The sequence below is a fragment of the Benincasa hispida genome, unplaced genomic scaffold (assembly GCF_009727055.1).
Source record: "Benincasa hispida cultivar B227 unplaced genomic scaffold, ASM972705v1 Contig245, whole genome shotgun sequence".
NCBI classification, from domain to species: domain Eukaryota; kingdom Viridiplantae; phylum Streptophyta; class Magnoliopsida; order Cucurbitales; family Cucurbitaceae; genus Benincasa; species Benincasa hispida.
This window is the reverse complement of record NW_024064773.1, coordinates 1,419,993-1,477,970: the sequence shown is the minus strand read 5'-3', so window position 1 is coordinate 1,477,970 and position 57,978 is coordinate 1,419,993. Positions and strand designations below refer to the sequence as shown.

The following is a 57,978-nucleotide window of genomic DNA, read 5'->3' as shown; positions in this document are numbered from 1 at the left end:
ATGAATTTAAAAAGAAAATGAATTAAAAGGAAAATGAATTTATATATTATTTTTATGTTTGTGTCTAACGGCTAGTTTTTGACACATGTATGTTTTTTTATTTTTTGGATTAATTTTAAAAAGAAAATGAATTTCAAAAGAAAAGAAATTTAATATTATATATTGTTTTATATCTAACGACTAGTTTAGTTTAAAATCTCCACCATTGATTTTTCTTTTCCAAATCCAATGGTCCAAATTAATGGTGGTTTCTAAAAATTTTTTCCATATCTATATAAACCATCTTCCTCTCCAATTTTAAATTTCAATATCCTCCAAAACTCAAAAGTTCCATTGTTGCTCTCTTAAGTTCCCAATTTTTTTTTTCTTTTCATCTTATTTTTGAGAGAGTGTTATTGTATTGTGAGGATAAATTTGTTGAGTGCTTAAACTTGTAAATCCACTCTAGTGAGAGTTGTATTGTGTTCTTCAAAAATTCCAACATTTCTTTTTAAAGTCAATCCAAAAATAAAAAACATACCATGTGTAAAAAACTAGCCGTTAGACACAAACATAAAATAATATTAAATTTATTTTCCTTTTAAATTTCTTTTAAATTTCAATTTTTTTATTTTATTTTAAATCAATCCAAAAATCAAAAGTCCATCATATGTTAATCTCTTAATGATCCACCATTCAACCAATATGCGGCCACATGTCTACATGCAAATGGTCTGGTTATGCCACGTCATCTGCCACGGTATTTTCTCTATAGACTTGTTTTGGTCATGTCGTCTTCGTTTTAGCTCCGATTTGAGTGATTTAAGAGGTGTTGGAATCGTTACTCCGAGCTCTACGCTATGGACATATTAAAATACTACTATTTTCAGTAATTAAAAATTTAGTTTGTTATCATCAAAATATTGATTAATTAATTAATTAGAATTAATTAATTTGAGATTAAGGGCCAAAAAACCAACAACATTTGCTATACAGTAGGGATTGTCAATCGTTATCAGTCCAATCCAGGATTAGATCACTAGATGGTGGTCAAAACGATCCTCAAGTATCTTCAGAGAACGAGGGACTACATGCTCATGTATAGAGATAAGGATTTGATCCTTATAGGATACACAAACTCTGACTTTCAAACTGATAGAGATTCTCGTGAATCGACATCAGGGTCAGTGTTCACTCTGAATGGAGGGGCTGTAGTTTGGCGAAACATCAAGCAAGGATGCATCGCGAACTCCACTATGGAAGTCAAATACGTAGCTGCTTGTGAAGCTGCTAAAGGGATTGTTTGGCTTAGGAAGTTCCTTACAGATTTGGAAGTTGTTCCAAATATGTCTTTGCTGATCACTCTATATTGTGATAACAGTAGGACTGTGGAAAATTCAAAGGAACCTCGGAGTCATCGTAGAGGCAAGCGTATCGAACGGAAATGTCATTTTATCAGGGAGATTGTGCATCGCGATGATGTGATAGTCATGAAGATCGCATTGGAGCACAACGTTGTCAATCCATTTACAAAGGCCTTCACGACTAAAGTGTTCGAGGGTCATCTGGAGAGTCTAGTATACGAGACATACGGCAACTTGTCTAGGGAAAGTGGGAGATGATACTGGGGTATAGAGTATGTCCTAGTTTATTGTATATTGTACTTGTTTTTTCTGTATTTTACATTAGTCTCCCGAGGCATTAGAACTAGTGGGAAATTGTTGGGATTGGTGTTCTAATTCTTCTAGAGTCTCGTAGTTTGTAAACTTTATACACATTGTTATTAATAAAATAAAATTTATTTTATTTGCATTTACTCATATCCAATAAACAAAGATTTGTGATTATTTATATAAACTTAAGCATGTATATGAGATATACAAGTGGATCATGCCTTAAGTAATAACCTAAAAGGTCTGTAGTATACGAATTAATGAGGGATACCTTATCTTGATGACACTACAAGTATGGCCCGCTTTGTAGAGGTTTACAAGTTTTGTGAACTACTACAGATGGTTTGATCCTGACCATTCATATGGAGACATGCAAGCGGAGGTGTCCTATACAAAGAGTTTGTATAAGACCAGACCACGAGATGATTAATCTCTTTATATAACACCGTTGATACTTGAGACTTACATCTCACTTAAACAACCATAGGTGACATGACCTTAATCCTGAATGTTTTGGGAACTCCTACCTTTGAGGGCGGTCCTTTGATTAGTATGGGTGAGAGTGACCAGATTTCCAACTCAACAAGCCTACCTTTTTGAAGATTTGTCTGATTGGGGAGTTGGGAACTCAATTACACAAGACGGAATTCACTCCTTCACCGAAGCAGGGGTAAATAGGTAGATTGCTCCCTTAAGGGCTGATTCTGGGTCTTGAACATATTGGCCACATCCTCTCTTTTGGAAGAGAGGACCCAGTCATAGTAGGACTATGATTCATTGTTCATTAAAGGAATCAGTGGTACTTAAAGAGTTAGATGTAACTATAGGAGCAAAATGATAAATTGGCCTAGCTGTACTTATGAGCGATCTGTGAAGGGTTATCGCACTATTGATTGGTTGATATGGACACAGAAATATATCTGTAGTGAGAAGAGTGCAGCCATCAGTCTTTAGTGGAGTGCCCAACAGTTAACGGATGGTGGATCCCGTGACTAAAGAGTTATTCACATACTGTTGGAGCTTCAAGCTACAGGTCCATAAGGTCCCCTTGGTAGCTCAATGGATTCAAGTTGAGAATCAGTTCTTGGGTTAGTTTGAAGTGTTCAAATTAACAAGGGGAAATTCAATTATATATGATATAATTGGTGTGATGTATGAGATACATCAAGTGGAGGATTAATGTAAATATGATTTACATTAAGTACCATAAAATAGAAAAAGAACTATAGTTTGTATGTTTCATGAAATGAAATATTAAAACTATAGGTTATAAGTATAATATGGTAAGTTGATTATCATATTTATTTATAATATATTAATTATGTGATAATTAATTCTTTTTCTTTAATAACCAATTAAGTGAGAGGTTATTGGTGGTTTTATAGTAACCGTGAGATAAAAGGAAAAATATTTTCCTAAAATTAGGTTTACTTCATTCAGAAATAACTCACGGATAAGCTATCAAGTGAAAAAGCTTCACTAAGCGATAGCTTTCAAAAACTAAACAATAGTGCAACTTTAACTATACGATAGTCATTCAGCTGATCTAGCTAAATGATCGTTTAAGAGTTGATGATACGATCGTTGACCTTTTGATCGTACGATCGAGTGGTAAGTCTATGTGATGGGCTGCCATTTACTACACGATTGAGCATATCATCTATACGATAGACAATGTATTATCTCCCACTTGCTCGATCGTTGTCCTCCAGTCTCTTCCTCAAGCCAAGATCATACATAGCCCACAACTCCTGGATTCTCACACCGAGAATACCAAGGTAACTATTGTGATGGTGTCCTTACTCAGTTCGTGGATCGAGTTGGACTCAATTTGATTCGTGGAGGTTGTGATCATTATGTTCATTGTGTTTGTGCTGTGTACCGGTCGTTGCATTCGAGGGCTATGTTGCTGTTCTTGGATGCTTGCAGATTAATCAAAGGATTCGTGAAGAATGTTTCTTCAAAGGTATGCATCTTCTATCCCTTGTATCATCTTAAAGCATGTTGTAGTTTCTAGTTTTGCATGATTTGTTAGTTTTTGTTTTTGTACTATAATTGTTTATGTTCAATCGGATTGGAATTTGGAACGATCCCTTCCACTGCTCATGGAAATCCTCATGTTTGATTTCCTTCAAGTATACATTAATATTGCTAAAGATTCATGTGAAATAGTGAACTTGCATCGATCATCTCTAAAAATCCCTGCTAACCCTATATCATGTGTTATTTTGCATCAAAATGTCTATTTTTGTAGCTATTGTAGGAATCGATCGCATGCGGTGATCCCAGACCATCGCAAGGTTTATCAAATGCGTTGATCTTCGTGAAGACTAGTTCATCGCATGGAATGTCGCAACTACAGAGTGATAACCATGATAGAAGTATGATCACAAAGAGTGGGTAGAATGAAATGATCCTTCATGAGAAGCAATCATGAACGCATGCCTCAGGATTCCTGAAAGTGTACATTAGATATTCTGACATGCTTCCTGATCGTTGACCATGATGCAGTGCTGACATTCTCACCTACCACATCAGTGATGACAACTAATCAAAGCAGGACTACCAATGTTATTGGCGTTTGAGCTCTATAAATAGAGCCTTAGAGCCCAAATTCCAAGCATCTGAGTATCTGCCTTGGGCATATTCTTGTGATCACAAATGAGAGCATTAAAAATACATTCTTTGAAAGTTCTTCAATCCCAGAACCCTTTCCGAGTGACGACCGGAGCTTCGCTAGAGATAGAGCTTGAGAGAGACTACTCCACCGCCCATCCATGGCACAACCGACAACCTTGACGTACATCTGATGGAAGCAAGAGATTACCTACATCTAGCCCTCCACCCCTCCTCTTACCTCTGTATTGTATTACATTTTGGCTTAAAACATTAATACATTTTGTAATCAATGCATCTCTTTAGTTTCTTCAATGCCATTTTCATCATCTTCTTCTTCTTTATCATCTTTTACTTTCATCACATGAGTTAAGTGTTGATTGCAAGAGTTATTACATACTATAGAGATATAACGCATGTAGCAAACCACCGAGAGGTGTACGTTGCACGAGTATAGTGATTCAATCCTATTTTCTTAGTGCGATGCTATCACAATGCTTGTCTATGAGCTGAGTAGCTATAACCAACTGCCTGAGAGGGTAAGTAATGGAACTCACTAAGCAAAGTAAGTAGAGTTCCTAGAGATAGGAATAATCTTATGCTCAACGCAACCATGCGTTATAGAGATATAAGCATGTGACTGACCATCAAAAGGTATGTGATGCGTTAGTGTGGTGAGTTGGGATTACCCTTGTGGCCAAGCTTAATGATACGATTAATTTATCCACTCCATAATTTTATTTCTCCATACATCTTATTACGCGTTAACAGTTGTCGTATCTCTGCCAATTCTCATAGTCAAATTTCCATTGCTTAGAATGTTTAGCTAGGAGTAGGAGTAGCGCATAGTCAATTAACTTCTTTCTTGTTATTCTTATTCTCCGCCTTAAACGCATTACTTTACAAACATCATTTAGTTACAAGTCCTTGTGGCCAACCTCGAATCATCCCGAGAAACTTGCGTTCTCGTTATACTTGGTGAGAGTGCAAGAAAACTTGTGATAGGAACATATGGTCATTGCATACAGATTAACACATATTACATACTCTTCAGTCTAATGCATGATCATCAACGCATATCAAAAGTGATTATATTTCCCTCGCGTCAACCACGTTCATGGGAGGGTTTGGAGGATCGACTACAGAAAGGTCCATTCGAATCTGTCACACGACTGTGGCTTCTTCCAGGCTCTCTTGTGTGCTCAACTCTTTCTGCTTTCGACGCTTTCACCTTTGTTCTTGCTTCTTCAACGAAAGGTCCTTTCTATTTCAGGATCTGACTCAACAAGGCAAGGCCTTCTTCTCATGCACCAACTCCTTCTTGCAAAACAAACAACAACAAAGAGTTAGATTTTTCTTCAAATAGAGTCAATGCGATTGCATTGATCAATCATGGTCAACAACAAACTTAAAAATTTTGCTAGTCCCCGGTAATGGCACCAAAAACTTGATCGATCATATGTATGAGCAATAAAATGGTATGAATAAGCAAGGTCTTAGTTCAAGCATGCACTATTGATGAAGTAATAGACTTGGAATATTCCAAGTGTCAAATCCCTCAAAACTAGATTGACTTTTAATTTAGTTATGACTATAAATCAATGAAACCAAGATAACAAATGAAAAGTTTATATTGTGGTAGTGAGGGGAAAGCTTAAAAATATTAAACAGTGGTAATTGAACAGTGGCAAGCAATGCTCCAACCTTTCGAGTGTTGTGTCTTAAGTGATCTAGCCATATTATACCATGACAGTGAATTACAATGAATAGACACCCACATCTATTGTGTCAAGTTCATTTAAAAGGTCTAAGCAACTAATGCCTAATGTTTCCATGGTTAGCTAGATCTTAGATTAATTCAGGTTCAGTTTCTTTATCCTATGGTGCCCCTTATTTCTAAGGCGATGTGACAATTCTATTTCTAGGCTCGAAGTCTCATATCCCTCTGTGACATTTGATTATACCCTAACCTTCTCGACATTAGAGCTTTGCTAGATGATTGAATTAAGTGGACAGTTTAACTTACCGATTTTATTTTTAAACTCAATAAAGGGAATGTATAAAACAAAGTGGTATGAAGAACTACGTTACTTAAGTCATAACAATCCTAAGGCATTCACATTGTTGAACCCCTAGGAAGATTTAGCTCATGATAGATGATAAAATAATAAACTTTATTAGATCATAAATCATAGCTACAATATAGAGTTCGATTAATATAAATGAAAATAAAGGAACGACAAGAAATAAATAAATGGAACAATGTTGGAAAATACAATTCAAGAGGTCTTGGGACAAGTCCTCAATTCCTTAGTCTTTCCCTAGGTTGATTCTCCTTTTTCAAGGAAGAATCATTTCTCACCACTCGCTTTCATGGGATGAGATGACCTACACTGCTACGCCTCAGAGAAACTTTCGTTCTTAAGGCTACTGACTTGGAAAAATCAAGAAAATGTCCAAGGTGTCGATCTAATGACAGGTATAGTGAAGAATGGTGGTGGTCTTGGCGGTGGAGAGTTATATCCCAAAGTAAAGAGCTTCTTATCTTTATATAGACTCCAAATCGGTTAAGGATGGCCAAAATTCATAATCTGAGGGTTTACCAGGCGAAATCGAGGTTGTCCAACTGATTGAAATGTGAAAAATGCAACCATGATTGATTGGTTCGAAATCCAGAAAATTATGGCATACTAATACGGCCGCATCAGACAAACATTAGTAATCTAGCCAAAATCACTTGCAAAAGTCCACAAAATCACCTCAAAATTAATCAATTACAACTTTTGAGCTCATTAAGACCCTCCTAAGCACATTTTAACTTATTAAACTAAATTTAAGGGAAAACATATGCAGTAATCGATTTTTCCAAGTAAAAGTGCACAAAACACATGCAATAATCAATTTTTCCAAGTAAAAGTACACAAATAAAAGCTCAAAAACATGAATTTCATCGAATGCATCAGATATCATATAAGATTATATGCTAAGGTAAAGAAAGCTCAAACTAACTCATAAAAATATGTATCATCGTTCAAGAGATTAAAGAATTTGAATCTTCAAACCTATATATAGTTGAATTAAACAAAACCGTATAAGATTAATTTTTTGAGACAGATCATAAAGTACATATTGTCTTAATAGGAATAATCGTATTAAGATTAATCCTATTTTTGACACACTATCCAAATTTCTCCCGTTTTGTGCTGAAATGTTAAAGCAATAAACTTGGGATAGTGTGTCATTGAAAATAGGGCAGCAAATCTCAAGGTGGAAAATGTGTTTGTCTTGACTCAAAAATCAACCGTATTCAGCTTCTGTTTGGTAGGAAATTTAAAAACTGAAATTTTAAAATAAATAAATTTCATGCTTTTAAATATGGGTTCACTAGTCGATTTCGAAATTAAATTTTAATTTAAATAATTATTTAAAATATATTTGATACTATATATTTAGAATTATAAAACTAATTGTAGTTACCCTCCACTAATATTTAGTTGACAATAAATTACTATTAATTTATTTTTAAATACGATTTATGTTAAAAAAAAAATATGTAATTATTTTTTGTAATATTATATGATTTTACAATATGTTACATAATATATATCATTTTTAGGAAAAATGAATTGAGTTTATAACTTTACATATTGTATTTATAAATGTGTTTATCTTAATCTAATCCAATTCAAAATCTTAATACAATAAAAACATAAAAATATTGTTTTTATAATTTACACTATTTAGATCATAGAATTTGAAAACTGTTTTTAAAAATATAATCCGAGTCATCTGTCAGACATATATCTGCTAAACTCAATGAACTTGAAAACATATAAGAGAATTAGGATTCTTTACCAAACAGAGCCTTATTTATTATTTCTTTCTAATTTAGATATATTGTGGTTATGTGGTGAAAATATATAGACTAAATTTAGACATTTGAAAACACATCAATAAAATTACAAAAGAATTCAAATTTTAGATGTTAAATTGATATTTTAGGTCTCCATATGGTAACTAATTTTTATTGATATTTGTGAGTATCTAGGCCAGCTTACGCGCATCTCGAACTAACCCTATAAAATTTGAGTGTAAAGAAAACTCATAGCATATTAAATTCTAGATAGATAGCTACCATAGATTAAACCCATAATCTCTTAGCCTTTATTAAGGTCATGTCCCCTATTTATCACTAGGCCAACCTATGATGGTTGTGTTGAGTTTCAATTTTATCTTTAAATAGCTTAATTTTTTTTTATTTTAATCCAGATGGATTGATTAGGTCTATCTCAAAAAATTAGTCTTATACGATTTTTTTAATTTAATTATATGTAAGGTGGAAGATTCAAATCCTCTAATCTCTTTAACAATGATACATAATTTATAATCTTATATGATAGCTGACAATACTAGACATAGAAAGAGAGAGGTGATAAGTTTACTTATGTATAAATTTAATTGACTAATTATATTAGGTTTTGAATGGAAAAGAAATGAAAGATATGATTTTGCCTCTTAAATTTGGTTGGCAGGAAAGGATCACTTGTAATAAAGGTTTTTTAGATGGGAAAAAATAATAACTTTACTTTTTAAGTTTTCTTCAATTTCATTTAAATTTAAATCGTGTTGAACACTTATCAAACGTTTGAAGAACAATTTGTTGTAAAGTTTATCGTACTAAAACTTTTAGTATTGCAGTTATGTTTCATAACCATTATGAAAATTAAATTTATGAACATCATTTTCATCTATTGATTTTTCTGTTATAACATTATCTACTTTTTAAGAGGGTTTTAAAGAACCTAACCAATTTTTTTTTTTAAAAAAATAGTTTTTAACTATATATTAGTATTATAATGATATAGTTTGTCAATCTAATTTTTAACTTAAATGAAATTGATAATCGTAATCGATCTTGCAAGGTAGAAAGATTTGACATACATTATATAACCTCTTAACAAGAGAATATCTTAACCATTAGATAATGTTCCAGATATGATATCTTAACCATTGAATAATCTTTATATTAACTCAAATATATAAACTATTTAACAAAAAGTTAATTGATAATAGAAAAAATTAACTTTTTAGTTCCAGGTTTTAAAGAGTTGGTGTTTTTTAGTTACTAAATTTTTAAAATATACCTTTTTAGTCCTCAAATTTTTAAGAATAGATACGTTTGGTTCTTAAATTTTCTAAATGCACCTTTTCAATCCTCGTTTTTAAGTATAGGTTTAAAATGTCCCTCAAATAATTATTTATTATTATTTTAAACAACTATATAGCATTTTTAAATTAGAAAATTTATTTTTAAATATTATCTCTTCTCTCTTACATTATTCTTTAGAAATATTTTTTTAATTTTAAATATCATATAATTGTTTAAAAGAATTACTTCAACCTTTTTAAAAAATCGTAGACTAAAAAGTTACATTTTAAAAATTCAAAGACTAGATGCACTTATTCTTAAAAATTCGATGCCTAAAAAAATATATTTTAAAATTTAGGAACCAAACAAACAAATTCTTCAAAACCTGAGAACTAAGAAGGTAAAAAAAACTTTTCATAATAGTAAGTATGATTTGTCACTAAATTACTATACAAAATGTTTAAAACCATTTGTAACTTGTAACACTTAAAATTACCGTTTGTGTTACAAATAAACTCATATATCAAGCACGAGGTTTGCATATTATTTATTTTCAATTTTTGTTAATTCTGGTCCATGTAAAAAGTGAACATTTTCATCCTTTAATTTTCCTTTATCTCATTTCTTTCTATACAAAAATTAACAACACTTAATTCGCTTAAAAGGTTCCCACAATGTGAAAAAAAAAATGTGCTCAAATTTTTTGAAAATTTTTGCATATAAATATAAAAATAAATCTTAATACATGAACTAAAATAAACATAAGTTAAAAATAAAAGAACTAAAATAAATATGATAAATACGAAGATTAAAATGTAGTATTCAAATCAATATGTGATCAACTCATAACTTCAAGCCATTGCTCGATTAATTAAGACATTAACTTTTTTTTAAATGTTAAAAGTTTGACTTTGTGCCCTATATTAGAAATGCACACACTCAAGAAAAAGAAAAAGAAAAATAAATAAAGAGTTAAAATAATATTTTGTTCCTCATAAAGTTTTTCAACTTTCAATGGTCTTGTTTTTGTCCCAATATTAGTATTAATCTTAAATTTAGTCTCTCGAAGTTAATTTTTAGCAAAGTTAATTAAATAATAATGACAATTTCCAAGTAAGGAAATATAGTATGTATATATGTTCTTTACCTAGAGGATTAAGATACCAAAGAAAATTAAGTTTTTCTTAGGTTTTGCTTGGTCGTGCGAACACTTTGAATAGACTTGTCAAGAAGATGATCTCATTAACCAGTCTCGTTGTTATATTCTCTGTTGGAAGGCGGACGAAAATCTAGATCACCTTCTTTGGGGTTGTCAGTTTACAAGATCAATGTGGAATTGCTTCTACAAGAGTTTGACATACAAATTACTAGCCAAAGGGATATTCGTGCGATGATCGAGGAGTTCCTCTTCCATCCATCTTTATCAAAGAGAAAGGCCATTTGTTGTAGTCTGTTAAGGTGTCGGTGTGTTATGGGACATTTGAGAAAAGAAACAATAGGATAAGTTTAGGGAGTTGGACAAGGATCCTGACAATGTTTGGTCCTTAATGAAATTTCACATTTCGCTTTGGACTTCTTTCAAAGCTTTTTTTGTAATTATTCACTTGATAACATATTACTGAAAATCTTGGATTTTTTTTGTGAACTTATTTTTTCATGCCGAAAGAAGTTGTTTATATGTGTATTTATTATATATATACATGTTTTTAAACTTTATAATAAAAGTGCTAATAGATAAAAGAAAAAATTTTAAAAAATCAACGAAAGTAAAAAACTAAAATTAGACAAGTCAAAGTAAAAGAACTAAAATTGAAGGATATTTTATCCTAAATATAACCCTAACTTCGGACCGTACAATTTGTGAGTCAAATATCCCTTAATGGGATTCAAAAAATAAACGTATAAATTTCTTAGACGGAGAAACCCAAGAAAGTGAGTGGCCTAATATTTTTAGCCATAATTACGAAATCCTGAAGCTACTAACTGCCCCAGGTTTGTTTAATAATTATAATTTGTCTACATCATTCCAGCACTCAAACTACAGCTTCTTTATCCAAAAATGCTATGTTAAATGTTAAACAACACCTCCTTCACTTGACTCTAGGAACTTCTAGATCTAATAAGCCAATGTATAACCTAAAATTGTTCTTTCCCCACGTCTCAAAAGTGTCAAATAAATCCCTATGTTGATTATCTTACAAACAATTCTAAATTTCAGGGACTGACTTGAAATCAATTTTAGAATAAATGGACTAAACAAACATTAATTACCTAGTATGTTATAGACACAATATGGATAGTTCTAGCGTGTTTTACTTCACAACTTCCAACCATACAAATACCATCCAAGAGGTCTCTTCCCATCATATTTTTTACTATAGCCACCATCAAAAGCAAGTGTATGTGTATCTTATCTTATAGTTCAAATGTTGCTTGTACAAAAGTTTCTTGACCCATCATCCATTGCAAAAGGCTTCTCATGTTCTAACATGCAAACTAACAGAACCACCAAAATGCAACACTCTTAACATTCCAACACCGACAAAATCTCTAGGCATCTATATCAAACCTCACAGTTACTCACTTATATGCCAATTAAGTTATGCTTTGTTGGCAAATCTGGACATCTATGTTACCTTTTCGCTTTCGACTAATCTACAAAATTAAAAACTTATCCTAGAGGTTATCTTTGGTCGGAGTTCTGCTAATACTTACAGGCAGTATTCAAATTTTCTAAGTTCTAACACTCTCCTTATTCTCAATCTAGGTGTTCCTATCTCCAAAAACACAGTATATAACGATCCAACACCTATTTCAAGCAAAAATGGCTACATGATAAAAACAGATGCTACACTTGATCAGACCAAGAAAGGCGTCTTACACCTGTAATCACCAGAAAATATTCTTAGCTCCATCAACTATCTTACTCATATTCCACTGTACATTAATTCTGTTCACTGTAAATAAGCCTATTCCTAAACACCCAACATGTTAACATGTCCTTGATACCTCAAAGACGATGAATGGAGGATGCAGAACACAGACTATAGTTTCAAAAACTATTCCTCTAAAATGGATGTAGACTACTTGAGCTACCTAGTTTCTTGATCATTTAATTCAATTTTTCTACCTAGACGCTTTTCTTGTAGGAATGTGCACCCTAATGCAAAGGCATTTCTCCTTTTTAGCATAAATTCCTAGGTTAATATTTTGTTAGTGCTACACCTTTGTCTCGATTTCATCAGGTAAATACAGGAAGATCACAACATTGTCATTCAAATCCCCATTGTATTACAACAAAGTTATCTAAAGAAATCTCATTAGTCATATTTTCTTCTCTTCATTTTTCTTTTTTCTGTCTCCTTGTTTGAATAGCAAATAAGACGAGAAAAATTAAATATGAACATGAGTGGCAACAGTAGCATTCTCTTCTCTTCTTTTTCTTTTCCTTAAGACGGACATAGGCCAATCTATACATGTACATAGATCTATTTACAGCAGGCTTAGGAGGTTGCAGGAAAAGAACATACATACGACATAACCGAAATAAAGAGAACATTGAGCTAGAAGGCTTCCTCTGGCATTAGAAAGTTGTGATATTCAAGCTGTGTCATCTCTCCTCCATTCACTGAATCGAATTGGCATCGGTAGAAGCTACATACAATTAAAAATGGCATATCAAGATTCTAAAACTCCAAAACCGCAGTAATACAACAAAACAGAACATGGAAATAGAGGGGGTAAAAGAAAATGGTTCTACAAGTTGAGGAAATGGAAGAAAGTAAATTTTATCGATGTTAACGAAGGGGAGTCATTGATAATACCAGATTGAATGGACGCTTTCACAATTTAGGGTAGTGCTAAAGAAAAGAAAATGTACCAACTAACAAATGGTTCAAGTTAAAGCAGAAAAAAGAATTATCTATTTGCAGACTATGAAAATAGAAACGTTTCACATTAACTATATATTTATCTGAAAATATCAAATTTATAGTCAGGTTTTCCAAACAACCCTCATCTTAATTGCTATTCTGCATAATAATCGTCAAGTGAAATAAATATAGTGAGAAAAGAGCTACAAAGACATGGTACCTTCCGTCCATTCCAAGGATTACTACCGTATTCTTCTGGTGACCAAAAGCAACGACATACTGAGAGCCTTCATGCAAGCGAAACTGAGCAACAGACCACTCTGACTTGAAATATTTTGGCAAGACACCTATAGGTGCAAGAGTGTTCATTATATCCAGAGGCAAAAAAGAACATTGGACGTTACTTGACATTAGTATGCTACAAAATAATAAGGATAATCTCCAATCTCTGTCTTTCATGTTGTATTGCTGAAAAATGAAACATATATTACAAATAAAATGTGGACAGTATCAGCCCAACACTAAAATCTGTTGTTGCCTTCTAGTCTAAGCATTATCTTTTAGAGTGTGCAAGTAAATTTAAGGATTCCCTAGCTGTTGTACTAAGTGATTATAAAGCAATTGAAATGAAATGATTAATAACCAAATATAATGGAAATGGAAAAGGGGGGTTTTATTACCTTTGATGAAGGAAAATGAGGAGCCAGATGGTGCCACGGAAAGAGAAGAATCGTTCTGATGAGACATATCATTCCCAAGAGATCCAGAATTGACTTTAAGGCTGAATACATGGACAGTGCCCTTGTCACTGGAGACTGCCAGCCATTGGGCAGTCGATGAGAAAGCCAAACTGTATATCTCTGCTCTATCTGCACCTCTCCTTACCTGTACATCATAACCAGATATCACAAAGTAAATTCATTGCCACGTTAATGGGCACATTCCAACAATCTCAAAACTAAATGGGGAAAACAACAAAAACTAGAGTTCAACGTCCTCATTACACTAAAATTCTAACAATTCAGAACAAACCAAGAAAAAAAAACTTCAATTTCAAGAACACTAACACACCTCTTGAAGCAAATTTCCATCAAATGTGTTGAATATCCGAACCAAAGTTCCCTTGGTGCTAGCTGTAGCTAGCAACTGCCCGTTCGTCGTAAGCGCAAAGCAAGCGATCCTCGAGTCGTGAGCCATAATAAACTTTGTCCGCCGAGAGGCATAATGCTCAACCCTAACCTGCCCCTTCTGCAATCCAGGGCAGACAAGCACAAGCGAAGTACTCAACTGGGAAACAGCACAAAGACCCTTAGGGTTCGCAATAGTTTCGATCTGATGCAGCAACTTCAAATCCGCAAAATTATACACAAAAACCTTCTGTTCCAAAATAACAATAATCCGGTCTCTCTGTAGACGAACACCACGAACAGCAGAGCGAAACGAAAGCTCCCCAATACACCGGCTCTGATGATCATCCCAAATCATGACTTTATTAGGCGGATATTGAGGGTCCGGCCCACCACCGACAAGAGCCAAAATATTACAACGAAAAAGCATCTCAACAACACCAACACCACCCCCACGGTCAAAATCCCTCCGGAAAATCTCGCGGAACGGATCGCAATTGTAGATCCGAAACCCCCGGTCAGTCCCTGCAGCAAAGCAGCCATGGTCTTGATTGAAGGAAAGATGCAGCAGAGAAGGCTGCAAAGCAAGCGATTCAACCGCCGGAGACAAACCGGTCGGCTCCGTCGTTTGAGGCGGCGCCGATGAGACGGAATCGGAAACGAAGCGTTCCGAGTCGGCGATGGCGGGTGGGGGGTTGGGGTTAGAGTTGGGATTGGGCCATGGAGGGGAAGGGAAAGCGGAGAGGGTCTCCATTAGAGAGAATCAAAGGAATTGAGATTCAGATGAAAACCAAGATGAAGAATCTTAAAGATGATGGTTTTAGAAGAAAGAACAGAACAAATTCAAGCTTCGAAGGGTTGGGGTTTGAGTGAAGTTACGGATTTGACTTGGGGATTGTGAAGTGATTCCAGATGGTGTTTGGGGGTATTTTTGTCATTTCGTTGTGCCTGATTATTCCGTTTTTGTTCGGCCAGTGAACGACACGTAGTTGTACATGACGTAATTAGCTTTGTGCCCAAGCGATTTGAGTTAGAAAATCGACCTGTCGGCTTGGGATTTTGGACTAATTATAGAAGGGCAATTTTGGAAAACTAATTCGTTATTTCTATCATAAAAAATTAAATTACAAATTTAGTCTAACTTAAGATTTTGTAATTTTGGTAGTGACTTTTTTATAGGCTTTTTAATTAATGCATCAAATTTTAATTCTATATCCAATAGATTATTGACATATTTAATATTTTTTTAAAAATTTATCAATCTACTTAAACACAGTTTATGGTTTAGTATATTTCGTCAAAAAAATTAATTTCTTTTCCATAGATTGATTGGTTTTAAAAAAATTTCAAATATGTCAAAAAATTATTGGGCATAAATTAAAATTATAATGATATTTACTAGGTGTTGACTTATTCTTAAATCTATTGGTGGCTCATGACTCATTAATTTCTTACATTATGGGGCTAAACAACTTCATCTCATTGAGGATCCTACATTGGAAAAGTATCTCACGATATTTATAAGATAGATGTGTTACTCCTCCTATCGTCAATTAGTTTTGAAGTGGAAGTTATATTATCTAATATGATATTAGACTCCAAAAAGTCCGTAAAAAAATTGTAATCTGAATCAAGAATGGTTAATTAAAATAGGCACCGTCTTGAGGAGAATTAACTCCACACTTAGTTCATGAATCTAATAGAGACAAAATTAAAAGATTAGAAATCTTTATGCATATTTTAAGATTCGTGAATCTATTAGAAACACTCGGAAATTAAGGAATATTATTGTAATTTGCCATTACATTTTTAAAGTAGATTTTTGGTCAATGATATGCATCTTAATTAGTTGAATTATGTTCACGTAGGTTAAAGACTTCAAAGATGGTTTGCTCTACATTCCTTGTGAATTCCTCTGGCCTCCTTGGTCGTTGTTACCTCCCCAACTGAAGTTAGGGTGATTCCACCAACCCGGATTATATGTGTTGTTGTACGGGTTATTCTGAATGGCGTACACTGCTAGACACGGCCCCTATGTGGGTGACTGTGTAGCATGCAGGGGTGGTCGTCAGCTCCGCCAATAAGGATTTTACTCTTGCTAGACACGACCCCTATGTGGGTGACTTTGTGGCCTGCATGGGTGGTCGTCAGCTCTGCCAACAACGATCTGACTTCTGCTAGACACTCTATGTGGGTGACTGTGTAGCCTGCAGGGGTGGTCGTCAGCTCCGCCAACAAGGATCTGACTCCTGCTAGATATGTCCCCTATATGGGTGACTGTGTAGCCTGCAGGGGTGGTCGTCAGCTTCGTCAATTCTTTTCTGACTTTTGCTAGACACGGCCACTATGTGGGTGATTGTGTAGCCTACAGAGGTGGTCCATAAATTATCGAAACTACCCTAAAAGTACCATCAAAATAGACCAGGCCTTCTACATGCCTATTTTAAAAATAGTTTGGTTTTCCTTGTTGATTATCGTAGAAAAACTAATTAATAAATAATTGAGAAACAAGGTTTGGTTATATCCTTCCTAATTTAGAAATGGTCTTCAAAAGACTATTTGAAGAATTTTGGTTGACATGTTTTAATGCAGCTCTTAGTAAAGCCAGATTGGATTTGTAGCTGCGAAGTTACAACCAAAAGTGGTTGTAGGTGTGAAGTTTTTTTTTTATAAATTCTTTAGTCTTAATTAGAGATCGAGAGATGTCTCACATTGAAATTCTTAGAAATGTTCATGTATTGTCCTCTAAATAGAAATCCTAGATAATGTGCATCTAGTTTTATCGGAGTTAAACCATTCATGTTATTAAAGGTTTATTTGAGAATTAAAAAGAAGCCAATACATTATTATTATTATTATTATTATCATCTCCTCCAAAGTGAGCTTTATTCAACGATTATTATCTCCTCCAAAGTGAGCTTTATTCAACGATGATTTGCATGATTTCCTTTCCTAGAGGTTCGATTCTCATTCCCTACAGCTGTTCTATTAAAAAAATGCCTACGCTACGATAAAATATTGCCAAAAAAAAAGTATTTTTAAATAAACAAAATTATTGATTATTGTTGATGAGTGAATTTTGGTATGTCGGAATAAAGCTAAAAATGAATATAATATAAGGTAAATCAAGATAATGTGAGATAATGTAAAATAAGAAAATAAAATAGAATAAGATTAAATATTGTTTAAGATTAGGAAAGTCTCATATTCTAATCCCAGTAGATTTAAGATACATCCTATATCAAATTTCCTATAAATATACCATAATGACTCAATTAGAGAGGTAACTAAAAACTTCCAACTTCTTCTCTATTCTACAATTCTTTTCTTGAATTAGGCATTAGAGTCCTTTTTGTTTGTTTTGTAGGTCATCTCTTCCCTAAATTATAAATTTATTGTTGTTGTCGGTGCATTTTCCTTGGCCAAGAATTGACATCAACAATTGGCATCATCTTTGGAAGGAGTGATCTACCGATACAAAAAGGAAATCTTTGCAAAATAAAGAAAATAAAGGCACGATAGCTTACTTCCCAGTTCCCACAATCATGTTAAAGAATAAATTTTAAAGGCGGAAGTCGTGGGTGAATTAGATCTCTGTGACCAAAAAAAAAAAAAACCATGGGCAAATTAGATCCACATATATCTAATTCAAGAAGAAGAAATTCAAGATTAGAAAAATATTGTAAGAAGCATAGGTGGCCGCAAATGGCTACCAACGACAACGGTGATGGCTTCAAGCAGCAACGATAAGCAACCCCAATTGGCAATGACAAGCAGCGATGGCGGCTTCAAGTGGTCTCTTAACAATGACAACGATGAGTTCCGATGATAGCAACGATAAATGATGAGTTGCGGTGACGCGTATGATTCTTGCAATCCACACGAGCAGCAATCTGACAACAAACTATGCAAACCACGATAGCTAGAAGCTTATCTCCAAAACACATGTGGTGTGACTCCAACGGAGATCTAACCTTCTACGAGCAACGATTCTAATAACAAAGACTCAAACGGATGACTCCGACGAAGCCCTCGATTAGCTAATGATAATCACGAACAACCATAGCCGGTGAAGATCTCAACAACCAACATGCGATCCTTAACCTCCAACTAACAAGGTTCGACGTAAAGGGATTTGAATCCTAATGGAAACGTCTGATCGTGTTCTTTGATTTCTTGAAAGAATTAAAAATACAAAAACTAGAAGAAAAGGTTAAGCATCATATCTTTGCCAATAAACAACAACAACAAAATCTTATCCTCAAACCGAAAAATTTCTCCTTGATATCTTCCTATTCCACGAGATCTTCCTTGCTACGACTCTGGTAAGGATCTAAGGGAATAGGGGAAAAAATTTAGAGAACCCTTTTCCAAAATTTGGAAGAATTTTCATAGGAGAGAAATCTTTGCAGAATGGTTGTAGAGATTATGATGTAGAGTGTTAGGGAGTGCCATGAGGGCTCCCTAGGGCCCTGTTTATAAATCTCTACTCGGTCACTCCTATTAAGAGAATCCCTCACATATATTTTAAAATAAATATTCAATAATATCTAATAAAAAATATCTTCCTATTTAATATCTCATATTAAAAGGTTTAAAATATTTAAATCATATTTAAATATCTATCTTATGCAAATTCTCTTTAATTTGAATCTCAATTAAATTAATTAATTTTAATTGAATCATATTCAAATAAATTAATCCTCCCAATATCTATTTAATTTGAATCTTATTCAAATTAAATAATTTATTTATATGGATTTCATTCAAATAAATAATTAATTATTTGAATCACATTTAAAGAAATCAATTCTCCATAAAGTTATAATTTGAATCTTATGTATTTAATTGTGTTGGGTTTTATGTCCTAAAACTCGCAGTTTGTAAAATGATAAACATTTTCTATAATCGATATACTTGTTATTGATTTCATAAATTGTATGAAAGTTTAAATCCAATAAACTAAGACCCATGACTATTGTATGAGTACTTGAACTTTATGTGGAGACATAAGAGTGGATCAGGTTCGAGTAAATAGTCAAAATGATCTATGGTACATGAATAAGGTTGGGTACCTTATTCTGGTAACACCATTGGATGTGGCCTACTCTGTAGTTGTTACATAAAGTTGTAAAGTGCTACATGCGATGTGATCCTAATTCGTACATGTTATGACATGAGGAGTGAGGGCATCCTATGCAATGAGTTTGCATAAGATCAGGACTAAGAAATAAATCACTCTTACTTTATAACGATGTTTATTGTATAAGACTGGCTATTTCACCTAGATAACCTAGGTAGCTCGATCTTAATCCTGAGCTAACTATGAACTCCTGTTTATTCGGGATTGCCCTTAGATTTGCATAGGTGAGGGTTAAGGATCTCTTACTGAAGAGTTCCATGAGCGCGTTTGGATCGCTTCAATTTCACAGTGACCGAAATACAACAATATACATTCAACATACAGTTATGCAAACAAAAACTAATTATTGACATGCTAAGAACAAGATAAATAACAAGGGAGAGAGTTTCATACCAGTTGAAAATAGTCTTCGCACTTCGAAATTCCAATGCAGTGGAAACCTCCACGTGATCTACCAACACCCAGCAGTAGCATCGACAACAGTAGCATGAACAACGCACGAACACGAACGCCGTGGGGACGACACCACCACTAAAGAGCCCCGGGTATTCTCGGAGTGAAAACCCAAAGGGTGGTTGATGCTTGATTTTATGAAGTGGAAATGTGGATGCTATGCATTGATGAAATTACATTGTGCACTCAAGTTTCCCTAGCGGAATTCAAGTGTAAATTCCTCTGAGTTTCCTGGTAAGTCCAGGGTCGAACACAAGAACTTGTGAAAACAGATTGCGTTGATAATTTTTATGAAAACTTTGCGATAACCGAGTAAATAATTTGTTGGTTTGTTGTTGATTGCGTTGATGAGAAAATAAACAAATGCGGCGGATTTGAGAAAAGTCAGTTATGTGAGAGATGCAATGAGTATGCGATGAACGGGTTGAGAAGATCTTTAGCTAGCGTTACTTGGGAATGCATCAGACTATGCGATCATGTTACAACCATGTACAGTAAGCCATTTTCCAATGCAAATGTGATGCTCCTAAGTTTGGGACGCATGTGTTGAATGCAAAAATGTCCATAGAGCTTATCCCTAAGTCTCTACTCTTGTCCTATGCGATGATACAAAATGCATAAAAGCAAGGTGACCTCATACAATCATATCCTATCTCTAGGATGTATACGATGCGTTAATAACAAATAGTGCTCATTCCTAAGCTCCTATCTCTTGATTATGCATTCTAACATGGCTCTTCCGAGCCTAGATTCTAACCTGACCTTCCCAAGTCTAGATCCTGTCCTTAGACTACCCTCCCGAGTATCTCTAATGGACGAATGAAGCATTCATAATACAAGATAATCGCAAGAATAAAGATTCCCTAGTTGTGCTAGCTAAATGCTTCTAAACCCACTCAACTGATTTAGCTACTCATGCGTAAATAGCAGAGAGTGAACAATTATAGAGAAGGAAATTCAATTTTTATAAATGAGTTTGAGCACAAAATATCAATGGAAGTTAAAGGTAGAGAGCCTAGTAGCAATTCTTTGCTGACCGAGGCTTTTACTTGCAATCTCTATTCGGTTCTAGAGATGTTCCCGCTTCCACAGGCGTCGGCTCTCTCTCTGTAAGCTTTCGGTGCTCTCCCAAGCTTACCGGAACGATCTGCTAGCACAACCTCGTCCCTCGCGTCCGCCTTAAAATGAAAGGAAACTATGAATAAGGACGTGTGTATGAACTTCGAACTAAAGAATGGTGAACTAATCAATTGGTGAACCCCTTTTCTGAAAGCTACCCTTAGTATTTATAGACATCCAAGGTGAACAGCGGCTTCTCTCTCATGATTGTATAGATGGGACGGCTTTAATTCCTTATTGATGCACTGAATATTTGTCACCGAAAAACTGAATGTACTTGTGATCATTAACGGCTGTTAACTTAATTCGGATTTGACTGTCATCAGCTTTCTGTCCCATCACGATTAATTAACCTTTCACCCAGATGCGCCCACCATGTTGCGCTGACCAAGTTGTGGTGATCCTTCTCGGACGAATATTTGCGAACATAATCATCACAAAGCCTTGCGGTGAAGTTGCGCTCGACCAATGATTTCCTATGATCGCAATTTTTGCATTGCATCATCGCATATTCTGCACAAAAATACAAAAATCAACTGTTCTAATACGATGAACACATGCGATCGCAATATTATGAAATTGATGCTTAATGGATGAAAATTAACATATTTCATCAACGCAATCTAATATTGTCTAAGAACTTAGCACTATGATAACGTGCATTTCTGCCCGTTATCACACCCCCAAATTTAAACAATGCTTGTCCTCAAGCATAAGCTAAAGATTTCTTTAGCAAGTCAATCGCAATGTTCTTTTCCTAGATTTCTCAAAGATACTTCGTTCAAATCCTATATACCAAAATTTTCTTAAGTCTTATTCAAGTCTTCTCTCAAATTTTTTCTAAGACCTAGGGACCGCAAGCTTAACCTTCAAAAAGACTTTACTAACTTCTGGAACATCGCATGATTTATTTCAAAAAGAAACAAAAAAAAATCACCAGGGTGTCAAATGATTTTACCCTTGTATATTTCTTGTCATTGTTATTTTTTTTTTTCTGACCTTGCACTGATCCGAGTGTCTTGCCTTCGTTTTGGCTTGCCCCCACATGTGTCATGCAGACATCCAACTACGAGCAATGTGCTCTTTCTCAGACTAAACTCATGTCTACTTGGCAATGGAGATGTGATCATTTATTTATGTGTTGATCCTTGTGACTTACTTTCGTTTTGGCTTGCCTCCACGTGTGTCATGCGGACATCCAACTATGGGTAAGTGCCTTTCACAACTTAACTCTTATCAACATGGGTTTCCTATTGCATTGACAGTGGAGTTGTTATTCTCAAAATTTTCCCCTCCCTCTCTCTTTTTTTTTTTTTTTTAGAAAAGCAAGGTCAAAAATAAATACCTCACTTCCAAATTTAAAATGCGGCAATGTCCTTATTGCCAAAAGATTAAAATAAGTCATGCGATGTTCTTAGAAAGTTTTGTAAAGAGAGTTTGAAAGAAAGCTAGCAAAACCCCTAACTTCTAGCAATATTTCATGAGGTGACTATCTTAAAGTTAAGTTGACTTTAGTATATATGAAAGAAACAGAAGCATATTTTTCATCATTGAAATCATACTTGGCAAAGAGACATTATGCGGTAACTTACTAAATTCATCTATGTCGAATGATTGCGGTAATCAAAGAGGATGCGGTGATAAAAACTTCTAAAACTAAAATGTAATGCGGTAATGCAAAATTTTCTATTTTGCAGGTGAAATTCCGACATCCAACGCCGTTCAATCGCAATTGTCTTTTGTCCACCAGAGGTAGTTGTTCCAACAGTTATTTACAAAAATTAATGGACGAATTAATGAAAATTTAACCAAAGATAACAATTGCAACACTTAATTACGTGTAGAATCCAATTCAATGTTAAAAAGTATAGAATCCAATTCAATACTTTCCCAAAAATAATATTGCTCAATTTCAATTAGTTGACGAATTAACATCATCATTCTATGTACCAAAAGCAATAGTCAATATTTAATAATTTTTATTCTATATGCATTTATAACATATTGACTATTAGTTATCACAATCTTAATATCAACTTACCTCAAGAGGTTCTCAATGAATTGTTAACTTCCAATTAAATGCAACATATCTACCATTTTTAAATTCAACAAATCTATCAAACACAAGATGAAATTTTATTTCTCAAAATATAACCTGTAAATTCGTGTCTAATACATCCGATCAACTTTAAAAAGTTAGAGCCATCAAACAAGAAAGTGAAAGCTTACGTTTGTATTAGATTTATTTAAAGTTATAAGAATAATCTTACCATTTTTTCCCTCTAGCTTTCAAGGCACGCCAATCAAATCAATCCCATCAAGCAATCCAAACCGTAGATCTTAATCGTCAGGCATCCAATCAATGGAGTCCATTCCCATTCTCAACCACCTTACTCTAGTCCCGACCACAGACAATCCCTACTCTCCCCGCGCAATTTGAATTAACAACGGCAAAAATAAAAAACAAAAAAAAGCCGCCAGAAAAAAAAAAATCAATTTTTATTAAATATATATATTCTGCGGCGTTTCAGTGGAAGAGGAGAGCGTGGGAAGGAAAGGCTTCAGCATATTGATGAGGAGAAAATCCAGAACCCTAAGAACGACGATGACGACGAGGAGGAAGAAGATGAAAGGCACATTGACGAGGCACTTGCAGGTTCAGTTAGGGCAAGTTTCACTTGCTCCTCTCCACCTCCACCGCTCCTCTTCTTCCGCCGCTGCTTCCACCGCCGCTTGCTTCCAGGACTTGCCTGAATCTGAAGCACCGCCGACGGTCAACGCTTCCGATGCTCTCCCTTCCCCCTCTCCTAACTTTGAGGACAGAGATTTCATTCTTAGCCAAGACTTCTTCTGGTGAGTTTTGTTTCATTTGTTCCTTCCTTTTCCCTTTTTACCATTTGTGAGTTGGTTTGAGCTGCTGTTTAAGTTGCTTATTAGTTACAAAATGGATGTCAGTTCCTGTGACATTAACTTAAATAGATAGAATAATGTATTATGATTTACTAGTTATTGAATACTTTTAGAAATTACTTTTGCTTGTCAATATTGAGATTGGTATTCATGGATGCTTAATGATGGTTGGTGAGACTTAAGGCTGCTCTGTAACTGACCAGATAATTCTTGGGTTGTTTATTGCAGTACCCCTGACTATATCACCCCGGACAATCAAAATTTGTTGAATGGTGTGGATAGCAACCAGGTGAGAAGTTAATGGAGAAAGCTAACCAGGCCAAACCCAGGGTGTTTTTCTTTTTCAGAAGAAAAAGCTGTTTCTCTCATTTTTCTGGCTGTCCTTGTCTTGGCAGGAATGCATTCCTTGCCCCAAATCTCCAGAGAAGATTAATACTGTTAAAACTAAGAGAAAAATACATGGTAAGTTGACGATCTTGAACTTTTATCTCAGTTAATTAACTGTATTGAGTGGGATTGATATAAGAAATCAGATGATCACGTGCAAATGATATACGCTTAATTGTAATCATATTAAGCTGAACTTTCCAAATCAATAATGGTAAATGGTTAATCACTTGCAACTAAAGAGAATTAGTGTTGGAGTCATTGATCAATATGGGGACATTGATCTGGAATATTTTTGAAATCTGACAGCCTTGTGTTCGTTTCTGAAATTAGTGATTTAAGTTGTTCGAATGTTGTAATGTAATAGTTTTCTTCATTTAATATTCATTTTGGCACAGAAAGTGTTTTAGTACATCCTTTGAGTCCGAGTTTGTCTGGCTGTGAACAAGTTGTGGAACTTGGAAATGACACGTTTGGATCAGATGATGTGGATATGGAGAAAGAGACAATGGCAATGCCGAAGAAACAAAACTATGTTTCTCAATCTGCAGTTGCTCTACGCTGTCGAGTTATGCCTCCTCCTTGCATGAAGAACCCGTACTTGAAAGATGCTTCAGATGTAGGCGTAGACCCATTTGGTAATCAAAGAACAAAATGTGCAGGTACAGTTCACTTAGTTCTTAATGACATAAAAAATAATAAAACATTTTTTTGAAATCGCTTCTTCTCTGTTTTATCCATTGTTGTATTTTCCTTTAATATCGTTTCTTGTAAGTTTGAGCATTAGATTCTTTTCGTTATATCAATGAAAGGTCTTGTTTCCTTACAAAAAACATTTTTTTTGAAATTGTCTTTTGCAGTATGATAGATTTTTCTAGGAAATGAATTAGTTTCGTGTTTTTCAATTTTGTGTAGGATTTTTTCCTGCGCTGTTTAGTGGAGATGGTCTTTCAAGATATCACACTGATTTTCATGAGATAAAGGTATCCAGAAACATCTACTTAGTGTCTGCAAGCTTCTGCTGATAGAGATTGGGATATTTTCTATTCATATTCAATTCAGGCTATCAAATTTTGCATTAACTTCAGTCTATTTTCAGCAAATAGGGACAGGAAATTTTAGCCGTGTCTTCAAGGTATTGAAGAGGATTGATGGCTGCTTATATGCTGTCAAACAAAGCACAAGACCGTTGAATCAAGACATAGAAAGGTTACTTCTTTTGGTGCGTGTCTGTATATGTTTAACCTCTAAACACTAGCAAATGTGTAATTGAGATTTTTCCTTCCCTTTGTAGGAGGAGAGCTTTGATGGAAGTTCAAGCTTTGGCAGCTTTAGGTTAGTAGATTTATCTAGATATGGTTTTCCATTTTATTGTATTTATCTGTTGTCATTGTTCTCTTTTTCTTCTCTGGTGCAATTTTTTATTTTTTCTTGATTGTTATCCTCTATTGAACGTGTAGGATCTCATGAAAACATTGTTGGATACTACTCTTCATGGTTTGAAAATGAACAACTCTATATTCAAATGGAGCTCTGTGATTGTAGTTTATCAATTGGCAGGTATTCTCACCCATTCTTTGAGGTAGATGCACTGAGAGCCTTGTATCAGGTGAGGTTTAGTTCCGTTGAGTTGTGAAACATTACATTCTCTGCATATGACATTTCATTCCAAAAATGTTTCTTTTGTTAACACATGATGACATTAATGAAAGCTTAATTCTAATTTGTTACTTGGAAGATTAAATTTTTTATTTCTGCACTTCATTCAATACGTTAATTTGAACAGGAAATGCCTCTTCTGAAAAATAATGATCCAGAATGTTATAAATTATGTACTAATGTTTTATCTTTATACATTCCAATTCTTATGTAGCCTTAAAATATTTAATATGTTAGCTTTATCCATTCCAAATTTTAAGTTCTAGAACTGGTAACTCTTGAAATTCATGGCTTCTCTGCTGACAATGAAACTACAAACAGATTGCAAAGGCATTGCTCTTTGTGCACGAGAAAGGAGTAGCTCATTTAGACGTGAAACCTGACAATATTTATGTCAAAGATGGTGTCTTTAAACTTGGTGATTTTGGATGTGTTACCCTTCTTGATAAGAGCCTACCGATTGAGGAGGGTGATGCGCGCTATATGCCTCAAGAAATTCTGAATGAAAGATATGATTATCTTGACAAAGTTGATATTTTCTCCTTGGGAGCTGCTATTTATGAGATTGTCCGAGGATCCACATTACCAGAAATGCATTTCATGAACCTTAAGGAGGGAAAATTGCCACTCCTTCCTGGTCATTCATTGCAATTCCAAAACTTAATCAAGGTACTGATTACTAATGTCGTATTTTGGTGGTTTCTCTTCATTTCTACTGACTATGCCTTTTGGCCTGGACTCATCCTCTGGTGAACCTTGTGGTGGAATCTGGTCATTATATACTTACCTATGTTTGCTTTTCTTCCCACTAATTTTACTTTCCACTAAAAATGTGAAAAGTTGTCATTGTCAAAAGGTCAAAACTTAGGCCACCTAAAGTAAAACTGAACAAAGTTGCATCCCTACCTTCCAAAATACAAAAGGAAGCTGCATTTATTTTTTCCCCTTAGAAGTTAGAAGGTTCTCCAAATTATGTTAACTTATGTTTGCCAAAAGGAATATTTGATTTTGTTTGTTTGAACCTTCTGAATACAAAATGTCTTTTAGAAAGATGAATGAGATAAATAAAACCAGACATATCCTTTTGAGAACAAACTAATTTTAGATATTCTCTTAGGTATCTATGCTACATTTGTATAGTTTGAGCTGATTGCTTGCGTACATTCTTTTATGGGTAGAAATGTTGTCTGAGAAGCCTGATTTTAGCTTTCCAGCAACATAATTCATCAAAACAAAAATCCCCAAGATGTATTTTGCAAGTTTCTCTTTATTTGATAAGCATAGGTTCATCCCAAAACCAACTGACAATGAGATGAGCAATCTACCCACTTTATAAGGAGTTTGAGGTCTCTTCATTTTCAGTGTAGGGTCCTCAATATGTCGTCTCAATGCCTCTTTGAGTTTATCATTTTTAATTGGATTTTTTTTTTGGATCGAATGTCGATCTGATAACATCTTAGATAAACATGAGTTTCATCTCAAAACTAATTGGTAACCAGGGAAGTAACCCATCTATCTTATTAAAAGTGTAAGATCTCTTCATCATGAAACCAATTGGTAATGAGAGAAGTAATTCATCTATTTTATTAAAGTATAAGATATCTTCATTTTTAATGTGGGATTCTCAACACTCCTTCAAGTCTTTTAATGATAGATTTAATAATTTAAAATCTCAACTAGCTTTTGAGTGGATGAAATCCAGGATGAAGCAGAAGGGAATTTGATGTCTCATATACCATTAGGAAGATAAATTATAGAAGCAACTTTTCTCTGATAAAAACATGGACTTTTAGATCGACTTTGTAAGACGATAAGGAAATGTTCACTATTTACTTCATGATAGATGCTCAGGACCTTGCAATTTCTTAGCTGTTTTTTCTGATTGATTGATAACTTTAACAGGCTATGGTGGATCCCGACCCGACACGGCGTCCTTCGGCAAGGGAAGTTCTTGAGAACCCGATATTTGATAAGGTCAGAAATCATAAATAATCATAGGACAACTTCAACCATGGCGTCTTCTTATTGTTCCACCATTTTCATAGATGGGCTTTGCTTGTGCAATCCCTTTATATCAGCTTGATATTTTGTAAGATTTCGTTATCTACTTTCCTAAAGTTCATGCACCAAATTTTGCCTATAGCATGGTGCAAGTTTTGTAAATTCTCTATCATGTATTATAAACTCGTAAATGCAAGTTAAGGAAAGCTCTTTCGTTCTCAAATATTTGACATCTTAAGCCTCCTTTGATATTCATTTAATTTTTGAAAATTATGTTTGTTTTTTCACCATTTTGTTTTACCATAGTTTTCCTATTATCTTTAGGAAACAGGCCCCTTTGGTAGTAGTCAATCTTGATTATATTTTATGATTCAAAGTCTAGTGAAAGTATGATTGGTAGACAATTCTGATTTTATTATAATGTTTTCAAGTCTAGTGAGTATGAATTTGGTAGACAATCTAGATTATGTTTTTACAACTATTTTCATATTATGTGATCTAACTAGTACAAATTTTGATAACATTTTTATGTTTTAGTGTATTCAAATTTTGAATTTGAAATTTCAAAATGTCGAATTATCTAAGAAAAGATAAGTGTTTATAAATATAGTATTTCATATCATATCATATATTCAATTGTTTTTTAAAAAAAATTAAAATATGTATCATATAATGTATTACATAGTATATGAAATTACAAAATAATATTTATATGAAATTTTCAGCATTAAACATGCTCATAAATTAGTAATTAATAATTCATATTCAACTTAATTTTTAATGGGTAGTTACAATTAGTTTTATGATTTATAAATATATTATTGAACACATTTTAAATAGTTATTAAAATTAAAATCTAGTTTTTGAATTTGCCCATACACTAGTTTTCAAAAACTATTTTTATAGATATCAGAATTTGGATTAGATTTTGAAGTAGATAACATAACAAAGAAATTGGACCACGTTTACCCCAATTGAAATGTAATACATCAATGGTAAAGTAAAAAGTGGGTCTCAGTCGATTACGTTTGTTATTGTTTATATGTATTCCGTAATTATAATAAATTGTAGGAGGGCTCGCCTCCAAATTTGTGATTAAAACACGCAATTTAATTGAAGAATGGGAGGTGCTCAATCTGATTATGTTTGAAAATTACATGAGATTCACTACATTTACCTTTATTGTTATAGATATTGTTATTGTAATAATATGATAATTATGAACTTGCTACATTTATTGTTATCTTACCGTTAGGGTCATTCAATAACGGTAACGATAACAGTAGCAGTAAAATGTGACAAATTTATAATTCTAAGTAAATGCGATAAAAAACAATCTAATTATATTTGCGATTTAGGCCTATTACGATTTATCCATCAATGAAATCCCATTCCAATTACACCAATTTATATTACGGATGGATAAACGCACCTTCAATCAAATAGTTATTAGATGAGATGTTAATTTTAAACTTTCTGTTACTTTAGTTGCACAATTAAAGATTCTAATCGATCCTTTATATATTAAGATTATAATATGTCGAACATGGAAGGTTTAGGAAATCATAAAAGTAAAGAACATTCAATTAGGATATTATCGAATATGCCTCAATAAATACTTGTGTGATTGAGAATCATATCATTCCCAAACAAACCATACATTCTTACCTAACCAAAAGGAATAAATCAACAAATGAACCAAAGCTAGTAAAAAAAATAAAGAGACAAGTCTATGCAACACTCAGAAACTTTTGCTGGTTTTTCTCTATGATTACCAAATCAAAGAGGAAATAATGCAAATCAAAAGGATGGTTTCTTTAATTTTTTTCCCTTCTATACAATTTCCTCAAAATTGTTTAATTTGATTACTATAGAAGCACTTATATTGATTCTAAAGAGACTGATTCAACTTTCTTTGTTTGTGTTAAAAATGGCAATGAGATAAATGATTCAAACTATATATATATATATATATATATATATTTAATGGAAAAAGGATGCCAATAATTTAGGTTTGTCAAGGATGAAGAATGAAAGAAATTCTTGTGTATTAAAAATAGGACACTTGTCCTATTGAAAACCATAAATGAACCATTTTGATTTGTTGCTCATTATGATGAAGATTTCTTGTCCAAATTTTTGACAAATTTGATTTAGTCACTTGAAACACTGTCTCTTTTGTATTCTCATTTAGGTTTAATAACTACATTTTGATGGCTAAATAAATATTCTTGAGAGACTATTCTTCATTCGATAATAAAATCCTTCTAAATTCCATTTAAGTTTAGTAATTTATTAAACATTTTTAAAATTTAAAGATCAAATAAACACAAATTTAAAAGAAGATACCATTATTCTTTTATAACTTTTTAATTAAAAAAATACTCTTGAATTTTTCCCTTCATTAAAAAAATACTTTTGTTCTTTTAATATTTAATATTAAACTTAAACTTTATAATTTCAAAATAAAAAATGTACTTATAATAGAAATGTTTCAGAAATTTAAGGGTAACATTGCAACTTCTTAAACTAATAGGAGTAAAAGAAAAGTGTAGTGAATATAAAATGATTCCAAGAGATTGGGTTAGCTGATTATTTACTTTAGGCCACATTTACTCTAGAGAAAACGTAATAAATCAATAGTAATCTAAAAAATGAGTCCCATTTAATTACGTTTGTTGTTGTTTACCTGTGTTTTGTAATCGTAATAAAATGTGGGACCACTTCTTAGTCTGTAATCAAAGAACGCAATCCAGTCGAGCTCAATCTGACTGTGTTTCAAAATTACGTGAGACTTACTAACCGATATCCTTACGGTTACCATTACAGTTATGGTTATTGTTACTTTTATAGGATGAGACGTATGAATATGTCACATTTATTGTTACCTTTACTATTATCGTTATCATTTGACCTTAAATGGTAACAGTAGCAGTAAATGTGACGGATTCATAATTCTCGATAAAACATGATAAAGACAATCTAGTTATGTTTGTGATTGTGATCCATTACGATTGACCTGTCAATGTAATCCCATTACAATTACATCAATTTTCACTACAGATTAATAACCATGGCCTTACTAAAAATATGACATTTGAAACTATGTTAACAATCATGTTGTATTAGAATTGTTTATTGTACACCTCATTAGTTCTCAGGAGTCGGGAGCCAGGAAGGGAATGGGGTTATAATTAGTGATGGAATGACATTACAAAAGTCAGAATACATAGCCAACAAGAGTGTAGCTCAACTGGCATAATGTTCATATTATCAACACATAAAACTTAAGTTGATATATTACGGTAGACAATACTTTAAGAAGAATTGGCATATCTATATTTTCAAATGTCTAATTTTTATCTTTGTAATTTCAATGATATTAAAATTAGTCCCTTTTGCTAGTTTATTATTGTTTTTTTTACAAAATCTTTTTATTATCTATTAATATTTTCGTTATAAATTTAAAATTTATTGAAAGTACCTCATTAAAATTGATCAAACTCCTAAGTACATCATTCAAGCATGCACTTTTCTCTCAATAAAATAAAATAAAATAAATCAAATCAAACATGTCCAATCTCACGTGCGAGTTTAAGACTTTATTCTCTTTACAAAGTTTTTAACATTGGGTTTTTTTCCAATCTCTCCCCTCTTTTTTCTCCCCAATGATTTATAAAATTCAAAATATGACATTTTCTTCATCTATAATACAAATAAATAAATTTGAGAGATTTTATTTTTCTAATGCTTTAGCTATTTTCTTTTTTTTTTTTTTAATTAAAAAATCATTTTCTTACCCTTATTCTTCGAAGATATGATATTGTTCATTATAGATACAAATCCTCAAAACATTACTTTTAATTTCACTAAAAAAAGTTTCATATATGAAGCTGACTTATAAACTGACGATCTTCTTATTTCTTAATTAACATTATAAAACATCTTTATCACATTTTTAAAGTTTCAAATTTTATAATATAATAAAATAGTAAAATGAAATGGCAAATTTTAAGTTCCTTTTATCAAATTTTAAATTTGCGATTTGGGAAGAAAATTTAGAAAGAAACGTCCAAGAAATAAACTTTAATATGTTATGATTAATATAAGGGTGTAAGTCAAAGTCAACAACATTTAAATAAAATTCTTGAATCTAAGAGAAAAATTGTGTGACTCTCTTGTTGTAGAGCGAACGTGATTTGACTCTTTCTTAACTGTGTAACTCAAACTAGTGCGTAGATAATCTTTACACTTAGATGGAGAATATGAGGTTAAAGAGACACAATATATCGGAGACTAGAATCATGTATTTATAGATCTATTCTGAGATTTTTTTTTCATTTCTATAAAATTAATTGGTTAATATCTGTTCAAAGGGTCACACCTATAAGTGCGAGTTAATGAATTTTAGTTAAATCTGTTTTAACATCTTCAATCATTATCTATTAAGAAATGAAAGTTTGTTAACTCGAACCTAATTCAATCGCTCAAACATTAAATATTAGTATCTTATAATTTTTTTTAATAAAGGAAATATGGTAGATTATTTTAACTTTCATTTCTATCTTCATCAATATTATTAATAATTAATTAGTTATTTTTCACTTGTGGTTACGACAAAACAAACGTAGGTTCGAAAGTCAAGATTCTTGAAAAAAGAGCAAAAGGAAACAAAATTTGATCATTCTTTTGAACCAAACTCCAAAAGGACAAAACACTTTTTTTTTTTTTTTTTTATCAAATTTTCTCAACTTTGAATGGTTTTGGTTTCGGGTATTATTGCTTGAAAATAATGTCCCATTTAAATCATGGATTAATAATTGTATCAATTTAAATCTTGAATTTTTGTGAGTATACCAATTTACATCATTTAGTATATTTTTTTAGAAAAATCTCACGTGAAATTTAATACAACTTCTAAACTTTTCATAAATGGATCAGTTTAGACTCTTGGTCAATATTTTCTTTGAAAATCTCTCATGTATTTACTCTAATCGTCTATTTTATAAAACCGATATTTGAAAAAGTATACACGTGTTTGACTTTGAGAATCAATACATGGATGATTTTCAAATATCTAAATTGTATGACTTATGAAAATTTAGGAGTTTAATTGACTCAAATCACGAGTTCCACACAATATTTGTAGAACAAAATCTGGAGGAGAGCGTAAATTGATACACTTACGAAAGTTCATAGTTGAAATTGATACCATTATTAATTCAAGATTTTAATGGATACAAATCCAAAATCTAGGAATATAAATTGATATTTGCTCTAAAATTTATTATTATTATTATTTAAAAAAAAAACATTGTAGTTTTGAAAATATTTTAAAAAGTATCAACTAAGCTTTAACATTTGTTTTTGTAAATTACAAATGTCATCTCTAAACTTTCATGTTTGTGTTTTTTGGTCCTTAAACTTTCAAAAAGCAGAAGTATCTAATAATCGATCTTTAGACTTTTCAATTTTTGTTTAATAAGTCCATAACCTTAAAAATTTGTGTATAATATTTTCTAAACTTTCGATTTTGAATCTAATAAGCCTATGATATATTCATTTGGTTTTTTTTTTAAAAAAATAATTAATTTAACTATCAGATATAAAATTGAATTTTATGTCTAGTATGATCCAATATTTCAAATTTATAATTAGTAGATATGTGAATTAAAAAAATGTGTTGGATGGGCATCAAGGACCTATTAGATATAAAATTTAAAAAAATAAGAAATTATTTGATAAAAATGGGTTAAAATTCAAGAATGTATTAAATATTTTTAAAGTATAAGAAGTTAAATGTGACATAAAATTGAAAGTTTAATTTTAAAATTTAAGGATGGATTGAATATAAAATTAAAATTTTAGAGACGTATTAGATATTCTTATAGATTTAGAGATTTTATACAAACTTAAAAGTTAAAGAAATACACTAATTATTTAACATTTGTTTTCCTATTGTTGGATAAATTAAAACGTGAACGATGCAAGGGGGACCATATATGACAGTTTTCTCGTAACTTGGAAAAATTACACATTTATCACTTCCCCACACAATTAGTCAAACTTTTAAGTTGACTTGCCATCTAAAGAATATATATATATTTTTGAGAGATTTTTAAAAATAAAAAAATAAGAAAAGAATTATTTACACGATATAGTAAAATAATTTTTGACAGAAATTGATAAAGACGAATAGAAATTCAGCATCTATCAATATATTATATATTTTTCTTTAATATTTTTTTATTTTTAAAAATCTCCCTCTATATATATATATATTTGTGTAACCTAGTGTTAAAGAGATTAATACAATGACATTATTTTTGCACGGCATGAGTTACTTAACTTTTATAATATGTTTAGATTTATTATAAAAAACATATCACCAACGACATATCATAATGTGTCAAATTATATTTATTTTTTTTTTACAAAATTAAATTCAAATACTATTTTAGTCCCTGTATTTTTTAGTTTAGTTCATTTTAGTCCTTATACTTTTAACTTGGATTCATATTGATCCATGTACTTTCACAATACTCATTTTGGTTCTTGTAATTTCAACTTTTGTTCATATTGGTCCTTGAATGTTAAAAAAAGTGTCCATTTTGATTTCTTAAAAATGAAGTAAAGATGAAAACGAAGGGAACAACATGGTCACTTTTTGAAAGCACGATGACTAAAATAAACATTTTAAAAGTACAAAGACTTATAAACTAAAGTTTAAAGTATAGGGACCAAAATGAATATTGTGAACATATAGGGACCAAAATGAACCAAAATTAAAAGTACAATGACCAAGATAATATTTAAACCGAAAATCTATTTATATAAAAAAAATAATTATAGTATAAACAACATAGATATAGTATTATTTTAAGTTTAAATACCATTTTTTGGTCTTGTACTTTGGAAATTTTAATTTTCAATTTTAGTTCATAGGTCCAATTCTAGCTTTGAGTAAATATTAAATTTAGTTACTAATGATAGTTTATGATTGATCTTTTCAAAAACTTTTTATTATATATTAATTTTTTCACTATAAATTTTAGAATATAATAACACATCATTATATTTCTTTGCATGAAAATTATTATTATTATCTAAGAAATTTTCATACAAGAAAATATGATATGTGAATATTATCCAAAATTTATATAGAAAGGGCTACTGGATAATAATTTTTTTATATAAAAAAATCAACAATAAATTAGGTTAAAGACTAATTTCAAAGAATTTTTTTAACTAAAATTGATCATTTGAAAATACCTAAACTAAAAACTAAAATTAGCCCAACCTCTAAAACAAGCTCCAAATATAATGCGAAAATGGTATTTTAACTATTATTATATCATTAACTCACTACCAAAGTGTATATTTTATCCATTCAAGAGTTAAAAGTTCGAATGGTTTATGTTTTATGTTATATATATATATATATATGTTTGTATTTATCGGAAAAAAAACATATTTTTAAAGCCAAAGTGAGTATAATTTAACTGATATACGAGTGTGTTAATAACCACATAGTTTGTGGCTCAAACTTCCTACACCTAATTGTATTTAAAATAATACACATTCTTAAGCTTCGTTTGGTAATAATTTTGGTTTTTTTGTTTTTAATTTTTAAAAATTAAGTCTATTTCCTCCACATTTCTTAGAATGATTTGTATCTTTCTTTAGTACAATAGTTGAATTCTTAGTCAAATTTAAAAAACAAAAACAAAAACAAATTTTTAAAAGCTACGTTTTTTCTAGTGTTAAAAATGTGGATTGATTTTTTAAACTATTGATAAAAAATAGATAAAAAAAAAGAAATTTGGAGGTAAAAGTAGTGTTTATATACTTAATTTTTTAAAAATAAAAAAATAAAAAACCAAATAATTATCCGACCTAAAATTTTGAAATTAAACAAGGCTTTCCGCCATATCTATATAAAATTAAACTGGTAGGATTATTACTTATATTAGTTAATTCCACGACTTTTCTCTCTTTCATTCGGTGTAATTTGCAGTGTATATTATATTCTTTTAATATTCATACTCTTATTCCAATTTGTTTCCTACATTTTTTTATAAACCAAATTTTATTTTAATTACTGAACTTTTATATTTATCTATTTTAGTTAGTAACCATTTCAATATTTCATTTAGTATCTCAATTTTGTATAAACACTCTAGTTGCTTAATTTAAGCATGTGTTTTGAAATTCACACTTTTATTTTGACTTTTCCTTTTCTTTTTAATATAATAAATGTAGAGTGAGAATTTTACCTGTCAACATAAAAAAAAAAAAATGCAAATATTCTTTTATTATAAGTTAGGTTCATATTGGCTAATGTATTGTAATTTCAGATATTTGTCTACGGTAGACATTTACTCAAATGTCAGAAAGAAATTTCTTCTTAACGTAACACTTCAACTTTTTTTTTTTTTTTCTTTCTTATTTTGATTTTCGTACTTTTTAACTTTTATCTATATTTATTATATTACATTTAAAAAGATTTTGTTTAGGTCCTATTTGCAATAATTTTGCAGAAATTTCCAATGGAGGAATCAAATCAATTCATTTTTGAAAGATTGAGACCAAAATGAAATTTTATTTTGAGTCCTCTATCTCTTGTTCGAGAGAATCAATTGAATTAAGTTTATGTTGATAAAATAAAACGTTTTTCAAAATATATAAATCAAAATAAAATTGCTTTGGTCCTATTTGTAACTTTGCTGTACAAATTGAGATTCATTTTCTAAATTTATGTAAATTTTTCAAATAAAGAAATCAATTTTAAGGACCATTTTTTTTTTGCGAGTAGGGATCTTGAACCACAAAATGAAACGTATAAATAAAAGTAAACAAAGAAAATAGATTAAAAACCAAAAAATTATTTGATATAAATGAATTAAAATGATAAAGAAAAACCCAAAATGAAAAATAAACTAATTATTTTGTCTCTATAAATAAAAGCACACCCTTTTGTCTTCCCTAAGAAAATACACATTATCACCACTTCTCTTCTCTTTCTTAATTTTCTGTTTCTAAAAATTTTAAAAATGGCCGGAGAAGTAGAAACAAACGATGTGAACAACAGTCCGAAAATGCTGTCATGGCCGAAACTACACCGTTTTGACTCATTAGACATTGAATCGAACAGCCTCAACGGCCGCCGTGCCGCGTGTGGAGGTGACTCTGCAATTGGCGTTTCAGAGCATCGGAATAGTGTACGGAGACATCGGAACGTCGCGTTGTACGTTTTTCAGAGCACACTTTCCGGCCGGGATAAAACATAACGACGACGTTTTGGGAGTTTTATCGTTGATTTATTATACGCTCACTTTGATTCCTCTGTTTAAGTACGTCTTCATCGCTTTGCAAGCTAATGACAAATGGCGACCGTATTTATTTTTTTCTTCTCCATTAAATAAATTGGTTATCACTTTTTTTATAAAATTTAAATTAGTTTTATTTTTTTTTAAATAAATTAAGTGCATGGACAAAATTTCTAAAATTATAGAAATAGTAATGATATTCTTTTTGTTCATATATATATATATATATATATATATATTCGTAAAAGAATATTTATGTGACAACTAATTAATGGGAGGCTTATGACTTATTTTTAGAAATTTACATCTGAGTAATACTTAGGTGTAGTTTGGATTATATTAATCTCCATTCATTCTATTCGATTACAAAAGAATAAAATATAAAAAAAAAGATTGAGAAAAAAGAAGTTTTCCACATGACAACATATGGTTAGGCACTTAATTGAGTTACGTAAAACTGGGTGCAACCATCTAAATATTTTTCTTTTGTACAAAGTTGCGCCTATTTTGTACATTTCACTTTATTGTTAGCTCATAGTTGGTTATGTAAAAAAATTCTTATTGCTTTCTTAGAATAATGTTTATTTTTATAGAGTAATGATTAGAGTGATATGCAAAAAATGTATGCATCTTAAAATGTGTTCAAATATTGCTCAAAGTTTTATTTTAGTTTTTTAATCGCTATTTAAACTTTGAATAAATGATTTGATGTTAATATTTAGACTTCAAACATTGTTCAAAGTTTTATTTCTATTTTTGTTTGAATTATAAATTTTTTCAGCCAACCATTCTTATTAGATTATAAACGCGACCCATTGAATCCGAGGTCATTAATTTAAAATTTTTTTATAAGAGAAAATAAAATGATAAATTGTAAGATATATTATTTATTTATTTTCAAATAATGAACTCATCATTTACGTGTACTTATGAACATTTTGATTCTAAAATCTTAAAAATATAATTTTTAAGAATGATCGAAGAATAAGTAACAAAAAGAATTATAAAGTTATATATATATATATATATATATATAATTTATTCCAATAATTTTATTGATTCGAACTTAACTCAACTTAAAATAGATCGACAATAATGCCTATTAATTAGATTGAGATGGATTAATTCAATTCTTCGAGTCATGGGTTCTTTTAAACAACATACTTTTAGTTTTGTAAATCTAGGAAAGCTTTTGAGATGAGCTTTTAGAACAATAATTACTTACTACTATAAACTCTATATTACACAATAAAACCTTCAACGAGATATTTATAAGAAGTTTATGTAAATTAATGAAAATTACTCGTCTAATTAAGTCAAAATTTGTAATTTTCTTTGAATTATAAGAGATTTTTCTTTTATAAATTGTAGATCTAATCTCTTAGACGAGTGCATGTATTACTAAACAGTACTTTTGTTGACTCAAAATCAAATATTTTTATTGACTTTTTATTTTTATTGTTGTTTGAAAATCTTAAACTCTTAGTCGAGTATTAAATAATCATTTTTGTAATTTTTACCAGAATACAATTTTCCCTATCTTTTGGTGAGCATCCTACGTTAGAAAAATCAAGGATCTCATTTTTTTTTATATATAAAATAGATGCATTACTTCACTGTCAATCTAATAACCTTATTAAAATGTTTTTAGTATAATTTTTTTCACTAATTAATGAGTATAGTTATCTTTTAAAGAGTATTTTTTTAATACAAAATATCATTAAATAAAATCAAACTTTAAGAAAAAATGAAATCAACTTTTTAACATTTGTATTTGAAGTCAATAATTCATAATGTATACTTTCTCAAAAAAAAAAAAAAAAAAAACTAATAATAATAATTCATAATGTTTTTTCCTTTAAAAATTTCTCGAAATAGGTTTAAAAGGTACTCTAATAAAAAAAATCCTCCACAATTGTAAATTTAATGTTTATTTTAGTAGATGGACATTTTAAAGCCAATTTTATTATGAGGATCTAACGTGGCTAATTTGAAATATTAGGGGTCAAACACACCTTATTTTTTAATATTCATAGATAAAAAAGTATATTTTTTATTTAGTTTTTGCGGAATTTGAATCCAAACATAAAAGTTAAAGCACACCAACAACGAAAAATTGCAATGTTACATATTTGAGATAAAATAGAGGCAGACTAAATTTATAAGACAAAAATGAAAGAAATTGTATTAATTATGTAGTTTCTATACATTCTTTATGTTTATATTAGGAATTGTTTTTACCATTAATTATTTGATTTTTTAGTGAATTAGTTTCTTTTTATAACTTTGGAGTAAATTTAATTAGGGTAATTGTTTTTAAGTAAAATTATTAAGAAAATATTTTCAAGTATAGTAAAATATTACTGTTTATCAATAATAGATTGTGATTGACTTCTATCATTGACACTCATAGATAGTTAAAGAAATCTACCACGGTCTATCGCAGTCTATTGCTGATAGATATTGACATTTTGCTCTATTTGTAAATAAGTTGGCTCATTTTTCTTTTATTTAAAAACACAACCTAATTAATTATTTGGTGTTAGACTCTGTATCATTTTTAATGAATGTTAACATGACACTTAATTATTAATATTTTCTTAAGAAAAATATGTGTATATCTTAAATAATAAAGAAATTTTCACAGATAGAAAATGCCAAACTGTTTACAGAAATAACAAAAAAAAAAAAAAAAACACTGATAAACTTCTATTCACAACCTCTATTAATAATAGATTTGTATCAGTTTCCATTATTGATAATATAAATGGTAGACTTCTATCAGTTTCTATCTCAGATAGACACTGGTAGACTTCTATCAACTTATATTAATGATAGACTTCAATCAATTTCTATTACTGATAGACACTGATAGACTTCTATCAACATTTATCTGAGATAGATATTGATAACAATGTCAATCACAAGTATAATTAAATTTTGTTATTTGTGTAAATATTTTTCTTTATTATTCTATTTTTGAAAATCCTCCAAATAATAAATAAGATAAATCAATTAACTAGGTAACAGGGGTAAAAAGGGAAAAGAAAAAGACTTATTAGCAAGTCACTAGTCTCGTCTAGGNTATATATATATATAATTTTAAAAGAAAAAAAATATGACACGTGCAATGCACACTTATTTATTGATTCTAGTATCTAAAAGAGCCCAACTCGTTTAAATGATTTTATATGATTAGTTTTCAGTGAGTAATTAAACTTGCTTGTCAATTATGTTAACAGCACCAAAATTTTATTTGTCTTCAATTTCCATGTTGATTTTTTTTCTATCAAAAAATGTTTTAATCCTTTGTTGACCCCTTGCATGCACAATGACTTATAAAAGTTATTTTATTTTTATTTTTTCATTAGGACAACAAACATTAGAACTACATATATTTATATGTATAGGAAGAGGTTAGTATCGCTATCATTTAAACATTCCTTGGATTATACTAATTATTTTTGGATTATATTGTACTCATTTTATTTTGATTAAGAATTTACAATTTGTTCTATTAGATAAGAACTTTGTTAGAACATACTTTGTTTATAATTATGATTAAAGATGTGAATGAAGTGTGAATTATATATTTCTTCATCTAGAAACAATAATATGGGTAAGTGACTTCAATGAATGAATAAATATATATATATATATATATTTATATCCGGCGGGGATCCGTTTCCCCAGCGGGGATGGGTGGAAATACCCCGTAGGGATGGGGATGGAGAATCCCCGTCCCGTCCCGTCCCGTCTTGACCTCGTTACCAACCCTAATCTTATCTAGAGTGTAGGTTATGAAAGCCATCCACATGGCGTGCATGCAACATGTATTTTCAATCTTTATAAATAAAGTTTGGAAAAGAAAATATGAGTTGTCAAAATTAAAAAAGAAAAAAAAAAGACTTCTTTTATATTTTCTTGCATAGTTTGTTAAATTTATTATTTTACTCAATCATTTAATTAAGTATTCAATGAAATGTATTATTTTTTAGTTAAAGGAAATACACATAAAAACATAAGTGGAAAAGATGCACTTTCGAATAATTTATTAGATTAAAAAAAGAAAAAGAATATATATCTAATTAGAGGTTTTTAAAGTATATAAAGACTATTGGATTATGTTTATAATTAAAGCTTTTAACATGATGGATTGGTTGAACTTTAAATATTTAGATATATTTTTACAAATAGGTTCAAAATATATATCAGTTGAATTATGTTTGATTGTTTTGATAGATATAGTAGATTTAAATGGTTTCACTCGACTTATGATTTAATATTATTCTAATACATAATTCTAACTTGTGTTTAATTTGGTTCATTTCGGGGTGTTGAAATATATAGGAGGGACATTTGCATTGTATTCTCTACTTTGTCGATATGCAAAAATAGGGTTAATACCTAGCCAACAAGCTGAGGATGGGGAGGTTTCTAATTACCGTTTGGACATTCCCAACAACCGTGTGCGGCGGGCATCGTGGCTGAAGTCACAGCTCGAGAACCACCGCTCCGCCAAGCTTTTTTTGCTCTTTGCCACCATGCTTGGCACCTCCATGGTCATCGGCGACGGGGTTCTAACTCCTTGCATTTCTGGTAATTATATATATGCATATGACAATATATATTTTCGTCTCTAATGCTTGAGTATTTTTCAATTTAATTAGCTTTTTGAGTTTTATCCATGATTTTAATTTATTCTTTATTCTTTATTTTTTTTTGTCAATGAACATAGATTGATAAAAAATTTGGAGGATATAGAATAATATATATTAGCCCAAATAATAGCATCTCTACCCTAGTAAAATTAAAAATCATTTTTTTTTCACTATTTTATACATTTCTTCTATATTTCAAAACTAGCTATTGTGATACTTTGATCAACAGTTTTTTTTTTTTTTTTTTTTTTTTTTTTTTTTTTTTTTTTTTTTTTTTTTTTTTTTTTTTTTTTTTTTTTTTTTTTTTTTTTTTTTTTTTTTTTCTTTCTTTCTTGGGAAAGGTTATAATGAACTATTTAAAAATAATAATATATATGGGATACTTTAGAAATTTAATTAATAAAAACCAAATATTGCTTCCCAAGTCCCAACATATTTTAAAAGAACCTTTTGCTTTAAAAAAAGGAAGAAAAAAAACCTTCTGAATAATTCATATTAGAGGTAGAATGGGTTAAATTGGGTTAAAACACCCAATTATTTGAGTTATAAATTTCTTTAATTCAGTTATTAAAAATGAATTCAATCCAACCCAACCATAAAATATTTGGGTTTGAGTTTGGTTATTTCGGATTAATTGGGTCACTTATTTAAAATTTTGTTCTAATAAGAAGCAAAACGTAAATACGTAAAAATCTAATTTAATTATTTTTATATATTGAATTAAGATTAACAACACAATATCAATTTATATAGTGAAAATTTTCTTTCTAAAATGCAAAGAAACTACTTTTAAGAGTGGTTGAAGTATAAATTATTCAAAAAAATCTTAGAATTAAATAAAATTTAAATCAATATATGTATAAATAATTGTGTTATAAGTAACAAAAATAATATATTTTAAAGTTAATAATAAAATCAGATTGATTTGAGTTGGTTTGGGTTATATTAAGTGAACCCATGAAACAACCTAATCCATAAAATTTTCATTTATTTGAACCCAACACAATCCAAATGAGTAGATAATCCAATCCAAATTGCACGGGGGTTGGATTGAATTGGGTTGATTGGTTTTTTAAGGTTATCGAGTTTTTCGAACACTCCTAATTCATATCATTAATCAATTTTTTTGTTTTGTTTTTGGTATTACACATAAAACAACATTGAATATAATCATTTTTTTTAGAAATAGAGGGATATAATTTGCAAATTTTGCAAATTAGAGGGTGCAATTTGCAAAGATATTAAAGTTCTCATGGACTTTTGCTCATAGTTACAAAAGCCATTTTGTCCTTTTTTCTGGGAGTTGGGTTAGCAGTCAAAATCATTAGTTAGTCAATTTCATCTTTGGAATTATTTTACAGCAAATTTTGACCAAAAAGATGTAAATGAGGATGGCAAAGTGTAAATATGGAAGAGTTGTGTTTCATTTTGGTCTCTCTATTTATTTATTTATTATTATTATTATTTTTGGATTTTGCAGTTAAATCCTTGTATTTGTAATTATTGCAGTTTTGTCAGCTGTTGGAGGCATTAAGAGAGCTAGATCTTCAATAACACAAGGTATGCAATTATTTCCATTTTAATATTACGAAAACCTTCGTTATCATCCTCAGAATAATTATTGAAAATATATAAAAATGTCATAATTTATCAACATCTAATAACATTAATAGACCGTGATATTTTGTTATATCTATAAATATTTTGATTTATTTTATTATATTTGAAAACGGTCTTCGATTATAAAGAAATAAAAAAAATCTAAAGTGGAAACCCACACACGTATATATAATCCAAGAAAGAAAGAAAAGGTGTAAAGTGTTAGAATAAATACTCTAATAAATATTTTCAAATTATAATATTAGTTTGTTAAATCTTTCAATTTCTTTATGTAATTATTAAAGTGTTAAAATATATTTAAAAAAAAGTTAAATAGAATTCAGAATAATAAAATATTGATCAGGAGGTCAAATAAATTTTAAACAATAAAATAAAACAAAATTTTCTTTGATTTGAAGACCAAAGTAAAGTTAAGTCTAATCTTAACTAGACTTTAAAGGATTCTCCTAAAAAGTGATGATTTTTTTAGGGAAAAGTTCATGTAATACAACAAAAATATCAAATCAATTAATGATTTGATTAATCCTAGTAAACAATGGGTCCCATTTTATTCCTTTGGTTCTTTTTTCCCTATTAAATGCATACATCCAACCATATTATTAATAATATTCCATGTAAAAAAAAAAATTACAATTTTTTGTCCCACTGTTTTTGGATTTAGTTTTAATTTAGTTATTAAATTTTAAAATAGGTTACATATTTAATCCATAATTTTTTAGGTTAATTTCAATTTAGTCTTCATAATTTCAAAGTGTTATATTTTTACCCTTAAAATTTGAATTTGGTCCATAAGTTTCAAAATTTACATGATTTTTAATCCCATTTTCACTAATTACGTACTTTCTATCTTTAATATTAATATTTATTAATTAATGTTAATTAAGTTTCACTATTTTTCATCACTATTAAAATTGAGTTAAAAATTTCACTTCATAATTATTTTAAATTAATTAATAAACATTAACGAAATGTCGCTAACCAAAAGTGAGTATTTAATGAAAAAATCAAAATTATAAGAGTAAATTTTGAGATCAAGGAACTAAATCCAAACAAAATTCAAAATCTAAGATCTTTATGTTTAAGATTTAGAAATCAAGAGACGAAACGAAATCTAGAACCAAAGTACCAAATTTTTTTTTTCCCCAAACAAATACTTTGAAAATTATACTCAAAGAAAAGCATTATTGAATTTTTTTTTTAGATTTAGGTGAGCATATTTAAAAATGAGATTTTAAAATTTTGAATGATTGCAGCAAATGTAAATGGATTAAATTATTTAGTAGTAATTAATGAAAATTTATTTGGATGGGTAATTATTGGATTTGAAAATGATGAATATACATAATGAACAGATACAATAGTGGGGACATCAGCTGGTATATTGGTGTGCATTTTTATGGCTCAAAGATTTGGAACAGACAAAGTTGGGTACACATTTGCACCAATTATATGCATTTGGTTCAGTTTCATAGCTGCCATTGGCTTCTACAATTTTGTCAAGTTTGATCCTTCAGTCATTAGAGCTTTAAACCCTAAATATATCATTGAGTATTTTACAAGGAACAAAGCCCAAGCTTGGATTTCCCTTGGTGGCATTGTTCTCTCCATAACAGGTATTTCAATTATATTCCTTCCCTCCATTAACCTCTTCGTCCAGGGCACATGAGTCTTACGATTTTGTTTCTAATTTTCAATGTTTTGAAATTTATGCTTGTTTTATTTTAAATTCTATATTATGGTGTTCATATATTTTTTGAAGTAATACTTGAATTCTTAGTCAAATTCTAAAAACAAAACAAGTTTTTCAAAACTACTAATTTTGGAAACCATTAGTGAAATGTGTATAACAAAATAAAAATACTTATTTGTAGAGTAGTGTTTATAAACTTTAAATTTTCAAAATTAAATGCTTCCTAACTTTAAATTTTAAATTATGTTTTTTTTTCCTTCTCTTCTTATATTGAGATTTTGATTGCTTTGAAAGAAACCTAATTTAATGAGACCACTTTTTTTTTTTTTTTTTTGGAAAAAATATCTATTCATATCACTAAACTTTAGGGGCTTGTACCAATTATAACCCTAAACTAATGATAGTATCAATTTACACCCTCTTTCAGATTTCTTTTGGAAAATAATGTGTGGGATTTCTCATTGTTTCTATTAAACTCTTAAATTGTACTAAGTGAATCAATTTAAACCATTTATTAAGACTATTTTTTAAAAATTGTCAATGCATTAATTCTTACACGTTATTAACACTTCTTCAAATATATCGAAATAACAAAATGGACAATTAAAATTGATGCATCGACCATAATTTTCAAATAAAATCATAACTAAGAGTCTAAATTGACAGGTTTTGACAAATAATAGAATAAATTAATAAACGTATCATGTCAACATTTGGTCAATAACGTTATTGATTGACCATTACTAAATTATTATAGCCAAAGATAGATAATCTGTAATTGAAACTTCAAAAATCAAATAGACTCAAATAATCAAAGATACATGTAATTTTTATCGATTAGAACCGTCGATCGTATAATTGTCATTTACGATACCCGATTAAGAGAAATACATATAGTATATATATATGAAAATTTTGATGGGGTTTGGATAACATATATTTATTGTGTTATATATGGTTAAAAATGTAGGGACAGAAGCATTATTTGCTGATGTTGGGCATTTTAGTGTGAGATCAATTCAAATAAGCATGTGTGTTGTTACCTATCCAGCTTTATTGCTTGCTTACACAGGACAAGCCTCTTACCTTCATACTCACATTAATGAAGTTGGAGACACCTTCTTCAAATCCATTCCAGGTCCAACCCAAAACTCATCCATTCTTTTTTATTTAAACACTACTTTTGATCCTTTTTACTTTTAATTTGGTCTTCATGCACTTTTGAATTTAATCCATATACTTTCGATAGTGTTCCTACGCTTTCAAATTTGGTTCATTTTGTAGCTTAGGCGCACCTCGACTAAACTCACACGACAACCCGTTTGACTCCACAATATTTAGGTGTCCAAAACAAACTTATAGGATATTAAATTTTAAATAGGTGACCACTATGTATCGAACCCATGAGCTCTTAGCCCTTTATTAAAGTTAAAAGGTAAGAGAACCAAAATGAGCATTTTAAAAGTACAGGGATAAAAATGAACCAAAGTAAAACATTTTAAAATTATGTAATATTCATGGTTAGATATTTATTACGCGTTTTTAGAAGTAAAAAAATTGATAAAAACAATACTTTTAATTATGTTTTGGAAAAAATTAGAAACCCTTACACTTGTTTAGCTGTTGTTGTTTCCAATACTTATGAAAAATCGTATATCTTATTTCTTAAAAACGAAAAACAAGAAACATAAACGTGATCAAACAGATAATAAAATATTTAAATTTAAAAATCTTGCAACTATAATTACAATCAAAAGAAAAAGGACAGGAAAAGAAAAATATGATATGTCTAACAAAAAAGTAATCTTAAATTTGTTACATAATTAGAAGAGGCATAATTCTTAGAAGAGCTAATTAATTTGGTGTGATGATGATGATTGATGCAGAACCTTTATACTGGCCAATGTTTGTGGTGGCTGTATTATCAGCCATTATTGCAAGCCAAGCTATGATTTCAGGAACATTTTCTGTCATTCAACAATCCCTTTCACTTGGGTGTTTCCCAAGAGTTAAAATTGTTCATACTTCTTCCAAGTATGAAGGCCAAGTTTATATCCCTGAAGTTAACTTTCTTCTCATGCTTGCTTGTTTGGCTGTCACTCTTGCCTTCAAGAACACTGAACAGATTGGAAATGCTTATGGTAACACATTTTACTTTCCCTCTATCTCACTTTACGCTTTTGAGTTTAGTAGTGATTTAACTCAGATAATACTTAATGTAAAGTTTAGGACAATACTTAATGTACAGTAGTTTTATATTATATCTTCTTCTTCTGTGCAGGCATAGCTGTTGTGTTTGTGATGACTCTCACATCCTCATTCTTAGTATTAATCATGATCATGATATGGAAAACCCACATGATTTTGATAATCATTTACATTCTTGTCATTGGTTCAGTGGAGCTTCTTTATTTGAGTTCAGTCCTTTACAAATTTGATCAAGGAGGTTACCTTCCACTTGCTTTTGCCTTTGCACTTATGGCCATAATGTACACTTGGAACACTGTCTATAGAAGAAAATACTATTATGAGCTTCATAACAAGATCTCTTCTCATCAACTAAAGGACATTGTATCAAATGCAAATCATTGTAGAGTTCAAGGCCTTGCCATTTTCTACTCTGAGCTTGTACAAGGCATCCCTCCCATTTTCAACCTTTACATGGCCAACATTCCCGTCCTTCATCGCGTCCTCGTCTTTGTCTCGATCAAGTCGTTGCCTATAAGCAAGGTCCCATCAGACGAGCGGTTTCTCTTTCGTAGAGTTGAGCCAAGAGAGCTTAATATCTTTCGCTGCGTTGTGAGATATGGTTACACAGACGATCGCAACGAGCCAGATCAGTTGTTCGAGAGGATTTTGGTAGAGAGAATGAAAGAGTTTTTAAGGGATGATGTTAGGGTTACAACCAAAATGCAGGAGGAGGGAGATCATGAGAATGGTGTAATTGAGGAAGAGAAACAAAAGATTAGAGAAATGGAATTGGAGAAAAACATTGAGGAAGTTGATAAAGCTTGGGAAAATGGTGTGGTTCATTTGGTTGGAGAAAGTGAAATTGTTGCTAAGGAAGGATCCAATATTTGGAAGAGGGTTTTGATTGATTATGTTTACAATTTCTTGAAGAACAATTTGAGACAAAGTGATAGAGTTTTCGATATTCCACACAAACGTTTGCTCAAAGTGGGAATGACATATGAGCTTTAAGATTACAAAGTAATGAGTAGTAATGAATAAAAACAAGCCTTATTAACTTTTGATTAAAATACAAGTTTAGTCTTTATTCAAACTTTTAAAAAACTACAAATTTGAATTATAATTTTCTCTCGAGGTTTCTTTGTTGTTTCATCCACATGGCATCCTATATTTAAATAGGACACTCTCATGAATAAACCTAGATCTCGTAAATTTAAAGAGTAATACTTAGTTGTATCATAAGATGCATCAATCTTTATGCTTTTTCCTCTCATCACTTACACCAAAAAATAAATAAGAATAGTTTACCACATGTCATATTATGATAGAAAAATTTGGTGTGATGTACAAAGATAAGTGCTCCTCGAGATGTACCTAAATATTTTTTTAAATTTAAATACTAACTTATGTATATGTATAGCACTGTAGACTTAAAACAAATTTATCAAATTTATTTTATTTGATAATCTTTCTTTAATCATCTTCTTCGGTCAACAATGGAAGTGGGGGATGGGGGGTTAAATTTGACCTTTCGGTAATGGAAAGTGAGCTATGTTTGGCCACCCTAATATCACTCATTTTTATGCATCCAACTCTATCACAAAAAAAATAATAATAAAAATAAAAAAGAGGCAAGAAGAATGACCATGCAATAAATTATGATTAGATAAAGAATTGTCATGCGTTAAATTATGATTGAATAATTGGATAAAATAAACATACATAAATGCAACTTAGGATGCAACTATATATTTTTATTGAAAATAGAATTAATTATTTAACCATCCATAGATTATTACAGGTAGTTGTTGATAACCAACTATTATTTTCATTGGACTTATAAAATTATGTTTTGAAAAATGCAAGTTTTGTTGGATAATCTATACCATTTTAGTTTTTATTTAAAAAAATATAATAAGTTTTAGCTACAAGAAGAAAGTTTGGAAATATTAGAAAAAAGTGAAAGAATTCAAAGTCAATAGTACAAAATTTATGTCAATTGAATTATACTAAATTAATTACTATATATAGAAACAATATTTCAACATTTTTAATATAAAAAAAAATAGGTTCATAACCCACTCGACAAGAATACTAAAGACATGTTTGAAAGTGATTCTGACATGGTTAAAATCACTTTTGATATTTTCAAAATCACTTTGACACATATTTTTAAGGATGTAGAATTGAGATAAAAAAACATGTTTCCAAGTGATTTTGAAGATAACAAAAAAGTGATTTTAAGATTTTCAAAAACACTCTCAAATATGCACTAAAATAGCCTTAAAATTGAAGGCGGCTTCTTTTCTTCTTCCTATATATATATATACACAAAATGTTATGATTTTCTTGAATAATTTGTTTAAATTGTATGACTAGAAATGGATGATGGATTTATTAGATAAAATATGATCTATGATTGATTATCCTCTCCACAATTGGGATATTTGGTAAGCTTAATAAAAGGAATAGGGCATAAATTAAGGATCTTAGTGTGAAATCTCTAATATATATATATATATATATGCATATAGGAGTTGGACCAGCTTCACATTATACATATTTAAATTTAAGAAAATGATGGAAGCGCTTACAAATGGATGTAAATTAAGTCACAGGTCTAGTTAGCAAAAATAGAAAAAACAAGAAAAAGCATTCACACTATTATTATTATTATTTTTTTTTTAAAAAAGGAGAAAAGATATTTCATTATTATCCATGTTACATTGAATGTTAATAATTAAAAAAGAAAAAAAAAAGAGTTGAATTTTGAGGTCTTTTGGCAGAGGCAAATGCAAGTTGAATCTGTAAAAAGCATGGAGCTTCCAATGAGATGGAACCATTTATTGTACTTTACAATCCTCTTTAGACACACAAGAAGCCAATACCAACCCTCTTTCTTATTCTTACTTTCATGATTTTCTTCCCCCAACAAAATTTAATTAGTAGATTTATCCTTTTTCTAATTCATAGTGGAAAATAGATTAATATATTTTATTCAATTTTAATACTTTGGTAAATTTTAAATCTATAAATCATGGAAATGGAATCACAATAATGTGATAGGAAAATTATTGCTATTATTTAATCAAATTTGATTTTTTCTAAAGAAAAATAACTTTAAAAAGCTAAAATTTAAGATTTATTAAAAGTATAAGGACTAAATTTAAGATAGATGAATTAGAATTATAAAGAATAAAGTTGGATATTTGACGGTACATAGACTAAGATGAAATGAAATCCGATGTATAAGGTAATAAGGACCAAAATAATATTTTGAATCTTAAATTTATAGTAACACATGTAATTAAAGATACATGTAGGATTGTTAAAATATTGATTTAGCATGATATCAAAACTCTGTGTTCGAACTCCTCAAGTGAGTGTTTGACCTAGACACAAACAAAAAACAAAAAACAAAAAAAAAAAAAAAGAAAAAAGAAAAAGGAAATCTATCTATTCTCTCTCTTTTTTTTGACAATATGTGAAAGGATCGAACCTTAAACCTCATGGATAATACAAGTTCATGTTAGTTAAACTATGCTCGACCGTGTTCACTTCTCATTCTTTCTTTACCATGACGAAAACATAAATATATACACAAAGATGACAAAAACAATTTATAGTAAGCAAACATTGATTCAACCAAATGGTCTGTTAAAGAGGTTGGAATGTGATAAGGATTACAATGAAATGTTAAAACAAGTATTGAAATGAGATTGTGAAACGTAAAAAACAGTGAAAAAGATCGTTGAATTGAAAACTGTGAAAAGAGAATGTAATAAGAATTACAAATCGGATCGAAAACCCTCCATCTAAATGTGGACTTAGAATTACGACCTATTACATTCCACGCTCTCAAACAAAGTGTACAATAATTATGCGAGGTGGGGACTAGTGAAGAAAAAAGGAACAAAAATATCTTATTCACTGTGTGGAAACAGAAGCATCAACCATTTGCAACATTATTAGCTGGAAAAATTGGAAATATCCAATAGCAGAATCTTTGGATGACGTGGCACGATGGCATTGGACGTTCATATGTGAGGGTCAAGTCAAGGAAAGAAGCTTCTTCCTTGGAAATTTTGAGAATATCAAAATATAGCACACATGTCTATATTTAAAAGGACTTCTTTTTCCAATATATAAATATATGGATCAAAGAAAATAAATACTTTTTTTTGTTTTTTTATTTTTTTTTATTTTTTTAATTTCTAAGTTTTGAATCTAATTTATATTTAATCCTTAGTTTTTAAAAATTAGAACTTTGAGTTTTAAATTTTGATCCTTATTTTTTAAAATGTTATGCTTTTAAGGTTTTTGGTTTAAATTTTCAAGTGTTTATTTTTTTTTATAAAAAAAGTCATTTTAGAAAACATTGAAATGTTTGACAAAGTGAATTTTAAACAAATGTTATTAAAATAATTTAATAAAATGACTTTTTTGAAAAATATTTTTTCTCAAGTTAATCCAAACAGGGTCTTATGTCATTAAATTTTGATTTTGGTTTCAATTTAATAATTTCAAAATGTTACAATTTTATCTTTGAGCTTTGAATTTTGCTTTAATTTCAAAAACCAGGATTAAAAGTGTTAGTTTTGAAACTCTAAGACCAAATTGAAATAAAACTCAAACAAAAGGTAAAATGGTAATATTTTGAAACCTAGGAATTAAGTTGAAATTAAACTCAAAATTAAATAGTATAGGCCGTTTGGATTTACTCGAGAAAAAAATGTATTTCAAAAAACTCATTTTTATTTAAACACTTTTAACAAAAAAAAAAAAATGTTAAAAATACATTTCAAAAATTATTTTGAATGACAGATAAATACTTCAATTTTTTTTTTCTCAAAATAATTTTAGTACTTTGAAAATTAAGGACAAATATGTTTCTTCTTCCACAGCTTACCATAAAAAATATAACATATTTTTTGTTGACGTAATGTGACAAAAGAGAATTAAACTTATTTTGGCAAATTCAAGTAGTCTCCTAGAGTCTAATTAGGCGACTTCATGCGTGATTTACAATGAACAGTTGGATCAAAATAATTTTAAATGTGTTCTCTAATTTAAAAATGAAAATTAATATATTTTAAAATTATTTATTTAAATATGATACAACCTCGTAATAAGTATAAACAAAATATATATTTAATAGCTATAATAATATATGTTTCACTATTCTAAGAATCGTACCAAATTTAATTATATTGGAGTGGCAACTTATAGTATTCAAATCTAAAGAGTTTCTTTATCCATCCAAATAATTGTATGATTAAACTATATATTTTCCATCTTTATAATTAAAATATTATTTTAAATTATTTGTGTTTTTCATAATTAGTATAGACTAACCTTTATACTTTTTTTAGGATACAATCAATATATTTTGAAATATTGTTGGATTATAAAAAATGTTACTATAGTTTTTGGCTATCTTTTTTTATCACAAATTGTCCTATCGTGTGTCAGGTAAGATGTTCTATATTATGCTGTTTTCGTTTGAAAATATCTTTCCTTATTTAGTATAGATTTGTGACATTCCTTATTGCTTTCACAAAGGATTCTTTCTATTTTGAGATTATTTTCGAAGCGCTACTATATATTGTGTTTTGTTGCTTTTTGTTTAGGGCTAACCCACTTTGCGTATATCGTGTTGGTGTAATTATGGATAAAATATCTTTGGTGAAGGTGCTTTGTTCTTCGTGAGCGTGTAGCTACATTGTTAAACCTATGGTAATAAGAGCTTTTAGCCTATGGTCATCCACACTAAGCTATAAGGTTTTTGTATGGACTATTTCATGTAGTAGTGTTCTTATGTTTGTCTATACTTAGGGGACCTAAGTTGTGTCGTTTTTCTCGTTATTGTTTGAGAGAAGTCGTGAGGAGCTCATACTTAGAAGGAGCCTAAGTAAACTAGGGGATCTCAAACATTTGCCCAAGTGAATGACATTTGTAGATGTATCGAGAGAACCTCAAACTTAGGGGAGTCTAAATTCAAACTAAAAGATTTGACTTTTTGTGAGCCACGATAGAGAATCTCTTAAGTATTATGTTGTAATTGTTGAACTTTTCATTAGTGAAATTTCTTTTCATTGAACTCACCATATTTTAGATATAAGAGATATTTCACCGAACTTGGGTTACCAATCTATGTTCTATCTCCTTTACTATTTATTTGTAGTCATCTTATTATTCTATAGGTTAAAACATTATCTCTGACGTGTGAAAAACAAATTTAGATTCTCTTAATTAAAAAAAAAAACATTTTGTCTTCTCGATTTTATTCTATGAATTGTATAATTTATAAGACAAATAATTTATGACATCATGAAATGACATGAATACACGTGTGCCCATAAACAGAGGAAGACTAATTTGGTTGAGTCTGCGGCCACACATGCGACAAGCCAAATAAAATAGGCCTAAGTTAAAGCAAGTGACATCTAGATATTAACAGTATTCCTAATTTTATCGTCCAATAAAAAGAATATTTATAATTTAAAATAAATATAATTATTTTAAATAGTAAGACTATTGAAAATAGTTTTAAATATAGCAAAATATCACTATCTATCAATGATAGATAGACTGTAATAGATATGTATTAGATATTGATAGATGTCTATCACTAATAGACAGTAACATATTGCTATATTTATAAAGAAGTTAATTTCATTTTTTTATTTGAAAACAATTCTTAATATAAAAACAATAATAATAATACAATTTTTTTTAAATAAGTATAATGCAAAATGGGGAATATTATTTTAAAGTGTTATTAGTAGAAGATTTTCAACGAAAAAATAAAGTGGGAAATAATTAAGCACGATGAATTCCACTAACTAAAATTAAAGAGAATAAACTAATTTTAATTTTTTTTTCTTGAACTTCATTTATCCATCGAACTCATAATAATAATAATAATGATAAAGAAAATAAAAATTAATCTTTTCATCATATAATAATATAAATCTTTCTTAAGCGAAACAATCGTTAGAAAGATGTTAGAATGTTCCTATAATATTATAAAATAAAAAATTATTTTTTATAACTATTTTCTTTTTTCTTTTTTCTTAAATTTTAAATTTTAAATTTAATAATTAAAAATTTTCATTTTTTACTTCACAATAATTTTTGAAGGGTAAAGTCTTTAAACTATCATTTAAAATGTAATATATTGATTTTTATTACGCACCTTTTAATAGGCCGACTTCACAATATTTATTATGAAATTTTGAAAATTTTAAATCTTTGTTTTTTTTTTTTAAAGTGTCTCATATATTTCTGAACTTTCAATTTTATATTTAATAAGTCGTTCAATCACTACAACAAAATTAGGATTTCATGACATTTAAAAGTTATCAGATTTAAAATTCGTGACAGTTATTTTCGGTCATTATATTGTCCTATAAAAGTATGAACATTAATAACAGTTTTTTTTTTTAAAAAAAATCATAATTAGTCTTCTCATGACAATAAGTAAATATAAACAATGAATAATTATTGACTATCATAAACTGTCATCGTCAAATTTACTATGACATATTATCATTGTCATCAATTGAATCCAAATTTGCTTATTTTTGAACGTTATGTGTATTGACGACAGTTATAAAATGTAAAAAAATAAATATAAAATGACATTTTTTTTCTTTTAAAAAAATATTTGAAATATGACACTTTATTGTCATGTCAACAAATGTTCTATCACAACACATTTTTATTGTCACATAATTTCATATTTATGACACTTTTGCATTACAATATTAAACATAACTTAATAGTTTGTTACTTATTTGAACCTTGTCATCACACGTGATTTTTATAATCAAACGTCTTTATGCAATAGCAAGTTGTCTTCTTCTCAACGTAAAAAGAGCAAAAGTATACTAAAACAAAAGGCTTCAACCTCATTTCTACTGCAGAAAAGTAAAAAAAGTAGAGACTCCACATAAAATAAGCATTGAATAGAAACAAGGATCCACAAGGTGCCATGTTTAGCATTTGTTTCAACCTATCAGATTGAGCAGAGCCATCCCACAACATGTCCACTATTCTTCTTCAATGAATATTGAACAAACTCAAGAATTTTGTAACAAAGTCAATAAGAAGTGTATCTCAATGCATTAAGCTTACATTCTTGGGGTATAAGACCTTTTTTATGTACATTGCCACCTGCAAGAAATCAATGGATAAGGAAAGCAATATAATTAGTAAGATAAAGGGCACAATCTCGATTCTTTCAAAAATTCAGAGTTGAAAAAAAATGTATACCTATCCTAATTGAAGGTTTTGAATATCAAAGTGGAAGCAATAATAGCAATCGTGTCTCCATTTCATTCTACATAACCATACAAAAAACTAAACGACGAACAATTAAACTACTAGCATGCATTGCACAGTAAAACATAAAGAAATTTGATGGAATGTGCCTTTGTAGATACAAGTCTTCTTGCTTCCTCTCCGATCTACTGCAATGTCTCCAACAAAACGGACTCTTCATTTGATATCACGAACAAAGAAATCGGACACCACCATAGGGCTTCCTCGTTATTTTCAAGGACGAAAACTAAAGCGGAGTTGTGGGCTCGCTTTGGTTAATTTTCAGGAAAGAGGGAGTAGAGTTGTGAGATAATTCACACCAAAGAAAAATCTCAGAGAACTTTTTTTTTTTTTTAAGAGATTAACTAGGAGGAAGAAGATGATCTCCAATCATCTATTCAATATGAACCCTTTCACTTTTTTATTTGTTGAGAGATTAATGGAGGAAAGTTATCAAAATAACTTCCTTCCTAATTATTAAAAAACAAAATTAAATTTAATAAATAAAATTTTGAATTTTAAATAAAAATAAAATATATAATAACCAACCTTATTATATATTAATAAAATTATATGTTATATCATATATAACATATTGAAGGGATTGAATCTCGATCGGAAGCGTGTGAACGCCTTGCATTTCATTCTTTCAGTTTAAATGAAACAAAATTAGCGCAAAAATAGAATCAAACAGGGATAAACATTCAATAAACCAACATGTTATTTGAAGAGTAAAAAAGAAAAGTGGAAGAAGAATATCACATACCTTCGTCGATTCCCGAACTTTTCACGATTTCCTCGTCGTCTTCTCTGAAATAATTCTCCAACGAACAATAGACACCACCATAAGTGAAACCTTGTTATTCTCTAGGAACCAAGGGGAGAAGAGTAGTCTCTCACACCTTGGTTGAGGAAGAAGAATAGAGAATATGGAGAAGAGAAATTTTGAGAGGAGAATAATTTTGGAGGCTAGAATTTCATTTCACCAAATGAATTCTCTTGCCCTAATTTGGGCAAAATGATGAATTTATATGGAGACTTTCTCCATAGCTTTCTAAAATTATCATTGGGCTAATTTAACTAAATAACCATTATTTAATTAATTAGTCCATCAATTAAATAATCATATTAAATCCAATTTAATATATATCTAATTAATTAATAAACATAATATGTTTATTTGTCTTCACTTCTCAAAATTAATTAATTAATTCTTTATGAATCAAATTCATAAGAATTTAATACTTGAATCCTATTCAAATATTTCTCTTTTAATTATAGATCAAATATATAATTAACCATATCATATTAATCCCATTGATATGTTATTCCATAAATTGATTTGAACAATTCAAATCATTCATCTTTTTCTTTAGTGAGCTAACAAGAGGACCTAATGGATCTATAGATTAGAAGCTTCAATGATATGAGATCAATTTATTAAACTCTTTAGTTAAATTAATCAATATTCATTAACTATCGGACACTTCACTAAAGACCAATGGCTACATTCTTTGCACTGTAGATATATTTCTATATCCACAGATATAACTAATCAACAGTGAGTGAATCCTTCACAAATCGCTCATATAACCACAACTGAGTCAAATTACCAGTTTCCCCCTGTAGTTACATCTAACTCCTTAAGTACCATTGATCCCTCTAATGAATAAATAGTTTATAGTCCAACTATAAACTAATACCTCTCGGGCCAGTGAGAGGTTGAGGCCTCAATGTTCAAAGTAGACCACGAAGAGAGAGTGGATGAGAGTGATAGCGAACAAAGAGGACCACGAAGCGACCTTGGAGAGAGTGTGATTTGATCTCGGAGACAACTCTTTCTCAGAACGTTTCTGTCTATCTTAGTGAAGAAGAAGACACTCTCCTTTCAAAAGCCAAAAATCACCAACCACCACTTACGTGGTGGAGAGAAAAAAGAAGGGAGGAAGTTGTAATTCCCTCTCTAATTCAAATAAATTAATTTTAATATATAAAAAAAAAGATAATTAATTTATATATTATATGATAACTAACTTATCATAAATATATATATGATAACTAACTTTCAATAGTAA

At 30.1% G+C, this 57,978-nt stretch overlaps 3 protein-coding genes across 3 annotated transcripts; 2 read left to right on the top strand and 1 right to left on the bottom strand.

Moving 5' to 3' along the window:
- Nucleotides 1-12,667: 12,667 nt before the first annotated feature.
- Nucleotides 12,668-15,266, bottom strand: LOC120069125 (autophagy-related protein 18a). The gene is made up of 4 exons (XM_039020811.1): nt 14,361-15,266; nt 13,970-14,174; nt 13,510-13,636; nt 12,668-13,071 (listed from the first exon to the last, which is right to left on the bottom strand). The coding sequence occupies exons 1-4, from the start codon at nt 15,168-15,170 to the stop codon at nt 12,981-12,983; spliced, it is 1,233 nt and encodes a 410-aa protein (XP_038876739.1). The 5' UTR covers nt 15,171-15,266; the 3' UTR covers nt 12,668-12,980.
- An 8,416-nt stretch (nt 15,267-23,682) lies between these two features.
- LOC120069141 (wee1-like protein kinase) lies at nt 23,683-28,289 on the top strand. Its single transcript, XM_039020824.1, has 10 exons — nt 23,683-23,984; nt 24,270-24,330; nt 24,437-24,503; nt 24,827-25,090; nt 25,344-25,411; nt 25,528-25,637; nt 25,723-25,763; nt 25,889-26,037; nt 26,409-26,756; nt 27,990-28,289. The coding sequence occupies exons 1-10, from the start codon at nt 23,704-23,706 to the stop codon at nt 28,077-28,079; spliced, it is 1,479 nt and encodes a 492-aa protein (XP_038876752.1). The 5' UTR covers nt 23,683-23,703; the 3' UTR covers nt 28,080-28,289.
- An 8,804-nt stretch (nt 28,290-37,093) lies between these two features.
- On the top strand, nt 37,094-48,712 carry LOC120069142 (potassium transporter 5-like). Its single transcript, XM_039020825.1, is given in 9 exon segments — nt 37,094-37,269; nt 37,271-37,472; nt 37,474-37,483; nt 41,768-42,016; nt 43,588-43,638; nt 45,051-45,311; nt 46,359-46,526; nt 47,275-47,529; nt 47,670-48,712. Coding segments are annotated over 9 exon segments (2,244 nt in total). The 5' UTR covers nt 37,094-37,141; the 3' UTR covers nt 48,590-48,712.
- The last annotated feature ends 9,266 nt before the right edge of the window (nt 48,713-57,978 follow it).

Bases quoted from the DNA above. Each gene is read 5' to 3' on its own strand.
- LOC120069125 (XM_039020811.1), bottom strand. From the start codon at position 15,170: ATGGAGACCCTCTCCGCTTTCCCTTCCCCTCCATGGCCCAATCCCAAC. The intron at 14,175-14,360 runs GTGTGTTAGTGT...TATGATGTACAG, and splicing joins ATGGAAATTTGCTTCAAGAG to GTAAGGAGAGGTGCAGATAG. The intron at 13,637-13,969 runs GTAATAAAACCC...TTGCACCTATAG, and splicing joins CTCATTTTCCTTCATCAAAG to GTGTCTTGCCAAAATATTTC.
- LOC120069141 (XM_039020824.1), top strand. From the start codon at position 23,704: ATGAGGAGAAAATCCAGAACCCTAAGAACGACGATGACGACGAGGAGG. The intron at 23,985-24,269 runs GTGAGTTTTGTT...TGTTTATTGCAG, and splicing joins CTTAGCCAAGACTTCTTCTG to TACCCCTGACTATATCACCC. The intron at 25,091-25,343 runs GTACAGTTCACT...AATTTTGTGTAG, and splicing joins TCAAAGAACAAAATGTGCAG to GATTTTTTCCTGCGCTGTTT.